This window comes from Protomyctophum parallelum (genome assembly GCF_964188405.1).
Source record: "Protomyctophum parallelum genome assembly, chromosome: 6".
In the NCBI taxonomy this organism is placed as follows: domain Eukaryota; kingdom Metazoa; phylum Chordata; class Actinopteri; order Myctophiformes; family Myctophidae; genus Protomyctophum; species Protomyctophum parallelum.
Window position 1 is genome coordinate 24,704,635 of NC_139701.1, and position 71,197 is coordinate 24,775,831.

General features: G+C 43.0%; 2 protein-coding genes across 2 annotated transcripts in view; both read right to left on the bottom strand.

The window, feature by feature from the left end:
* Positions 1-459: 459 nt before the first annotated feature.
* On the bottom strand, positions 460-17,182 carry adcyap1r1b (adenylate cyclase activating polypeptide 1b (pituitary) receptor type I; the record flags this gene model as incomplete). The annotated part of the gene is made up of 12 exons (XM_083766682.1): positions 17,088-17,182; positions 13,525-13,638; positions 13,072-13,178; positions 12,802-12,899; positions 10,732-10,864; positions 9,927-10,080; positions 8,799-8,859; positions 8,590-8,659; positions 8,151-8,242; positions 7,669-7,798; positions 6,784-6,825; positions 460-942 (listed from the first exon to the last, which is right to left on the bottom strand). Exons 1-12 carry the CDS (start codon positions 17,131-17,133, stop codon positions 460-462), a joined length of 1,530 nt encoding a protein of 509 aa, XP_083622808.1. The 5' UTR covers positions 17,134-17,182.
* Positions 17,183-68,218: 51,036 nt separating this feature from the next.
* Positions 68,219-71,197, bottom strand: part of LOC310860927 (guanine nucleotide-binding protein G(q) subunit alpha-like) — a 6,130-nt gene continuing 3,151 nt past the window's right edge. The window contains exons 6-7 of the mRNA XM_083768139.1: positions 70,243-70,396; positions 68,219-68,498 (exon numbers count right to left, since the gene is read on the bottom strand). Of these exons, the coding sequence (XP_083624265.1) occupies positions 68,311-68,498; positions 70,243-70,396 (342 nt within the window). The 3' untranslated portion in view covers positions 68,219-68,310. The remainder of the gene's footprint in view (positions 68,499-70,242; positions 70,397-71,197) is intronic.

Below are 71,197 nucleotides of genomic sequence, written 5' to 3' on the forward strand. Positions count from 1 at the left end.
GATACAATTTGCATCAAGTCTTTGAGAAAAGAGCAAAGGAACTGTGTAAACAACTTCCTTTACACAGACACTATGGAATGATTCCTGTGATTGGACCCAGAAGGCAGGTGGTCTACTCTCTAGCTCTAACAATAAAGTGATCCACCTTCAGCAAGCATTTTCACAGCAATGCAATGATATGTACAGAGCATTATCTATGCTCCCCCGCATGTTACCATCCCACGTGGTAGATAGTCTACTTTCACTCCATATAGTTGCACTTGAAAACAACAATACTGAGTTTGGAATTTCATTCCAGTTCACACCTGGACCGTGTCAGGGTTAGGCAGGTTGGTACGTTTCGAGATTCTGGATATGGCACACACACACACAAACACACACACACACACACACACACACACACACACACACACACTATGTCAGGATCATGGTTTTGGTCATGCTTCATGGTCAGCGAGGTTAGACTAAGGGCCGCGTGGGGCTGGACTGATTCTCGGTACCGGCCAGATCGGCGTCGCTGGAGTTGAACTGGGTTTCCATCACGGCAGTGTCCGGGTAGGGGTTGGGGTCGGGGTAAGGGTTGGGATACGGGTTGGAGAGGCTGGTCATGGGCAGCATGGTGGGTGTGGCTTTAGTAGTGGTGGTGAGGTTGTTGGCATCAGGTTCGGTAATGAGGGTGGTGGCACTGGTGGCGGTGGTGTTGGTGGCGGTACAGGACGCGGCCTCTCCTCGGCTGCTGTTCAGGTGGCTGGCGTTTCGCACTGCAGGCTGGACATGCGGATCTGAGAGCTGCTCTTGCTGAGGATGGACAGCTGCGTTCCCCCGTTCACCCCACTGCTCGCTAACGAAGGGTGCCTGTGCTTCAGGTCCACAGCAAAGTACCTGTTCACCGTCCAGCTGCGCCATTTCCTCTTGATCTCCGATTGCACCTTGAGGGATATACTTCACACGGTCATTATTAATGGACCTCGCTGGAAAAGACACAAGCTCGTCATCCCTCAGCCTCACAGGTTGTAAGGCACACTCTAGCACGCTATCACTAAAGCTTATAAATGTATTGAACAGGCTGAACCTTTTTACTTTATCACTTTATTACTGAAATGCTGTCTGTTCCCTGTGATCCATCCAAACCATGCTTGTGGCTCACTATAGGCTTGACCTTAGCCCTTAGATGCAGAAGAACAGGGTTCTTCCCTCTCATACAATATCTATTTAATGAAACATTACATTCAACTTTAAATGTATTCTCCCCATTATGCTTAGTTTCTCCCATGCATTTCTTAAAACCTTCCCCCCTTGGCCCAGGCCGTAGCGTAACGGTCTGGGCACCGGACTGGTAATCCAGTCGCAGTGTGCCGCGGGTTCGACTCCCGGACCCGACACGGCCTTTACTGCATGTCATCCCCCCATCTCTCTCCCGTTTCCTGTCAGCCTACTGTCTGTCCCTTCAAAAATCAATAAAAGGCGTAAGCCGCAAAAAAATATCTAAAAAAAAAAAAAAAAAAAAAAAAACCTTCCCCCCTAAAATAGGTTATTTTAATATTTAATATTTTAATATATTAATATTCACAAGATCCCCTTTGACATTGACAACTCTGCCACATAGAGTGGCAGCGCCCCAGCCCCGGTGACACGCCCACTACCTGTGCAGTGCCCATTAAAGTTAAATTACGTCAATCATAATGGCACATAGAATGCAAACACATTACGGCTCCTACATGAGTCTATCATCGATGTGCAAGCTAGTCCTCTACCGAGTGGAATTGTAAGAGTGGCGATACTAGCGTTGACTCCCATTGTAACAATGGAATGCGAAAGTGCTCATTCTGTCTCATGGGGATAGTTCCAATGTTTGGAACTATATCCCATAGCACCCGCTTTGCCGCGAGATCAAAGCGTGTCGCCACTCTCTTACTAGATTACTCTGCTTTTCTCATTGGCTGATGTATGTGCGCACCACAAATATGTCTGGGCGGAAACGAACGACTCAGAACACAATAGTTAGAGAATGTTGGTTCCTACCTAAACTACTGCGCTGAACAGAGGCAGTTATAGCGGATAATAATAATGCAGCTGGTAATTAATCAATTTCATCAATTCTTGTTTCTTAACAGTTGGCCTTAGTGCCACAAATAGAGATTTACTCTACGAGTCCTTGATGTGACACTCAGCCTTGTTCTATAGATGCAGTCGGTGTGTCAGTCTAATTAACCTCATTGCAAAATGGCTTGTTCACTGTCAACTCGCCCCTATGCTGTTGTATATAACACGCCTTGACGCCTACTTTTGTTGTTGAAACCATACCTGACGAAGACCCGCTTGGGTCGAAATGTTGTGTCCCTGCTCTGCCTTTAAATAAAGTATCCTGGGAGCTCAAGAACAGTACGTGTGCGGACTGCCTTCCTTTTCCCTGTACGTATGTTTTGTTCAGCACCTGTAGAATTGTTTTTGGAGATGTGCGTGCACTGCTTCCCTTTGGATTATCTCTCAGCTGTCCCATGTAATCTAACCATTATACCATTCATTCTTGTACTAAAAATACTGCCTACAATCAGATAGTTGGACTATCATGATATAATATTGCTACAGTATGTTTCATGTTTAGATTGAATCTCACACAGGTGTGAGATGCTGGATGAAGTACTTTTACACCCAGAAGATGGGGGGGGGGAGGTTACTGTACACCAGAGTCTTCCTCACAATAGAACAGTGGTTCCCAAACTGTGGTTCGGTCCCCACATATTTTGGAGGTGATGATTAGCTCAACTCATTTCCAGCCAGGAATATTTAATCAACAAGTGAACAATAAGATGGTCCTGAACATCTCAAAGTCAAAACCCAAACTGAATTTTAATCTGAGCGATTTAGCAATTGAGCAGGTAGATGAAACAAAACTACTTGGGGTTACATTAGACAGTCATCTAACATGGTCTACTCATATTGAAAACATAACTAAGAAAATGGGAGGGGGTTTGTCCATGATTAGGAGATGTGCTGAGTTTTTAACTACAACATCTGGTTGTCTGGTCCAATGAAGCTAAAAAGGACCTGCGTAAATTGAAAATAGCCCAGAATAAGGCAGCTCGCCTTAATTGCACTGAACTGCAATACTAGATCTAATACACTGTTAAATCATCAGAAGCTGTCATGGCTGTTGGTGGAGCAGAGATTAGCTGCTAGTCTGGCTGGATCTTTATAGGAACATTTGTTTAAATAAAAAAACTAAATGCTATAAAAATCACACCCGTGTGAACTGAGTGGTGCAACTCCCCTCTCCCCCCCCCCCCCACTCTCTCTCTCATTAGCAGGCAACAGTGCAGCACTATCCCTCTCTCTGTTTCTGGCACACCAGCGCCCCTACTGGTACTCATAGTCATACTGGTACTCATAGTCACATAGGTTAACGTCACATAGGTGAACACGGACATTGCTGTTCCTTGGAGTGGTTGCACCACTCAAAAATATTCATTCAGTGATAGACACAGACATAATACCAGACATGTTGCAATGGGTCGTTTACAGTGCCTATGCCAAGAACTGATGCAATGAATAATACAGTCCTTACTTACAGTACTTAAGTACATTTACCCAGTTACTGTCCACCATAAGAAAGATGAAATGTATCCAATATAGCGCCGTCCATGGCAGCTTTGGTAACTGCAATCTGTAACTGTACTACCGAAACAAATTGTTGTTCGGTACATGTTTACATGTATGGCTAATAAAGGCTTCTTATTCTGATCAAACCAAGGTTAACCGAGGAGGCATACAGTTTAGCACATTTCTATAGTGAGACATTGATCATGATGGAAAGCCTCCTATAGCTTTTATCTTGAGGCATTCCTGCATACTATTTGTGTCACGATCATGGCCTCTGTCCCTGCCCTGTGTCACCCCTCCCTGTTAGTTGTCTCCGCCAGCCAAAAGCGTGGTTGAGACTTCAATAGCCTATGGTTTGCATACCCTGTCCATACCTCCGCCCATCCGTACTTCCACATTATCTCCATAGTGATGTGATATAGTGCCGTGAAACTTAGAATGCACAAAATGCCATGTAACAGACATAAAAATGCACAAATATAACATAGCTGTGCTTATGTAAGTGGAAAATATATTGTATTTTTGTAATTCAGCTTGTACCGTTTTTACATTGTCATTTTTTTTCTTAATTTATTTTAGGTTTTCTGAGCTCAATTGCACCCAAACAAACCTGAACTTTAAAGATGGAGTGCCACTATTTCCAGTTTTTCATGTGTCTATGAGGTGACAGTACTGAGTACTTCATTAGACACCCTGGAGTCGTTTTTATGTGCAATGATGTACCGTATTCCCTTTGTATTTAGGGTTTCTTCTTGGAGGCTGAACCCTTGACAGTAATACTGTATAGTGACATCACATTATTAGCCCCTCCCCCTTTATCATACAACTACAGCTGTGGGTACAGCTTAAGTTCAGGTGGATCACCACCCATCACCACCCACCATGTATACTTAATGAACTGGTGGGGGTGTCCACATAAAAACGACATTTTAACAAATACTGTACACTTTTTTGAAAAACTTCTTCCTTATATAACAATAAGACCTGATGATCATGTTTTAGGGTGGAAAACAATTGTGGCACTCCATCTTTAAACAGTCAGTATATTTTCTGTAGTCAGGGGTTTTCTGGCTCAAACAAGTGCTCTGATGTGCCTGTGGACTGTGATGTAACAGTCCACAAATCCCATATATGATATAACAATTTGCCAGCAGATGTCACTGTTGAGGGATTTTGCCTGTTTTCATTGCAGCTCAAAAGGCTTCAGAACACACAGAGAAAACCCCAACCCACAGAAAATCCATTGAATGCTCAAAGTTCAGGTTCTGTTGATGTAATTGAGGTCATTAAACCTGAAAGAAGAAACGGAAAATAAAAATTAATGAATGTCATGAAACCTTTAAGAGTAATTTTCTATAATTTCCTATGACAACTTATGGTATGCTACATAATGAATAACAATGTTTCAAAGATTCAAAACATTTATTAAGAAGATAATAATGTGCCATGCATCTCCACATCTGGTGCTCTTGCAATGTCAGTGTTGCTCAGTACAGCAGCTTGCAGTCTGTTCTACCATCTGGTTTGCCTGGGGAAAAAACAACATTGCCGTTTAGTTATGCAACTTAGTTATGCAACTTGTTAATAAGTATTCAATCAATCAAAAACTATGCGTACTTGGACAGGTTGTTGAACGATATTTCTTTGCGTCGTACAGCAAGCCATCCGATTAAACTCCCATGTGAAGGTCTGTGATGTTGCCTCGATGCTGGAAAGCTGAAAAATCGAACTCCTCTACTACATTCACTCAACGCGACTCAACACTGATGAACTGAGCAAGTCTCCACCATTGAAAGTCAGAATGTAATAGCACACGAAAGAGTCACTATTTACAAGCTCCGTCACAAACCCTGTGATCCACGTAATCCAGGACGTGAGCCAGACATGTCTACCAGAAATATGGCCGCCGCTACCACGTGACACGCATGTTGACACCACCTGTAGAATATTTTGGTATTCCCTAGAGGTATGTGATCCTGATTGGTATGTAAAGTTGGTCCGTTTTGGACTAAAGTGGTGTGTGGTCCGTTTTGGACTAAATGCCTCAAATCCTGAACACAGCTCCCAATTGCCACGATACTACTCACACAGAGTAGAGTCCTTTTTTTCTCTATTTATATACAGGTACTGTATTTCCATTTGATTATATATATTATTTTTTTTACGTAATTTTCAGTTTACCAATGGTCTGTAATAGTCAGGTGAGCACACCCAGGTGTTTGTTGTATTTTCTGCATTATTCTAATGATCATGTACCTGTAAGTAAAGTCATGTGATCTAATGAGATGCTGATTACTGGCACTACTTAATGACGTGTCAAACAGTCATCTTTAGTTGACCCTGATGAAGGCCCATGCAGGCCGAAACACGTTGGTCGTGTTTTTAACCCTTATTTTTAAGGAAACCCTTATCCTTTAGGAAATAAAGGATTTTTTCTACTTCAACTGGACAGAGCTGCCTTGGACCCTCTTTTAAGTTCGCCACCTTATATCTCCTTCCACAGTGACATTGACTCAAGGTATATAACTTTTTAAGAACGCTTTACTACTCACACAGATTTTGTCCAAACATCACGCAAATCGGTACACATTATCTCTATAGTCATGTCATCAAGTCAGACCTTTCCGATTTTTTATATTTCATCCTGATTGGCTAAAATGTACTTCTACTACCTGGCCTGGCAGAGATCTGTGCTTGCTGTGAAACTTTGCACGCTCATTCCCATTAGGCCAAGGATCTGCCTCATGGTGGCGCTATAATAACAGGCCTATTCGCATGTTTTACCTACAACTGGACCAATCGGGTGAAACTTTGCACGCCACTCACATCACCCTTTAATAGCACCACCGGGAGGCCAATCTTTCTTTGCTCCTACAGAACTTGTTCAAACATAACACAAATCGGTACACATTATTTCTAAAGTCATGTCATCAAGACAGACTATATTTAGACTGTGTCTTTGTGTTCAGTGCTGTATCTTAGTTTAGAGTGTCAGGTTCCCTGTGTTGTTAGTTAGTCAGAGTTTCTGTGCTCAAACAAGAATTATAGTTGTATTGTAGTGTTGTGGTTGATGATGTTACAATTCTAGAGTTTTGAGTTCCTGCATATGGGTCCAACTCCTATGGGTTCCTGACAGACAAATGCAATAGTGAGGTGTTTTTCTTTATGTAAAAGGAGGTTTACCTCTCCATTCAGGAAGCAGTACAGGACGGCAACAACAAAGCCCTGAAGAAAGACAAAGGATACAAGTATTAGTCCCATCTACCAGCTCTAGCTATTTATTCTATCTACATAAAAGCTGCGTTTTTCGGAAAACCGATGGAGAAACGCAGCTAAAAATCCGAATTCGCATCCGATTCGCACCCGGTGTGTGGAGACCTTTACTGACAGTATTTACCACATTAATGGTATAGTAGGAGAAGGTAAAAACATCCACACAATGGTTTAATGCTCCCAACACTAGCTCTAAAAAACGTGTTTTATTAATGGCGCAACATTTTGACCTTATATCAGGCAAATATAATACATACTGTACACACACAGACACACACACACGCCCACGAACGCACACACATATCGTTGCTGTCTGGAAGAAACCAACTAACTCAATTACTTTTTTTTTATTATAAATCAGTGCTATTTCACACCCCCGTCTGTGTTTTGGTTAAAAAAATATTGAACCAATGGAAAGTGTTAAAGTGCTTCGGCGAAAACCTTCTAACTCCATTGGATTGTATATACCAGTATATATTTATTAATATTATTTTTGAATGATGAAGACCTATACCATTAAGAAAACACGTTTTGGGAGATTTAAACCAGTGTGCTGATGTTTTTACCTTCTCCTTGAGGATGCTTGCCTTGATGTCCAGCACCTGGCCTAAATACAGGTACAGGATGTGCACAGTGCAAACAATACTCTGTGAACTATACCTAATATTAGGTCATGGCTTAATAGACATTCCATTGAAATGAGAGGGCATGGATGTGCTGTGCCCTCTGCAGATAGAACATAATAATAAATATCCTGCTCCTGTAGACAGAGTGTTGAAATTAAAAGACAGTCACCTGGAAGGAACCCAGGCCCAGTTCAAACACCAGACGCTCTCTTTTGCTGACGTGCTCGGGGGAGAAGGCGAACACGGTGTAGTGGATCCCAAACAGAGGAATGAGCAGGAGAGTGGAGCGGGCCAACCTCCTGACAAACAGCACACACACCACCACAACATCAGCAAGACACAAAGTCACCAGCTGTTCCTTTTTGTACGGTAAGTTAAATTCAATAAAAGATATAGCTGCAAGGAGCGATAAGGCGGGACCAAGAAAGAAGACAATACGCACAAATAAGAATCATGGGCTGAGTTGTCAGTACCCGGATTTGAAACCATGATCTTGTGCTCCAAAGGTAAAAGCTCTACCAACTGATCTATGCAGACACAGTCAGTTGACAAAAACAATAATCTTGGTCCCTTAAAAACACAAAAATAATAAGTGACCAAAGTCACTTCGTGACTTCTTGGTCCCTTAATAGTTTAGAAAGGGTAGCTCACAGGTAAATGCTGGATTCGTTTCCACCGATGTCCGGCGACTGCAGTTTCTGGACTAGGATGATGATGATGCCGACGAAGAGGACAAAATTGATCTATGGAAGGACTGTAGGGTAAAACTCCAGTCCACAACGTCCACCAGAGACAAAGTCACTGGTTTTATCTCAATAACAAAACTGTTTTAGCAATGTGCGTTAACTAAATTCAATACAAAATATCAATTCAAGTCCACAACATCCACCAGAGACAAAGTCACTGGCTTTATCAAAGCATTGACAAAACATTTTAGTAATGTGAACTAACGTTAACTAAATTCAATTAAATATAACAATACGAGTCCACACTGTGGAATGACAAAGGGTGGAATTCTAGGCCACACTGTCCACATATTTTGTCATCTCCACACAGCATGCAATCGTGCTAATAAAAATAAATAACTCACCATAATAGAGGCCAGGACAGGTCCCTTTATCACCCACCAGATGGCAGAGTGGTCATTCATGTCCCAACACCTGAGGCAGCCGAAGTGTTAACATACAGTAAGGAATTACAGTGCATTAGGACTCTTTTGGCCGAAACTCATTTAGCATTTTTAGAACTTATTAACACAACTATGCCCTGGGGATGAAAACGTGTGTGTCCAGAACGTACCCTATGTTATCAAAATGCAGCCTCAGTACCGCCCACATGGTCACACACAGTGTCGGGCCTCCTGGAAGGATTAAAGATTAGTAACGAAGTGATACAAATACTCGTATGAAGTGAGCGGTGCCTTGGTAAATGGTGCATTTATATAGCGCCTATGTCCAAGGCACTTTACATAGATTATGCATTACATTCACCCATGCATACGCCGATGGCAGAGGAAACCATGCAAAGCACCAATCTGCTTCTTTCTCAAGGGCACTTTGACACTAAGGGCTCATTCTCACCTAATACTTCGGTAGACTCAATGCGAATGGGCGGAGAAGTTGCGATTCTTGCATATTTAATTTGCTGCGGTTTGCCTTCACACTGGCTGTGTCAAGCGCAGCAAGGAAACGAAGCAGGGAATTTTATCAATGTGTTCAATTCATAAAATACACAGTGAAAGCTATGGTGTTAAATATACTTAGAGTAATAGTTAGGACTTTTGATGTAAAGTGAGGGTAACGGATGTAGTGTGTCGTCGGGGACTGTGTGTGTGTGTGTGTGTGTGTGTGTGTGTGTGTGTGTGTGTGTGTGTGTGTGTGTGTGTGTCAGCCACTGTTCTTTTGGGCACATGAACGAGGTACTTCGGAGACGGGAGCACAAAATGATCCAAAGTTTACAATAGCTACTCCCAGAGTCCCATTGATGATCCGATCACCATATAGCCTTCAATTATTATGCATATGCCATGTTAGCTATACAGTTTATAAATCATGCTGAGCTAAACATGTGTTTTAATTTTGAAGTATTTAAATTTAAACAAGATGAAGAAAGTCTCCACTCGGATCCCCACACACAGTGACAGCCCTTCATGTTTACGCACGACAGACAGACAGACCGGCCACTCTACCCCTGAGCCACTGCCGCCACTTTGCCGTTTATCATGGTGATAATGATGTATGATAATGAGAACGACATCATACATCAGCCAATCAAATCATCACATTCCGTGCATACAAACACATTCCGTGCTTAAACGGACATACACACAAAGCTGTGCATAGGAGTGGCTGCACCGCTCAAAAACAAGACATCATTTGATCAGATCAATTGGAGGTCCACGTGAGGGCATCATTTTGGACGTCTCACCCCAGCCAATGATGATGTACCAGTAGAAGTATCTCCTCTCTGGGAAGAAGGTCTCCACCAGCAGGGTGAAGAGGTACAGACCCTCGATGAACAGCCAGAAGTAGTTGGAGAGCACGCAGTAGTGGAAGAACACCATCACCGCTTTACACTCCACCTACACAGGGACAGGACAACTCTGGTTGGGCCCGCTGTGCATTTAAATTGGATCTATAATTATAATTTCACAGTATGATGGTGTCACATGCTGAAAATAGCTGATCTACAAGCTCACGTGTAACACGTTATGAGTTGGTAGATCTGAAATGTCTGGCACACAACATGGTATCAATTCATCAACATTGCTGAAGTGGCTGTGCAGGTGTCTGTGTGTAGGATGAGGAGGACTTTGATGGCAAAGAAAGGGGATATACAATTCTGCCTTCCCCAAGATAAATGTGAGAGGAAATTACATTTACAGAGAGGTATTGGTATAGTCCCCTCATGTGTCAACATGTCTACTTAAACAAATTGCAGATCTGATCTATGCAACACGTTGTGAATGACTGAATTACTGGGTGCCTCTGAAACGCAAGCCAGAACACTGACATGAGACACATTCATTTCAAAAGGACTTCCCGTGCTGCAGTGCCCACAACCCGCTGCGATGGGACGCTCAGCCGCCTTTCTCCCATAGAATGGGAGTGGATGGGTAAGCACACTTGTGAGTGAGCCCTGGGAGGGCAATGTCACCCCAGGACCCATGGAACATCGCTAAGCATTCGTCCTCGTCGTCAGTGCACGTGTGTGTACATATTGTGTGACTCACAGTATGTATGAAGCAGTGGTCAGAGTCCTCCTGAGCATACAGCACACCATCCTTGATGAAGACGGAGATGGCTCTCAGCATGAAGGACACAAACAGGTTCATGTGAATGAAGTTGCGGGTGCAGTGCAGTTTCCTGCAGTCGATCAACAACAAAACAAAACATGAACACAACAGAACACCAGTGCTCTGAGTCAGAATTGTATTACAGTCTCTTTGGCTACGTTTACATGAGCAGTTAAATCCCCTTTTCATTCCGAATAGAAGTTAAATCGTATTAAACGTTGTTATGTAAACACCTACAAAAACTTACATCCGAATGAAAACGCTCGATGCGATCTAAAAACCATTCCGATGTCACTGGCCGGATTACTCCGATGTTCAATGCGATTGAAAGAAAATTGGACTCATGTATACACTGCTTCGGATGTAAATTAATTCTGGTCTTTCTGAGCATGCTCATTTCCATTGCGCTCCAACTCCAAGGCGCTCATAAGCCTCATATCCAAGGCGCGCTGAGGAGTTTGCACATAGAGCGCGTTATTTCGTGCATTTTGTGTGTGTGTGTGTGTGTGTGTGTGTGTGTGTGTGTGTGTGTGTGTTCAACGGTCTCTCTCTCACACTCTCTCTCTCTGAACTGCCTATATTTTATGTGTCCAACAGATGGCGTAGTTTCACGTGAATTAACATGTATCATGTCTTCTATCACTTCTCCATATAAACACTCATTCGGAATGACCATTTCCCATGTAAACTCGTGGCAAAAAACATTACATCGGATGTATTTTATTCTGAAGTATTTATTCGGAATGATCACCCTTCATGTAAACGTAGCCACTGTCTGTCTTTTACCTCCAGCCACAAGCCCAGGCTATATCTAATCAGACAATAGAGAATTATGAGCTCTGTGCGGTTCCTTCCCTGATTGCACTCAACTGGAAACAGGTGTGTCGTATCTGGACAATAATTCTATAACTATAATCATATTATAATCAAACTACATGTCTGGGCTAAAGTCAATTGTCTGTATGTCTGTCTGAAAGCAGCCACAGTCGAGTAGCCTACTCTGCATTGTGACAGTTAGTCTCAGAGGGCTGTCTTTGATATCCAAAGTCAAGGTGTCGTTGGCCTGTTTTACATGCCTTTTGTTAGCATGCTATTGTTTCAACCAAGAGGTCAATTGATTAAATCTCAGACGTCACGTATGCATCTCAATGCCATTTGTATGTAAAGTTTCAAATCCCTCCCAGAGACACCAATGTTTGATGTGAGACTGCATATAATCATCTGGAAATACAATGTTAGGAGGTCTTGTGTGGGAGGCTGACCGAGGTGGTCAGTCGGCCCTGTGCTCCGCGGCCACAGCTCACGGGCCGCGGGAAGCTCTCTGTGTTTTGGTCTCGGTTGTTGCAATAAATACAACGTTACACTCCAGCTCATCTCTGCCTGCGTGTTTCTTCATCCGGCTTTGATGCCGAATACTCTTCGTCCTCTTTTGTCTATTTTGTCTAAGTTGTAGTTAGTGTATGGTTATAAAATACACCACAGGTGCTCTGAAAGGGTAATCACATACTGTAACACAGTTTAAGTTCCTTTCCTCTGCAGAAAGCAGATGTAGATATGCGTTAGATTGAAAAAAAGAAGGGAAAAAAAATGAAAAAAATTGCCTTTATTATGACATGGCTAGTTTCTTCTTTTTTTTTTAAGATATTTTTTTTTGCGGCTTACGCCTTTTATTGGCTTTTGAAGGGACAGACAGTAGGCTGACAGGAAACGGGAGAGAGATGGGGGGATGACATGCAGTAAAGGCCGTCTCGGGCTCGGGAGTCGAACCCGCAGCACACTGCGACTGGATTACCAGTCGGGTGCCCAGACGGTTACGCCACCGCCTGGGCCACATGGCTAGTTTCTACAGAGGAAATTAACTTATCTGTATGTTACATTTAATCAGAAATGTGATTCTTGGTTTTATGTTCCAGTACCCATGAAATAATACTGTGGTCATTATTTTGTTCTAGTGGGGGCCAGAAGCAACATAATACATGTGTTATTGTCAAGGGCAAATCATCTCACCTAAACCTGCAGAGGATGACCATGGCCATGGTGAGAGAGATCAGAGAGGTGCTGTAGCCCACAGTGTAGAGAGCCTTCACTGACACATAGTACAGATCCTAGAGGACATAGGAAACATGTTCAAGTGAAGTGAGGAGAAGGGAAGGGAAGGGAAGGGAAGAGGAGAGGAGAGGAGAGGAGAGGAGAGGAGAGGAGAGGAGAGGAGAGGAGAGGAGAGGAGAGGAGAGGAGAGGAGAGGAGAGGAGAGGAGAGGAGAGGAGGATGGCTTACAGGATGGCTGCTGTTGCTGTCGTCAAAGAGACATGCGTCTACATAATGAGGGAACGTCTCATCATGCCAGCCCACATCTGTACAATTACGGCTCACCGTTCCCAGTTCTATAAACACACACACACACACACACACACACACACACACACACACACACGAAGGGAGAGAGAGAGAAAACAGGAGATAGGTCAAGATTAAAGCAACTGTTTCATCAACTGTCCTTTAATGTAGTCAATCACCCACAAATGTACCACAAGACATAAAGGCATGCATACTGGCAGGTGGTAGGGCGTTCCACATTTTGGTGGAGATTGCTGTCTCTCAACGTTTCTGAAGAATTTGACTAGAAATGTTCATGTCAGCAACAGCACAAAGTGTGCGTGCGTGCGTGTACACAGTATGTGCAAAGTGTAGTACAATGTGCCTCCCACTGCTGTCAGGTACAGTACTGACCAAAGTCTTCCTCACTGATGAACTCAGAGAAGAGTTCAGGGCAGTTCATCTCCACCACCTCTCCCACCCTGGCAGGCTGCCAGCACGTCAGGTTGTCCCACATCCATGGGCATCCTGCAGACGGATGGACACACACACACACACACACACACACACACACACACACACACACGCGCGCGCGCACGCTTAATACTGTATGCTGCCACAATACACAAATATATATTAATATACCATTGCAGACATAAAGAAATGCTCACAAACTCCAATTAATTTCATTTGATTTATTTATTCAATAATAGAAAGGAATGGGGAATTCTCAATGACAGCATCTGCCCACCAGATGGCAGGTGAGTGCTACCATACAGCTTCTTTTTGCCTGATAGTAGATTTTTATTTTTTTGCTGTCACTGTACAGGTACAGACTGCAGATTGCTATAATATACTAAATGTAATTTAGTATATTAATATGTTTGTATTTTACCCACTGAACTCACAGCTTTGTTTCTTTACTGACTGGAATTATAACCTAAAGAGAAAATGAACCGGAGATGCCAGCCATGATATGGCAGAAGAATATGTACTCCCTGAAAAATGATTGCATTGCAATGCCGCACCTCGGCTTGTAAGATGGAAGCTCAAGTTTAAATCAGAGGACTTAGTGGATTCAGTGTAGCATTCGTTATGTGTCCATCTTGTGTGCAGGTCGATAGATGCGCAAACATGCATATAGGATTGATATGATCCGCAGCACCACCCTTCCCCCACTCGCCCCAGTCTGCCACCCCTGACCCCCACAATTTACCTCCCCAGCTCTCCAGAGCAGTGGTTGTCAAAGTGGGGTCAAGGTCCTTGGGGGGGGGGGAGAACCACTGTTCTACAGCACATGGCCAGGGTCACAATAAGCAGAGTACGTCCAAAACCACAACCACACACCCTTCCCCCACTAAAACCTGCATTGACCTTTTACCGTCCTGTTTCATAACGGCATGTGAGGTTACCTAGTATATATGGATAGAGACGGCACACAAGTTCTCCTCCCATCCACTTGCATTAAGTTGCTCTAAAGCGCATGAGGCGATTTCACTCCTCCTTCCGGGTAGGAACAGAGTGCATTCTGGGATGGATTTGCCCCAAACACATGAACGCGCTGCCGTTGACTATCATTGCACGCATTCACGTGCGTTCACGTATGAAACAGCGTTCACGTGTCATCGTGAACGTGCATGATAGTCAACGGACCAGCGCGTTCATGTGTTTGGGCCCACACTGCAATACCAAATCCGGCCACTATGTCCATTTCTCCTCAGGGTTTCCTCTGGGTGCCGTCTCTATTCATATATACTCTAAGGAGGTTATGTGTTATTTCAATATCAGTCATATTCAGTAGAACTGCAGCATAAGCAACTATTTGACAGAGAGAGAGGGATAGAGGGAGAGAAATAAAGAGAAAGAGAAAATGATTGACTGAGAGCTTCAGTAGAAAGAAGAAGAAGAAGGTGAAGAGGTGCAGGTCTAGTCATTCATTTTATGGTCAGTGGGGAAAGCCTGCGTTTTATCCCTGCTTCTGGTCAGACTGAATTAAATGCATTTCTTATTGGGAAAAGTCTCTTGTGTTTGTTTAATCTCTGTTAAAAATATATGTTAACCACTATTATGGGAATATTTAAAAAGAAATGGTCAAAATCAGTTAAACGTTTTCAGCTATTTTCGCTTCTTGTCATAGGAAGAAATATAGGGCTGACAAGTCGTTAAGAACCCCCCTCTCTGTATCTCATTCATTCATTCATTCATTCATTCATTCATTCATTCATTCATTCATTCATTCATTCATTCAAATCAAACCCCGGAGAGATGGAGTGTGAGAGAATGCAGCATGCTGACCATGTTGCAGTGTCTCTGTTTAAACGTCATCATCATTACTGTCTCCCCTATCTGCAGTCCTGCTCCAAGCTCCATCACGCTGCGGAACTCCAGCCAGTCAACATCATCCACTACCTGCACTGCTGTATTGTCTGGTATCCATTATATAAACAGACTTGTGTCGATTATACTAGTGGCAGTTACCTTATGTGGACTATGCGGTTGAAAGTGACACCCCCTACACTTTGCACCTTAATCCCAGATAATAGACCTTTGTTTTGTTTTGTTTTATTTTACGTCCATACAATATCATGTACTATGTTTACGAACCTGTCATTACCTTACCGGATAGATATCCAGTATGTGTAAATATGTATATGTTTTTATTGATTCTCCCCCCCCCCCCCCTTTCCCTCTTCCCTTTCTCTTATGGAAATAAGAAAAAAGATGTAGAGCTTGCAACATAAACAAATTCCACCCATTGGTTTAGGCCTGTAAACCTGTGTTGTGACAATAAAGTTGACTCTGACTGTGGTCTCTTAATACATGATACTATGTGTGAGTATTGCAATCTGTGCATGGGAAGCTCTGACAAGACCTACTTTGACAGAGAGATATTGTGTGTGATTATTGATCATGGTGTTTGTTGTTTCATATAGGCCTACTGGGTGAAACACTTAGGCTTGTGTTTCCCTAGGTGAAACCGATCGATGGCACGCTTTGACACTTATTTATACTTGGTTCCGTGTCGTGACATGCACCGAAAATAGCCGAAATAAGAAGACCTATACAAGCTCACAGCACGTCGCCATGCAATGCGCTGTGAGCTTGTCGGTGCGTGACACCGGCCAAGCTGTGAGCTTGTCGGTGCGTGACACCGTGTCTGTGCGTGACACCGGCCAAGCTTGTGGAGAGCTAGAGCCAATAACAAACATCAATCATGATGTTGACAGCTGCAGAGGTGGAGGGGTCTCTATCATCCTACAGTTAGCTTACCCATCATGCCCTCTGTCACTCACTGGCTGTCAAGTGGGTTTGAGGGGCGAGACATGATGCTGCCGGCTTACTGACTGCCCCACCGACTGAGAGACCAATAGAAATACTTACTGACTGCCCCACCGACTGATGGACCAATCGAAATAGAGACATGCATTTGATTTGTTTTGGAAGGTTTTCCTCATGACTATTTTGGTGTACATGCAATCACAAACAGGCACACGCACAGGCACAGGCACAGGCACGCACACGCACACACACACACACACACACACACACACACACACACACACACACACACACACACACACACACACACACACACACACACACACACACACACACACACACACACACACACACACACAGTGTGAAACCTTAAAATCTATGATGTCTTTGTAGCTCTGAGTCCTGAGTCAGAGAGTTCCTGTTTGTTTTGAGTTTCATGGTCATTAGCCATTTCTCGTAATTAATCGTTGTGTTCTGGTTCAAGCAAGGCCCTGTTGCACACGTCACAGCAAAATCTAGTATTTAATATGAGAAATTTAATTAAGAGGCTCTGTAATTTCTCTCTCTATCTGTCTGTATCTCACTCTCTTCTCTCTGCCTCTCTCCCTCTCCCTCACACACACGGGTGCGTAGCGTTAGTCCGATGTCCCAAGAATCCGACACACATAAATCCCACACACACACACACTTTGACTCACCAAACTCTGGGTCATTCCCGGGATCATCCGAGTTGATCTTCTCCATGCACTTCTCCTGCTCTCTCTTGATGACACAGTTGGAGTGCTCATGCTCTGCAAACTGCGCACACACACACACACACACACACACACACACACACACACACACACTAGAATCAGAAATTTAACCACATAATCCCTCTAGAGTTTAGAGTTTTATTAGGATCCCCATTAGCTGGTGCATAGCAGCAGCTAATCTTCCTGGGGTCCACACAGAACATAAAAACATGACACTCGACATGAATGACATTACAGGACAATGATATATAAATTGGTAAATTAAATAAAATAAAAAATATTTGATCAACAATTTCCTCATCCACCTTCTGATTCCCCATTTTCTTGGAAGAGAAACAAACCAAAAAGTATATAATTATATCTGCCTCAGTTACATATTAGCGTTCCATTCTCCTGGGGTAGAAAACAAGTAGAGATAAAAAATGAAAATATTATCCTAATCATGACTGTGTGTGTGTGTGTGTGTGTGTGTGTGTGTGTGTGTGTGTGTGTGTGTGTGTGTGTGTGTGTGTGTGTGTGTGTGTGTGTGTGTGTGTGTGTGTGTGTGTGTGTGTGTGTGTGTGTGTGTGTGCGTGTGCGTGTATGCGTGTCTGTGCGCGTTTGAGCGCCCTACAGTCTTTGGGTTTCAAGATGCCTCTTCAATTGTCTCTTGAAACTTGATTTCGTTTTTTCTTTTGTGATCATAGCTGGCAGTTTGTTCCACTCAGCCATGGCTCTATACAGTACTGTGTGCTGCATATACCCTGTTCTGGCTTTAGGGACTTGATAGCACCCTCTTGTGGCATGTCTAGTCTCATATTGATGTAATTTAGAACTATGTGTAAGTTGATTGTACATCTTAGGGCAAGCCGAGATGCTTTGTTTTGTTCTGAACCCTCTGCAGCTATCCCTTGTTTGCTCCTGACCAGATCATTGAGCAATAGTCCAGATGTGAGAGGACTAGAGTTTCAATAACTTGTTTGGTCAGTTGAGGTGTCAGAAATTCTGAACACCTTTTCATAACCGAGGCTTTTGTTCACTGGCAAAATGGCAGCCTTTTATACCCAGCTGGAGATAATGAGAATGGACTATATTTACCATTTACAGGGGTGTCTTCAAATGAGAATATACCATAAATAAGCATACAATAAATACATATAAATAAATAACCTTAAACCATACAAATGTTACATGTTTCTGTGAACTACATGAACTATACAAGTTATATAATACGTCCTTCACACTACAACATAAATAATCATTCACAACAGCACATCTTAATCTTAACCCCCGCTATCCTGACATGGTCCAGCCCAATCCTTACTGAAACACATCACAGGCATTCAATCAAACCTCAACAATAGAACTCCACATTATTGCACTTCCCAAACCTATTGCATCTATAACCCACATTGCACTTGCCCCTCATGTTTGTTAATCACCATGCATTTCCCCAGGTGGAACTCGTTGGCTGAGGCCATCTCAGCTAAACAGGAAACAGTATTAAACAATAAAATCATGACTGCAAAATACAACTGTGCAAGTTAATAAAGTGCCAATATGCTGTGCAACATAAGTAACAGAGGACCACTCTGTTACAACACCCAAAAGCTTTGTTTCCTCCACCTGCTCAACCCTTACATTATTCAACGTCAGATTCAACTGCTGTTTGGAACTTAATACATGATTTGTGGCAAATACAATGCTTTTTGTTTGTTGAATGTTAAGCACTAATTTGTTACTGGTTACCCATTTGATTACTGTTTCCAATTTTTGTCTTTGTTCTTTATTCAAAATCTCGGTTATCTCACCTATTGTAGACTTAAGAAACTGGAGTTCTTCTTTCCATGGACACCAACTCTCTCTTAGGCTAATGTACCCCCAGAATATGTATGCTGTGGTTCAAGGGGTTTAATGTTAGACGACGATGACATCACTAAAGAAGGGAGAAATTACCCCAGAGGGGTATTCAAATGCAAGAGACGTTGCTGCATTGACCACATGAACCAAGAACCATATAGCATCTCTACTCTGGGCATATAGGCAAACATTCTGCAAAAAAAGAGCCAATTTTACCAGCTCAGAACGCACCACGATGCATTATTTGTGAGCTGGTAGATCGTCTATTTCCAGTGAAGAGATTTGGTGTGGACTGGAGGGGAAAAAAGGAGGGGGCCAACCCGGCCGCCTATAAAGCCCTGTGGGACGCGGGTCAATGAAGTACAGTAGATAGGGTTTAGTATGCGGTTAATGTTTCCATGAGGTTCACACACAGCAGTGTGGGAGATGTTGCTTCATTAATCTTATACCATGTGGTTCACACCACAGTGTGGGAGAGGTCTCAGCTCTGGGACCTGCTGCTCAACCAATTAAACATGCCGCAAGCACTGGCGTTTCGCCCGAGTCACTTGACCCCCGGAGAAGGGCATTGCACTCATGAGCACAATGCAGGAAGGCGTCATACAGTAAATATGCACGCACACACACACAGACACTCCCGCACAACACCCACACTACGGCTATAAAAGTTAGTTCTCTTTTTATTCCATTGGAAAGTGACAGTGCACATATGAATTCCCTGGAGCTGCAACTACAGACAGACACAGAGGCCTCATCCAAGAAAGAACCCCCCCCCCATACACACGTCACACACATACACACTGCCGGATGACAGCTGCACAAAGCTGAGGCCAACGCAGCCCCCCCCCCCCCCCCACCCCTGAAACAGCGCGCCCCCGTGAGACGTGGCATCAGGACTTTATGAGGCATTATCTAGCACCAACGTCAGGGAGCCACTCAGTTCTTTGCTCACTGACGTCAATGGAGCTCATCACAGGCTCATGCACCTAGAAAGCTGTGCCAGCCACCGGCGTGACGCCAACGCAGTCGTTCTTGTGCGTTTGGCAGTTTGAAGACGGTATTAAACACAAGCACAGAACGAGGTAAGTAATAGTAATGTTGTGGCTAGGCAACAATGCTCTCTGTGGTGTGAACACACATAATGTCTATCGACCAGACTATAGCACACATTATGAAATGTCTACATGGCAGCTTAGGAGGATGGCTGTTCTGGCACAGGTCCAGTAGAATATAATTCATCATTTTGTTTTTCCGGAGCCTGGGGAAGGTTTGAGGATGTGTGAGTTTCTGTGCGTGCGTGCGTGCGTGTTTCTTGCAAAGCAAAAAGTGAATCAATCATATGCCAATTCAATCCATGTATCTATAACATACAATCACTATCTCGTCTCAACCACTGTATTACATTATATGACACTATTCTTGTGCCAAAACTGTACATTTTGCAGTGTTTTGCAAGCGCATATCTGACGCACAACCCCAATAATATGGGTTAATGCAATGGGATTTACTTATGAACAAGAGCCTGTTTCCTTTCCGAACTGACCAGTGTGATCCAGGCTAGGCCACGCCTCTAAAATTGCAGAAATTGGTCAAAACATATAGAACAAAAAAGTCTAGAACTCTCCAAAAATCTTGATCAGCATGGGACGCACAATTCTGGCGTTGGTTGGGCTTCAAGAGTTGGGAAGAGAGAGAGAGGAAGAAGACATGGAGACAGACAGCCAAGGAAGACATAAGCAAGATGGGTGTCAGCTGGCCTGAGAAAATGGAGGGGAATCATCGCCCAATAGGAACAGGAGAAACTAAGGCTAAGTCTGCAAGGGCTTCTAAACAAACTAGCGTGTTAAATCCCCTGAAGCCGACAGCTCCAAGTCTAGCAGAGATGTACAGTAGGCCTATGCCGCCTATCCTCTGTGCTAATTAGCAATGTTGTTGCTAGGCAGCGGTGAAGAGTCAAGGCCAGGCGCTGGGTACAAGACAGCACCACAACGCAGACGATCTGTCGACATGGACCCTCCATCGGCACTCCAAATGAAGAGCTGAGGTGTTACGGTAATAAACAGATTCCTAGATGCCGATCCTTATACCTAGAATAGTGTGTGTAGGCCTATATATTTGGATTGCATTTGATGCACAAAAGACTGAGGAACACTGTGCATTTAGCCTGCTGTATATTTGACCTATAATCACATAAATTGCTCAGTACCATTCCGTGCCTTGTACATTTACACCTGTTTTTGCACGCTTATATTTGCATGTTTAATTAATGTCATGCACATTGATGAGAGCAGTGTTGAGAGCAATGTTCATCACTGCCCTGGGGGAGGGGGGGGTCTCTCTCTCTCTCTCTCCCTTCCATCATCTGCTGCCTCGCTCACTTATATGCAGACACATCCTGGCCCTCAACAAGCTTTGGCCATTTAAACATAACTCTCTGTTGCTCTTGAGCTAAAGGGGAGATCACAGTGAATATTGTACTGCTTTTCATTTACAGAAGGTACAGTATGTGAAGTGGAGTGGGGACAAGAAGAAAATGGGGTGGGGACTGGGGAGGAGAGCTTGCTAACAACGATCATCTTTTTCCGCACATTTATTCTTAGATCACCTCATCAAATACAGAATTGATGTGAAAGTGCAGCTTAATGTTTACAAAGCAGGTCCACTAATTTAATACATATCTGAACCTCACCCTGCCTACGTATATCATTCGGACCTCTGAGACTATCAGACAGTGGTCTCCTAACTGTACCTAGAATAAATCAAAACGTGATGGAGGCGCATTCCGTCATTATGGTCCTACTCTCTGGAACAAACGATGACCTGAAATCTGCCACAACTGTGTCATTTATTAAAAGCAGGAAGAGAGTGAGGTGGGCAGCCTCCCTCCCTCTCTTACCCTGTGTGTGTGTGTGTGTGTGTGTGTGTGTGTGTGTGTTTTTTATTTATTTATTTTATTTTATTTTATATATATTCTTTATCCCACAATTTTGTAACCCATTTTTCACCCCTGTGTCAATCATCTAATGTGATCCTGGGCTCTACACACCCTCCACCAACCTAGTCCCCATATATGGGGGACAAGGGGAGAGCAACGGACTTGAACTCATGCTTCCTTCATGCCTGAGTGTCCAAGTTGCTCCTTTACACCTGACAGGGGGGAGTTTCCCTGGTTTGACGTAGCTTGTGGAAGGAACACGTTATCCCAACCAGTTCCTTTCCCCTCCATCAGGTGCCCCGGCTGGCCAGGGGGAGGCAGTTTAGTGACCAGGATTACTGCATGTTTTTTTTGTTTTTTTTTAATACTGTTTTTATTAGGCATTTTTTGTATATGACAACTTATATGACAATCTTTGACAATAATAATGAGTTATTCAGTTATAAAATGAAAGATAAAGACAGGTAATGTAAATTCTACTGCATGTTTTTTGTGAGGGTACCTACCCTAGGGGACACGGGGAGAATATGCAAACTCCACACAGAAAGGCCCTTTCGCCAACCCCGCCTTCGGGTATGGGCACTGATGACGCGGAGGAGGAAAGTGACGGAAATTGAGACACTTTTTTTACAAGACCGCACGCGCGCGCGCACGCACGCACGCACGCACGCACGCACGCACGGGGGGGGTTTACGTTCTGTTTATTCATTGTTTTTTTTACAAATGTAGAAGTAAATTGAGAAATACATCTTCTCCGGTTTACCATCAACAGCAACAGCAACAGCACAGGTGCATGATGGGAAGCTGAGCTTTTTGGGAAACTGAGAGATCCGACAACCAATACTCAGACAACCAATACTCAGACAATCAATACTCAGACAACCAATACTCAGACAACCAATAGTCAGACAAGACAACCAGGTACAGACGGGTACAGGCTTTAGTTCCGTCATACTATTGAAAACCCCTAACCTAAACATAACCGCAGTGCACCCCTGTCAGGTGTAAAGGAGCAACTTGGACACTCAGGCATGAAGGAAGCATGAGTTCAAGTCCGTTGCTCTCCCCTTGTCCCCCATATATGGGGACTAGGTTGGTGGAGGGTGTGTAGAGCCCAGGATCACATTAGATGATTGACACAGGGGTGAAAAATGGGTTACAAAATTGTGGGATAAAGAATATATATAAAAAAAAAAGAAAAAAAAGAAAAAACACACACACACACACACACACACACAGGGTGAGAGAGGGAGGGAGGCTGCCCACCTCACTCTCTTCCTGCTTTTAATAAATGACACAGTTGTGGCAGATTTCAGGTCATCGTTTGTTCCAGAGAGTAGGACCATAATGACGGAATGCACCTCCATCACGTTTTGATTTATTCTAGGTACAGTTAGGAGACCACTGTCTGATAGTCTCAGAGGTCCGAATGATATACGTAGGCAGGGTGAGGTTCAGATATGTATTAAATTAGTGGACCTGCTTTGTAAACATTAAGCTGCACTTTCACATCAATTCTGTATTTGATGAGGTGATCTAAGAATAAATGTGCGGAAAAAGATGATCCCCACGCACGCACGCACGCACGCACACACACACACACACACACACACACACACACACACACACACACACACACACACACACACACACACACACACACACACACACACACACACACACACACACACACACACACACACACACACACACACCTATGTTCCATATGTTTAGGGTACCAACAGGTGACAAAGTGGTGCTGTTGAGCTTCACACTGCATGTGCACAGGTGCATGATGGGAAGCTGAGCTTTTTGGGAAACTGAGAGATCCGACAACCAATACTCAGACAACCAATACTCAGACAATCAATACTCAGACAACCAATACTCAGACAACCAATAGTCAGACAAGACAACCAGGTACAGACGGGTACAGGCTTTAGTTCCGTCATACTATTAAAACCCCTAACCTAAACATAACCGCAGTGCATGTCCGACCACATGTCCGACCGTTGTTTCCGCATGTCGGACCTTTGGTGTGTCGGATCTGCGTATGCATGGGGTGCACACGTAGATCTGACACACCAAAGGTCCGAAGCGCGGGAAAATGCGATGGTCCGACATGCGCCGCTCCCGTACTTGCGGTTATGGTTAGGTTAGGGATCAATAGTATGTCTCGGAACTAAAGCCTGTACCCGTATGCATCCCAGACAACCAATAGTCAGACAACCAATAGTCAGACAACCAATAGTAAGACACCCCAACAGCACTACTCACTTCAGACGGGTCTGATTTTATATACTATATAGGCCTACATATCGCCAGACACAGAAATCCCTATTCTTGGTACACAGCATCACAAAATCTGCCATCTTCCATCTGCGAAACATATAGAATTCCTCCAATACATTCACTTCCAAACGCCGAAACCACGCTTTCATCACCTCAAGAATAGACTACTCACTACTGTAATGCGCTCTTCTCTGTTTTTTTTTGGGGGGGGGGGTTACGTTCTGTTTATTCATTGTTTTTTTTACAAATGTAGAAGTAAATTGAGAAATACATCTTCTCCGGTTTACCATCAACAGCAACAAATGACCTTAGATTAGTCCAAAATGCAGCAGCTAGAGTACCAACTACAAAAAGGAAATTCGACCACAGCACACCAACACTCATAGCACTATGGCTACAGACTTCAAGGTGCTCCTCCTGACCTATAAAGCCCTAAACGGACTGGCTCCATCCTACATGTCCAGTTTAATAGAACCATACATCACTGGATGACCACCACGCTCCCAGGATGCCAGTCAGCTCAGCTCACTGTCACACAACATAATTAAAAACAGAGCATTCACACATCGTGCCCCCTGTCTCTGGAATGCTCTCCCTCCAGCTGTTAGAGATGCCAACTCTCTGGACATTTTTAAATTTAGGCTAAAAACCCAGAGAACCCTTGGGGTGATGTTGCACTATGAATAAAAATAAACTGTAACTAGATATAGGCCTGGAATTGAATTTAAAGAGAGAGGGGTTATTATTATGATTATACATTAGAGGTTTGGTTTAGGTGTTAGTTAGTAGGTCGCTGTTCTCATAGCACCACACCACTGCGCCTCACACAACGGGATAACTATAAGACTCATGCGTTTTCTGTAGTCTTGTTGTAGTAGCTTATTGAGCTCTGGTGGTCTGAGGTGTGAAGACATGCCTTTGTGGGAGAGACCGCTGGTCCCCCCACTGTTCTTTTGCGGTCCCCTACGTAAACCTGCGGGTAGGCAGTGACTATTTAACTGAGCAACACTATAGCTGTAGAATTCAATGAATTACACTCTGAAAAAATACACATAATGAAACTTAAAGAGTAATAAACATCAAATGAGTGATTGCCTAGCTCGACTGTTTCTTTTACCAGACATAAATTGCTAATGAGCCCGTGATTTTCACCATCATAACGCTTAAACACCGGAACAGGGACAATGAAAAGAAAGGCATTTCATTAAAGCTTACCAGGGGCAAGGGTATGAAGAAGAGGAGGAGGAGAAGGATCCGTATCAACGGGCTCACGGGGGCAGCGCTCATTTTCTCTCCCGGGCGACTGTGCAGACTGAGCTGTTCACTGAGCTGTTCACTGGTGCTGCTGATCTGCTCGCCTTGGGATCTGTAAACAAAAACACAAACACCTGTGATAAGAGGACGTCAGTGAAATGCTAATAAGGCTGCAATGCTTTGTCACTTTATACTAGGGCTGGACATTAACCGAAAACAAAACGAAATCAAAACCGATATTTAGAACCAATAACTTACACATGTAAGTAAGTAGCCTAAGTAAATGTTTAAGGCAAGTCGGTAGCAAATTAGACTTGACTCAAGTGCGCGTGCGTGCATGCGTGCATCCCTTCACTTCATGTGTCTGCATGTGCGTGCGTGCGTGCGTGCATGCGCATTCACACATATGTGCAGTGCCGATGTGGTTGTGCATGTGCATGCGTAAGTGTATTCATGCCAGTCCTGTGTGGCTGTGCAGCACAGCTGGCAATAACATGGCATCTTTCTAGGCATCTGTCCACTGCAGGCTTACAAACATCTGCTCTGTGTAACTGTGTAACGGTCTCACATTAAGCAAGGCAATCCAATTACATCTGCCCAGGAGATGCCAACTTTTACTAGAAGGTTCCATCCCATATTGAGTGTAGAAAACCCCTGCCAGGACTAATAACATGTGTAAATTAGGCATCAATTACATCACTGGGATTAGTGGGATATTGGAACAATTGGGACATACCGTACACAGTAAGATCCCCAGTGTTTATTCATCCATTTGTAGCTCAGAGAGTGTACAAATGTAATCAAATGGAACCGTAAGGGTCCACTAACAGTCACGATTTTACAGTGTACATATTATGCAGAAGCAATTTCTTTCCAAGGGGAACAGAATTTAGTTGCCTCCATACAAATAGCCATGAAATCATTTTCGCCTACAAAAATAACAAGATCAGATCAGATCAAAGATTCATGAAGAACCAAGTTTAAACTTGCAACCACTTGCATCAGAATCCCCCACTGTGGTTTGCAACATTATAGTGGACATTACACATTGTACAGCACACTGTGGTTTGCAACATTATAGTGGACATTACACATTGTACAGCACACTGTGGTTTGTAACATTATAGTGGACAGTACACATTGTACAGTACACTGTGGTTTGCAACATTATAGTGGACAGTACACATTGTACAGTACACTGTGGTTTGCAACATTATAGTGGACATTACACATTGTACACTACACTGTGGTTTGCAACATTATAGTGGACAGTACACATTGTACACTACACTGTGGTTTGCAACATTATAGTGGACAGTACACACTGTGGTTTGCAACATTATAGTGGACAGTACACATTGAGTCAACGAGCGAAGATAATTTACCATTTCAATAGCATTGGTTAACCACTCCCCCTTGAAAGTGGTTAACCGCAGGCTAATGTACACACCCAAAAAGACTCAAAAGATATACGAATAGTTTATTTAGACTATTAATTTACTGTAGTTATTATTATTATTATTATTTTTACCACTGTAAAGTCAGGCAGGTGGGTGAAAAAGACGGACCCTAGCATCACTAGACTTTGTGTATATTTACACATTGGACTACATTAGACTACCGGAAGAAACGGCTATAAGGGTTCTGCTTAGTACGAAACAGACAACATTGGCATGGACTTCGACTGCAGGGAAAGTTGGCCTGTGTTGATTCTGATGATCATTCTGCTTCACATTCGATGTACAAAAATGCTGTTATTGGGGAGGATATGTTTTAAAATTCACCACCAAAGCAAGACTGCAAGTATTACCAACCAACTACAATCTGTCAATCTAGTATCCTGACACCCATACTCCACTCTGTAAAAACCACCATGATTCTGAACAACTAGAATCCATTCATTGCACATATAATGGATACAGTGCAATGTGTACATTGCTTGCCACGACTGTATCATTGACGGGCTAGTATGTCTGATGCAGTGCAAAAATGCATGCCATCCAGTGCAGCAATGTACAAACATTCAAGAGTGCTTCAGGTATGCATGTGATGTCTTTGGTAGCATTCTGAATATACCCAATATTGTTTTTGTTGACACCAGTCACAAGGAGGTCCTGATTCTGGAGGTGGGCTGTGTCTTTGATTTGTACATGGGCCAGGCAAGATAAACATTCTAAGTACCAACCATTACTGAGTGAGAATCATAAAAAACCTTGGGTACAGAATACATTTGACATACTTATTTGGAAGCCTGGGCCATGTACATAAACTGACCATCTAGAAGAGGGGGTGTGTCAGTGTGTACAGTATGTGTGTGTATGTGTGTGACAGTTTAATCTAATTTGAACTCAAATTGGAAAGGCTATATCAGGGGACATTTGTGCCTTTGAAATGATCGTTTGACTGAACAAACTGTTGGCCAACACGTGTGAAGTTGGTGCCTGCATGCGTGCGTGAGTGCATGTGTGTATCCCTTCACTTCATGTGTCTGTGTGTGTGTGGGTGTGTGTGTGCGCACGCGTGTGTGTGCGTGCCTGGTCTCTGGTGGTTTAGTTTGAGCATAGTAAGGCTAAGTGCCATGGGCGCCTGCATCGGGCCATCTTCTCCCTAGAGAGAGTGTGAACTTGGCATTCTCTCCACCCTAACGAAACCCTGCCAGGACCAAAGCCCCCCACCTCCTCCTCCTGTTGCCAACAGCAACGGCTGAGACTGGCTGCTGAGTTTGGATCTGGACATGGACCCACATGGACCTGGAAGGCCCTTTTTCTATTCTATTTTGCTATATATTACGCACTGTTGGAAACAACACATTTACTCTCAGGGATATTTTTAAGGCCGGCCGTTGAGACGTCACAAAGCAGCTTGACATGTATTTCTGGTGCATGTTAAATAATTGTACAATATTAGACAGAGCAGCATGGCAGGAAAGACAGCGTAGTGAGAGAGAGGCATGATTCAAAGCTGTCACACTGCATTCGCCTGTCGGGTCGAATCCAAAACTGTTACTATTATTAAAAAACCTTTGTTGTTTTTATGTGACAGTCACACTGTAGTCAAGTAGGACATTGTATCAAGTACGACATTAATTCACGAAAACACACTAGATAGGGGTGGGCAACTTTGACGATGGAGAGCTCATGATTCCTTCTATGCATGAGACGGACGTAGCACGTGGAAGGAACACGTTATTCCAACCAGTTCCTTTCCACTCCATCAGGTGCCGCGGCTGACCAGGGTTGGGTAGTTTAGAGACCAGGATTACTGCAGTTTTGTGTGAGGGTACCTACCCTAGGGGACACGGGGAGAACATACAAACTCCAGGAATGCTGTGGTTTTGATATACTGTCGGAGTGTCGGTTCATTGGAAATGGAAGAGAGGAGTTTTCAGAGTATAAGGGAAACAGTTAATAAACATTAATGTAAGCTGCCATGGAGAGAGGCTGTCACGCTGCCTCTCCTTTTAAGATGTTTGTTTTCTGTTTTTGCCATTTTCTGTTGTCCTGCTCTGGAACCAATTAAAAAAAAAAAATCTGCTGTTTTTTAAAAATGTCATGTCAACGTGTCGCAACATCACACACTGTGAGCTTGTAGATTTGCTATATTGCACTACTTGACATACATACACCAAATACAGGGTTATGGGGCATAATTCAAAGCCTTGACATTTATTATTGTCTCATATATCCAAAACTGTTACTTTTCAGGATTCAAATAAAAAAATGGCAAAAGTAGAATATCTACAAGAAAACACGCCGCTTCTAGGTTAAGCAGCGAGCCGCCAGCATGCCACCAGCCAAAAAGAAGTGAACCCATTGGGAGAACTAACCGGTGGAAAAGGGGTCAGGGTGGCGGCCCATTCTCGCTGAAGTAAACTTGAATGGATCCACACAGAATAGGGGGATAAGCACCACACAAAAACACTCCTCGTGGACGGGAACCCCTTTTGGTGTTTTAAGCATTACTGTATGTTATACTTTAGCTATTGAAAAATAGCACATCTACAAGCTCTGTGCCGCGCTACGAGCTTGTAGATCTGCTAAAAAATCTTTGAATATATGTTCAAAGATCTTTGAACATAATAGCTAACGTTTTAAGTCAAATCTTTGCTTCTGCAGGGTCCCTGGAACAACATATTTTCAGATGGGGGGCGGCGGCCAATTCCAAATAGTTTTTGGGGGTTCTTGACATGGAAAACTTTGAGAACCACTGACATAGAAAGTTAGAAACAGTTTTTTTCAAGAAAGGTAGACATTTGTAGAATCGTCCTCAGGTCTAAATGGGTTAAACACTTGAGTGTGCAGCATATAAGGTCACATATAGAGACGCACGCACACACGCACATACACACACACGTTTGTATTACTGTACTTGGCATTTTTGTTGTTGCTGAAAATAGCCGATCTACAAGCTCGCAATGCAGCCTGTAGATCGGATATTTTCAGTGGGCGACACTGGCGTGCAAAACAAGTGACATGACTCTAACCCCAACACCTAAACCTAAGCTGTAAATCTTTTCCTTTGCTGGGTGTCCCCCTGGTTCCTTTTTTGATACCGTTGATTGAGGCCTTTGTCTTCATCAACCTCTTCTATCATTTTCTATTTCTTAAAATGTAATATACTTTTGGGGACATTTTGGCCCCCACAAGTATAGTATACACAGTACACAATACACACACACACACACACACACACACACACACACACACACACACAACAATGAAAACAGATTGGCTGAGCCAAGAACATCATAAAGCATACAGCAGGGTCTCTATGGTGAGCACTGGAGCACAATCAGCACTGATTCAGCCGTGGAGGAATGGAACCGGTCATAACCACAAAGACACTGATGCTATCTCCAACTGAGGCAATATGGGAGCGCTGTGCATGTATGGGGGGCGTCTGGGTCTGTGTGGAGGGTTGGTAGGCAACAAGAACATAATCAAGCAGAAACTCGATGACAACAGAATGCGTGTGTGTGTGTGTGTGTGTGTGTGTGTGTGTGTGTGTGTGTGTGTGTGTGTGTGTGTGTGTGTGTGTGTGTGTGTGTGTGTGTGTGTGGCGTAATGCGACGCATCACAAGTTTGCCGATTATTTCTGTGTGACAACATTGTATGGTGAGCTACTGTATAAAACAGGCATAAAAATGTAAATCAATTTCATTCAAGCTCAGAGTAAAATGACCTTTTGAGGGTTCTGCAGTGCACTCTTGAGATGAAGAAAGATGAGATTCAAGAGGGTTGCCAACCTTCTCTTGAGATAAGGAATCGTCCCTTATTTGGAAATTCACTAGGAAAGCCCAAGCCTTCTACAAAAGAGATTTAAGGTCATTTATTGAAAGAAACATAGGATTATGGTCGTTAATCGGCGCATGCGTGACATGAGACGTACTGCATATAGATGGCTAAAGATATGAAGTGTGTGTGTGTGTGTGTGTGTGTGTGTGTGTGTGTGTGTGTGTGTGTGTGTGTGTGACGTGCATGCATGAGCAGGGCTCCTCCAGTCTAACGTTTTAGTTGGTTGCACTGATGCGCCTAACGTTTTCATATGCTGTATAGGTGCACCAGCACCTGCAGCATACTGTAGGTGCATCCACAGTTCCACACATAGACAGACCAAAGGTGCACTGGTGCGACCAATGACAAATCTTAAGTGCACCGGGGCAGATTGTGGAAATTGGAGATGAAGAGCGTGCTATAGAGAAGAGAGTATGGCAGTATGCTATGCATGTGTGCCCGTGTACGCGCGTGTTTGAGAGAGAAAGCAAAGTAGAGGGGAGACCAGAGAGTGTGAAAGAAAGCGAGGCTCTGACTGCTATGAGTGTGCACTTTCCCTTTGATGTGACACGACTGACACCAGAGCTCATTCAGCTCGGATGGTTATTGTCCCTCGGCGAGTGTATCGGTCTGGATTCAACAGCTGCTATGTGGCTGGGAGAGCAGAGGCATGTTCTGAGTCTGACATATACCCCCTCATCCCCCACCCAGGGCCCCTCAACGCCAGGCCCCTCTAACTGTCTCACTCTGTCTTTCATCAAGCTTCTGATTCCTGAGCAGCTGTATATACACACACGCACGCGCACACACACACACACACACACACACACACACACACACACACACACACACACACACACACACACACACACACACACACACACACACACACACACACACACACACACACACACACACACACACACACACACACACACACACACACACACAGCATCTAGCGGGTGTACTCCCTCTCACATTGCTGCTCATCCCGTGGTCGTAATACGGGACCTGGCTGCCTAAAGCCCAGCCAATACTCCAGTAAGTCACCCAAATCTCCCGCTCTATATTTAGGCCAAAGAATTGTGAGTGGAATTAATACACACAGACGTGACTTACTCTTCATCATTGTGAGAGGTAGACAGGGGCAGGACTGCATATTAGAGAGAGAGAGAGAGAGAGAGAGAGAGAGAGAGAGAGAAAATATGGAAGCTGTCCTGGTTTCTCGCTCCCATTATGTCCCCCCACCCCTCACAGTTCACTATTGGGAGCTGTGTAATGTGGTAACCGGGGCAAAGACACCTGGGGTTGAAAACAAAAGTAAAGCTCAATTCCTGATGTCAGACAACTAAGTAAAGAGTACCTCACACAGTTGAATGACTGACGCCCACCCGGCCTCATAAACTCCCTTACATCCCCCTGTTGTCAAGTGCATGTGGGGCAAAGCAGAGTTGTTTATGCTCAGTGGAGTGCAGTCGGCACGACATGGCGACACAGCTAGAAGCTCTGGTGTAGCAGTCCAACGTGTGATGCCTTCTCAGCCATGAAAGTGGGGCCCCACTGTGACCTGACATGCGACTGGCTAGCAGCACGAGATCTCACCCCTGCTCGGCCTCCGCATGTAAAACTCAATGGCATACAGCAGTGGTTTTCAACCCTTTTCATATCAAGGCCCATTATATATACAGGTATATACATATATTCGGCATTTGAGCCAAGGACCACCATTTCATTGCCTCTCAGACCGAAGACTTAGAATATTCCATGCTGTATTGATGTGATACCATTAGGAGAGACAACAGGCAACCATTGATCAAAATAACAATTCTTCTACTTTCTCTAATTGAGTAGACTTCTTGTAAATTAAGTAATGCAGATGTTTAACAATACTCTCTCAAGAGATAAAGTGTCCATTTGGTTACCAACTCTTCCATAATTTATCTGGGGACCACCTGGAACCCCCTCAAGGACCCCGGACCACTGGTTGAGAACCACTGATCTCTCTGACCGCAGGGGCTGAGGGTTGGACACTGGCTACCATCTAAACCACAGCCTGGACCCGGGCATTGCAGCAGGGTTAGGATTCATTTTTCTCATGTACGTGTGTGTGCCCGTACAGAGCACCCGTTGGCAGTGTGACAATAATTCATGTGAACATGGATAGCATTTGCGCGTTCACTGTAATAATAGATGCCTTCATTTCCTGTCTCGCCTGGCCGAGGTGAGAATGGCTTGGTGCTAGAGCGCACGCTAATTTCCTGTAACAACCCAAGGTGGAACAGTGAGGGCAAAATGTCAGCATCATACTTTATAATGTGTCCGAGGACAACATCCCAAATGCCTTTGACTAAATGACAGAGGGTGGGTCGTGGGTGACACTGGATGCAGTATAAAGCTGTTGTGCTGAAACTGGGCAACATCTTTAATGTTCATACCGCTCGCTGTTCTGCACTACATTTGCCAGCCAATGCGATGAATAAAAGATTGGGCCATTTAAGGCACAATTTTGGGCCATCTATGTCTCACAAAGAAACCCATAAGAATTAATGAATTGATATATTCAATAGAAATTCAAATTGGTCTGGTTTTGGTCAAGGAAACACTGTGGAGGTGTTCAGATATGTATTTGTGAAACAATGTTCTAAATGTTATGTTCATTAGGCCATTACTCAATATAAATAAAATAAACTCAAAAATGCAATACACAGCTCTACACAGAGGCAGGAGATCCATTATGATTTGATCTGTCTCTGAAACCCAGTGAGCATATGAGAAACCTCCATGGGCGTAAGAGTAATTTTACTGTATGGATGTGGATCTTCATTTAAAAAAAATATTTTTAAATCAAAAATCACACCCGTGTGAAGTGAGTGGTGCAACTCTGTGTGGGGGTTCCCGGGGGGTCCCCAGAAGCAGAGTGTGTGTGTGTGTGTGTGTGTGTGTGTGTGTGTGTGTGTGTGTGTGTGTGTGTGTGTGTGTGTGTGTGTGTGTGTGTGTTAGGCTGCATGTGTGTGCGGTGCTGCGCCACAGTGACACTTGGTTGACACAATATTCGTGCTCGGACAGACCCAGGGACACAGCCAGGGTCCCAGCCAGGGACAGACACACATAGCTACTTAATAGAGCGGTTGCACCACTCAAAGATTTTGAAGCTTCTTGCCTGAACTTGACTCTGCAAAACGGCTCCCTGCATCAAGGTTACAGTAGATTACTGTAATAGATTACTGTAATGCCTGTTTCTCTGGACTTCTTCAAAAAGACTAAAAGCTTCAGCCAGTGTTCACTGGGACATGAAAATATGAACACATTAACCACTTACATCGAATTTGCTTCGATCCTACAATAAATAGTGAAAATGGCAGATTCTGCATGCTCACAGCATACAGTTTAAATGGCAAATTCTGCATGCTCACAGCATACAGTTGTCCCAGTGTTCACTGGGACATGAAAATATGAACACATTAACCGCTTACATCGAATTTGCTTCGATCCTACAATAAATAGTGAAAATGGCAGATTCTGCATGCTCACAGCATACAGTTTAAATGGCAAATCCTGCATGCTCACAGCATACAGTTGTCCCAGTGTTCACTGGGATATGAAAATATGAACACATTAACCGCTTACATCGAATTTGCTTCGATCATACAATAAATAGTGAAAATGGCAGATTCTGCATGCTCACAGCATACAGTTTAAATGGCAAATTCTGCATGCTCACAGCATACAGTTTCGAAAAGAAGTTCCGGCCCACTCACTGCATATAAACCAATAGGTCCTCTCAGATCATCGGACACTGCATGGTCTCCAAACTGTACCTACCACTATGGCCATACCTGCCACAATGGTCCTCTATTACAAGCAGGCTTAAGACCTTCCCATTTTCTCAGGCCTTTAGTTAGTTATGTGGCATTTCTGCATGCATGACTATACAGTATGTTGGAGATGTTATGGCGTTTGGGGTAATAAATGCTTTGTCTTGATAGTATGGGGATAGATGGGCTTTGTAAATGTTGTATTCTGTGTGTGTGTGTGGTGGGACGAGGTTAGAGTTTTATACAGTACTTTGTATATCCGTAGCATCTTAATCTACAGTATTAATGTGAAACAGTTCATCGTGCCTAAAATTGTGCCATATACTGTAAATACATTTGACTTTACTTCTGCAGAGGTTTGTGTATGTACTGTGTAATGTATGGGCATCTGTCTGTCTGTCTGGTAATCAGAAGGTCACCATCCCCCCACCCCATCCGGCCCGCTCAGGTCCAACTTGTGTCCCTGAGCAGCCATCAGCTGGGTGAAGCTGAAACTGAAATCCCCGCCGTGGGATTAACAAAGGTTATACAGTATGTGTAACATTTGGTGGATGTTTCTGATATTGTTTCATTTTGTGTGTGTGTGCGTGCGTGCGTGCGTGCGTGCGTGCGTGCGTGCGTGCGTGCGTGCGTGCGTGCGTGCGTGCGTGCGTGCGTGCGTGCGTTAGGGCTTTAAGCAACTAGACGACTATTCAACTAGCCGACTAGTAAATCCACTAGTGGACCTCGTTGGTTCTAGTTGACTAGTTGATAAGAAAATATATATATATAGTTTTTTCTTTTTTTTCTCTCCCGTTTTTGTAGGCCTCAAGATCAGCTAGATTATATAGTCACCAATGTACACAGTTTTTAAATGTACAAATATTATTAAAAATATATATATATATTTTACATAATAGGTAGTTAAACAACTAGTCGACTAGTAAATTAGGCAACTAGTCAACTAGTAAAAATCATTAGATGTGAAAGCTCTAGCGTGCGTGCGTGCGTACGTGCGTGCGTGCGTGCGTGCGTAATGTGTGTAATACGTATAATGCCAGTTAAATTAATTCAATGTTTCAAACACACTCACAGACAAAATTATTATGTAAAAATATTTCATACACACCATGTAGAGAGAGTTTGTTCAAACACCATTTTTCACATTCATTAGTCAATGAGTCTGCAACTTACCAGCCGGGCAAAACTAGCTCAAATGTATGACTAACAAACACAAACACACGCACCCAGCCAACCAGCCGCCCACCCACCCACACCCACACACACACACACACACACACACACACACACACACACACACACACACACACACACACACACACACACACACTTTGCCCTTACATACACACAACATCCTCCAATGACTGTAAACCAGCAGTGACAAAGCAGTGAGTCATAACTCTGCTTTTCTGTGTCTCATTTTAGTACCGAGTCCTGCTAGACATCTAAATGACTGTTTTCCACCTCGCACTCGCTGTGAAGGACTGTATCTGTGTGACATAATGTAGGCCTGGGCGACTTCAAATCAATAGCATTATTATTTCAATTTACCTTAATTACGATTAATGATCGATTGTTTTTTTCTTACTGAAAATGTCAGATCTACAAGCTCACGACGCAATGCGGGAGCCTGGAAGCCAGACGAATCTGCCACAGAAAAATAAACTCCCTGGGGAATTACATTTTGCTCACCCCAGAGTTGTGAGTGACCAATCAGCCCACTATTCAAAGTAGTTCCAGACTAATATCTACGCAGTGATATTAGTCTGGCCATGCGACACACACTGTGAGCTGGTAAGACTATTTGCACTACAAATTACATTTGTAATTCTTTACGACAACCTTGTACGATGCTGTATATGCAGGGTTAAGTGGTTAATCAGGCTACCAGCAGTAATCAATTTATCAAAAAAGTCGATTCGATTTCACGTGGATTGGTAAAACTAGAGCCTGCGTTTAATAAGAGCCACTTCTCTTCCACCCTAACCTTCTTTAAAATGCTCAGTTCACGACCCGTCGGAGGAGGGAAGACAGCAAGCAGTGGTGATTCATTGACTGAATGATCACACAAGGTCACTGTGCTTTTCACTAATGGGCTGGATGCACAATAAATGGATCTCCAGGGAATAGCAGCAAATATAACAATATAACTGAGTCTGTGTGTGTGTGTGTGTGTGTGTGTGTGTGTGTGTGTGTGTGTGTGTGTGTGTGTGTGTGTATATATATATATATATATATACACACACACACACACACACACACACACACACACACACACACACACACACACACACACACACACATACATATAAAGTACACACTCACACCAGTATGCTATATACTGTATATACTGTAGTAGTGTGCTTGCATATAGGGCAGAAAGGTAGCAGTGAATGAATCATATTTGGATATAACACAAAAAAGCAGTGTAGGCTACTCTATAAGACAATTCATTATAAAGGTTCATTTCATTGAAGAAACATATATAGGCTACTATACAAATGCAGGCTGCTTGTAGAGGGTAGAGCTTGATGGCTAGGCTATTTGAAATATAGGTAGGCTATATATAGCATGCAGACTATAAACAGACAGATTTAGCCTGGTAACAAATACAAAAAGTAAAAATGTCTCACATTAATGACACCAACTGAGCTAATTAGAACAGCAGTGTGCAAAATGATCCTACACAATTGAATAGCTCACTATCCAGGATTTTTCCCCTTTTCTGTCATAGGGAGTATACACACCTTATTTGCATAGAACAGTATGGCATTAGTATAATATCAACAGCGTCAATATATTTCTATCATGAGGGTATCCTTTTACATTCATAAATGTCTCATTTAAATGTATTTACTAAAAGGATGTATTGCGAATAGTGAACAAATGCCATGTCCTCAGCGGGGACCCCCAAGCTGAACCCAATACACATGCCGCAGTCGAAATCACAACATGCTCATTTGCATTCTGGTGTGCATGCCATGCACAGCTCAGTGTCACGCCTTTCAACAGGCATGTAGACTAAACTAATACAACTAAGCACAAATTAAGCTTCACTTTGAAAGACAGAATCTTACCATCCCAAAAGACAATCCAGAAACGACGGGCTGCAGGCTGCAATTCAACACCTCTCTCTCAACCAACCAAGTCCTCCGAGCGAGAGCACTGCTTTCTTGAATGTATAGCCTACTGGGGTTACACCGAAATGTGTAAGCTATCGAATTATGTGACTCCGGGGTACACACACACACAGACACACTTCGCTAAGGAGGAGAAACAAAATCAGATCACACCTTTCATCTGGGGTGCGGGTGCAAAAGGCAGAGCTCTCTGACAGCGTCTGCAAAACTTTTGTTGCAAGCAAATTTGTTTCTCGACTCCTTCACGGGCGACAAAACTTAGTTTTTAAATAAGATTCGTCTGCGTTCGTGATAAGGACTTCTGATTTAGGGTGTTAGATTTCACTGCTGATATTTCGAGCAAGTCCTGTGGACGGAGGAGCGTTGTCACGCTGCCCGATGTATGCCTCCCGATGTAGAGGAATGCACCACGCATTTCAATAACTCTCTCTCTCTCTCTCTCTCTCTCTCTCTCTCTCTCTCTCTCTCTCTCTCTCTCTCTCTCTCTCTCTCGGTCTGTCTGTTTTGTTAGCTAACGTTGGTGTTCAGAGCAGCCTACCTGATGGGCGCTAGAAGGCTACCACTACACGCGTCACGCACACACACACACACACACACACACACACACACACACACACACACACACACACACACACACACACACACACACACACACACACACACAGGCTATTATTCTATTTCTTCAGTTCGTCTGTCAGAAAAAACAAAGGTCACTTGTCTTCAGCCCTTCACTGAACAAGTAAAACAGAGATCAGCACCATGGACAGAGAATATCTTAGTAGAAAGGTTTTTACTTTAGACTAACCTACCTCCTTTTACAATTTCCACCTATCAACACCTATCAATGTGGGGGAGAAAAGGATGATGTTTTTTTCCACCATCACTGCTTACCTAGTGTGCCACTCGCCACATAAATCCCACCGGCAGATCTGTTCCGAAATCTGAAATAATCTCCATGGCCTTTTCCGAGGATAATCACTTAAGTGTCAATTGCAATGACGCATGAACATGGGAGGAGAGCAAGGGCCTTTAGAAAAGTGTGTCTAAAAATATGTTCTTATTCTTCCCATCTCTCTCTCTTTCTCTCTCGCTCCCTCCCTCTCTTTCTGACTGGCATGAATGCTGTCTAACTGGAGGAGACTGGGATAAACAAGCAGAAAGTCTCCTCGTCTGAGAATACCTACAGTATATACATTCTCACTCGCAGGTAGAAACACTCACGCAATATCAATGTAAGGTATAAAACTTCAACTAGAAAATTGACACAAACAGAGGACGTTGGACTGGAGGTGTACCCATGCACTGTTGTAGGTGGTACAAAAGTAAAATCCTCAGTTAATTTGCATTTGTAACTCAGTCTAACCAAATGGACCTGTAATAATTCACACTTTTTTTACTGCAAGGCCTCGGTCTGAACTTTGTTGTGTCCGTTGCATGGCTGAATGTTATCATTACACGGAAAGCAGACCTAATTTGCTTTGACATTTCCTGAAAAGGAGTCTCTCCCAAGGCACTCCAGGGAGTTTTTGCTAAATGACTTCACCGATTCCCTCTTGTTCTTCCTTCTCCTCAGACTGTCGCTGTCCTCCATGTCTCTGTCCCCTGTCCTCCATTTCTCTGTCCCCTGTCCTCCTGCTTGACATCCAGTGTCCTCCCACACACGGCAGTGACTCAGACACAGTCCACAGACACTCCGACAGCATGTTTGTACTCTCAGATGCGGCTGAAACCTGCTCCCAGGTACAGTCAATCTAACAAACATGCATGCTGTTTGCTGTCTCTTTCCCATACACAAACACACAGGCACAGGCATTAACTTGCTTTCCCGCACATGCACATACCTGTACACACAAACACACCCTTGTGCTCATGCCCTGGCCCAATGGTTCTCAAACCATTTCATGTCAAGAACCCCCCAAATGTATACTGTATAGTGTATACAATATTTATGTTGTTTTTCAAGATTCTTAGAAATTTGCAGATTTACATATTTGCATTTGTAGATTTGTAGATTTTCAGATTACCGATGCTACTGTATATGAACACATTTTACTGGGTTACCCCCTGGACCCCCCTAAAGGACTCCTGAGGAGGGGAAATGGTGATGAGTGGCTGATGCAGTGACATCACTAATTGATCCCCTTTCCAATTCTGAAAAGGAAATAATATGCTGCCATACATGGGGTTGCCATGGCAACTGGCCCGTTTCAATGCAAGGGGGATGGATGCAGGGAGTCAGTGGGGGGGGGGGGGACGACGACTGTGGATGCTGGGATGGGAACAGGGTGAATGAGTGTGCGTGCGTGTGTGCGTGCGTGCATGCGTGCGTGCGTGCGTGCGTGCGTGCGTGCGTGCATGTTTGAATGGGGGTCTGTATTTTAAAAATAGATTTACAAGCTCACTTGTGCATTGCAATGCAGCTTATTGATCTGCTATTTCCCTGCGCAAGGTTTACCAGATGCTGCTGGAGTTTAAGTGGTTACGAGGTCAAAGATATGCAGTCATGAACAACACAGTGGCTCCCAGCTTCACACAGCAGTCATAGCATCAAGCCTCAGCCCCCGAGGGCAGTTCTGTCCAAGCAGGTCTGTCCAAGCAGGTCTTTCCAAGGCAATTAATATCAATCCATTATTAACATTGGAATGCACATAAAAAACAGGAGCACACAGAACACAACAGTACTTGGTCAGAAATTGAGTGCAGATCCATCACAAGGCTTGAATCGGCCTGCACATGCTACTCCATTCTAATTCCATAATCTGCCCAGAGATCCATAAAACCTGAGTTGTGCCTATATCTACGAGTTTGTGGATTGTGAGCTTGTAGATCATCTATGTCCCGCAGGCGACACCTGTGCGCAACTAAATGTAACACACTGCTTTGTCACTGCTGGTTAGGGTCATTGAAGGATGTTGTATGTATGTGCACATGGGCAAAGTATGTGTGTGCTAATGTGACACATGTGGACTGTGTTGCTTATGTGTGTGCGTCTAAGTGACATGTAGTGTGGGTGATGGGCCCTCAGCTCTTGGGAAGGTGCAGACCTATCCCTGTAATTCAACACAGACTCAGTGCTGTATCAACAAGAGAAGCTAGTTTAAAACAAGGCTGGCCCAGAGCACTCAGGTGTCCTCACATCATCCCCATATTGTTACACTGATGTTCAGCCGAAAAGTTGTGAGGTTACACATGCATGCTGCGTCCAATGCATCAATCTGTGCACGTCTCTACTGTATATGGCTTTGCCTCTGGGTGGTTGTTCCAGCTGTGTAGCCACTGTACAGTACATCCGGTCCCATGGCAAATGTTTAAAGCTACATGGGAAAGGTGAGAGGCAGTGGTCTTGGTGACAAATGCTGGCAGTGGTCAACACAGTGGTGACCATCGCAAATGTTGGGATGTAAAATAATAGCTGTGCTTCCTCTGCCTCGTATGTTCTTCTCTCGTTCACTCTCTCTTGCGGTCTCTCTCTGTTTCTCTTGTCAGCCAGCCTCCCTCCCCCCCCCCCCCCCCTCATAGCAGTGATGGAGATCACCATGGCAACAGATTTCTACCTGCAAGGCCACGGAGGAGTGGGAGCAAGATAGGGAGGGAGGGACAGTGAGACAAAGCAGTGAAGGGATGGAGATGCTTCATTCAGTGAAAGAAGAATGGGTCTCATGCAGGCATAGGCCTTTCAACTTATACGTCTACCATTTCTTCCATTCACTGTAACTAAAAGTGCGTGAAAAACGTCTTTGTCGTCATGATGTTAAAGTCGACATTCTTTGTCCTGCCGTTGGGCTGCTTCCCGTTGTAACGGAGATTTTCTGGTTTTGCTCTATTTGCTTTGAAATATCTTACCCTTTTTTTCTCGGTCCACAAGGCTGGTGACATGAAAGGATGTTAAGAGAAGAGTGAGTGGTTGGAAACGTCTCAACTCTCAGTATATGAGGTGCCCCAACCCCCCAATTATCTCTGGAGAGGCTCATTCCACAGAGAGCTGCACACTTATATGACTGTGTAGCTGAGCCTAAAAGCCTTAAAAATGTGAATGTAAAACTAGAATGTGTGAAATATACACTTAATTCTGCGTGTTGATATTCTCTTATGCTCTGCTCTGAGTTCTCCACACGGCTCTCTGCGATACCACAGTGGTTCTAAAGGGGGGTCCTTTAACCCTATACGTAAATGGTAAATGGTAAATGGTGCATTTATATAGCGCCTTTGTCCAAGGCGCTTTACAGAGATTGTGCATTACATTCACTCATTCACACACACATTCATACACCGATGGCAGCGGAAACCATGCAAGGCACCAACTACCACATCGGGAGCAATTAGGGGTTCAGTGTCTTGCTCAAGGACACTTCGACAGTAACTCTGGGGGAGCCCGGGTTCGAACTGGCAACCTTACGGTTACCATCCAGGCACTCTACCCCTGAGCCACCGCCGCCCGATACGTACATCGGCAATTTGAAAATAGCCAATCTACAAGCTCACAATGTGTTGCATGCATCGTGACATGATGTGAACTTGTACAGTAGCTTTTTTCAAACCATCTTGGAAAGAATTTGAAAGATTTTGAATGTTTTTTGGAACGTTTTAAAAGGGATATTTCACTTTCAAAAGAACGTACAGTATATGAACACCCCCGTTTTGAAGTTGCTCGATTCAGTATTTAGATATTTGATAAAACACGGCCCCCTCACGTATTCAAAGGACAATATCAGTCACCAGAAAAAGGTCTGTGTTTACAATCTATAGTAATCTATACTGTATAATGGTTAAAATGGAGTTTGAAGTTACAATGGGTTTGTATAGGAAGGGGCAGTTAAACGAATAAAAAATATCTAAATACCCAAATAGATATTACAATAATCAAGCAACTTAAAAACTGTCTGGGGTGTTCACATATAAGCCTGAGTATAGATGATTAAAAAAAATATATATTTTAGTGAAATATCCCTTTAACAACTCAAATCCATGAGGGTCCCTATTAAGATGGGGGTCCAAGGCAAAATACACTCTACAATTCAGAGTCCTTGACATGCAAAAGTTTGAGAAGCACTGCAATAGCACAGCGCCAGCTCTGCTCTTTGCTTTCCCGTTGCCATAGAGACTCCACTGAGCAGCCACATACTTACACAAATCAGGCACACGTCTACAGTCGATGAGATGAGAGAGATGTGTCACTATTCACCATCTTGTCTTCTCGTTGTTTTCTCTGCGGATGAAAACGTGCATTGGTTTCCTTGTCAGGTGTTTGCAATTATCTTATGTATATTGCAAATTGTGTGTTGAGCTTTACTCTCCGAAGAAAGTTGTTTGTGCCGTTAAACCTTCATCAGGAGTACAGACATGAGGATGATGTGGTTTAAACCTTCATCAGGAGTACAGACATGAGGATGATGTGGTTTAAACCTTCATCAGGAGTACAGACATGAGGATGATGTGGTTTAAACCTTCATCAGGAGTACAGACATGAGGATGATGTGGTTTAAACCTTCATCAGGAGTACAGACATGAGGATGATGTGGTTTAAACCTTCATCAGGAGTACAGACATGAGGATGATGTGGTTTAAACCTTCATCAGGAGTACAGACATGAGGATGATGTGGTTTAAACCTTCATCAGGAGTACAGACATGAGGATGATGTGGTTTAAACCTTCATCAGGAGTACAGACATGAGGATGATGTGGTTTAAACCTTCATCAGGAGTACAGACATGAGGATGATGTGGTTTAAACCTTCATCAGGAGTACAGACATGAGGATGATGTGGTTTAAACCTTCATCAGGAGTACAGACATGAGGATGATGTGGTTTAAACCTTCATCAGGAGTACAGACATGAGGATGATGTGGTTTAAACCTTCATCAGGAGTACAGACATGAGGATGATGTGGTTTCACCACCAAAAACATTGACTTAAAGTCCCATACATGCGGGACCTCGTTCTTTGATTTTATTATCGGAGATCTCCTTCTGAACATATGCACCCCCTACGCACCTGTCACCAACCTTTGAGCTGTGCATCGGTCTTGGAGATCTCCTTCTGAACATATGCACCCCCTACGCACCTGTCACCAACCTTTGAGCTGTGCATCGGTCTTGGAGATCTCCTTCTGAACATATGCACCCCCTACGCACCTGTCACCAACCTTTGAGCTGTGCATCGGTCTTCTTCTAGAAGACCTTTACAAGAATGTCTTGAATCTTTTTCTTTTACTTTTGTGTTCCCTATAAGAGCACATCTTCATTACATGCATGTGAACTCTTGTCACCTTGTCTAGCGTCAAAAGCAAGCAAAGGCCCCTTTAAAAGTTCAGATTGTCCATGTTCCCGTCTTTTTTTGGAAAGCTTCCGTGCCAAAAGGACACCAGTCACACATCAGCCATTCCCCATTATGTGCTGGGTAACAGGCTTTGTTTGACAAGCTCACGCAGTGCCATGAGAGCAGTGGATGGAGAAGAATGTCACAGATGAACCCAGAAGGAGAAGTATAATCATTAAGTGCGATGAAGAGATTGCCAAAAAGCCATAAAAAGCACAACAGAACGATTCCCAGGCCAGCAAGCATTGCCAGTAAGCATTGGATTCAAATGTGAAATGAATGATTTTAAGAGAGGGCTCTTCCGATAGGCTGGGTTGCAAATACAGAGAGAGAGAGAGGCCAAATTGGCCAACCAATTAATCAGTGGCCGTGCATGCAGCATGTTGAAGCCAACACACACATGTCAACACATGTGTGTTGACATGTTGACGAAACGTCAACATGTGACCCTGTGAGTTGTGCCCTTCAGGGTCACATGTTGACGTTTGGTCAAATCCGCCCCAAGCCATCGCCTATTTGTCGTCTTGGGAGTGACAATGCGTTGTTGAAGCATGATTCCATGCTGTTCTCAACTTCTCAGTTAAATGATATCTCTGCTGTTAGGGAGAAACCACCTGACTCCAAAATGTTCATTTTTCAGGAAATGAATATATTTTCTTATACTTTTTATTGGTTCAATATTTTTTAAACCAACACACAGACATGAAGGGTGTTCAATAGTATTGATTTATGGAGTTAGGTGGTTTCCTCCCGACAGCGATGATATATTGATTAGCCTTAACTGTGACACTGGCATGTACATCCTCTGACAAAGCACGCATCTCATCAACAATTTTGGTCACACACATTTGGGAAGGCGATAGTGGAGTTTAAAACCACGCGTAACTTATACCCGTAAGCCGTGCCAAATTAGTTTGGTAGAGTGGCACGCGCTGCGCGCCTGCATGGAGATGTCCTTGGAGTAAGGCTGCGTCATCTCTCCTTATTCTCCTATACGCATCTCTTTATTTTTATTTTTTTAAGATATTTTTTTGCGGCTTACGCCTTTATTGATTTTTTAAGGGATAGAAAGTAGGCTGACAGGAAACGGGAGAGAGATGGGGGGATGACATGCGGTAAAGGCCGTGTCGAACCCGCGGCACACCGCGACTGGATCACCAGTCCGGTGCCCAGACCGTTACGCTACGGCCTGGGCCTATACGCATCTCTTTGTATAATTTTCCTATAATCAGCAGGTGTGAGTGCCTGCTGCCACTTCCTTGTGTCCATTGTGTTTATAATTGTATAGTCAAAGACGTTATTTGGCTTGTGCCAGGCATTGTGCGGTGTGTGCGATTCCACGCATTTGTTCATTAAGTTTCATCATCCCATAGCACAGCAAATGGGGTTTAATCAAATTGACCGACCTTTCCTTTTCGCTTGATATACCATTTCGTAGAGACGGTCCAAATGAAAGCACGACTTCAATGCCTGACTTCTGACTTCAATGCCTTGAACGCTGACTTCAATGCCTTGAAGTCAGCGTTGCTGAAAAGGCAGCAACGCAACACTCTTCCATGGGCTATAGACCGTAAGGCTATGAAGCAATATAGCATTAACGGGCAATAGATAAGGGATCTCTTAAATGGCACGTGGACTGGTGATTGGTTTAATTATTGTAATGCCCAAACCAAACCTATGCATAATATAACGGGTAACAGAGGTGTTTTAGGGATTTAGACAGGTAACCAAAATACCAACTTTAGTTTTTCCCCACTGCTAAATCCCAAAACATGTGTATTTAGAAAGATCAGACGAAAATAGAGCCCATAGCGTCTAAACATGACAGCTGGAAGGGGTGGCTGTGGAAATTTGTTGTAACAGCTTATTACTGGGGCACTCTGAGCTCCCTGACCTTAACTCATGTCAGCAGATAGGAAATAATCCCTATCCCCCTTCAGCCACGATGGCTTTCCAAAACACCTCTATACCTATTGGCTAACTGAGAAATCTCCTCCCTTACAGCTCTGTATCCCTGATGCAGACAAGGATGCAGTTGAGCCTGATTCAAGAGATGGATGGATGGATGGATGGATGGAATACTTTATTAACAGTTTGCCAAAAAAAATCGTATGTGCGTGTTAGAGAGGGGGGAGAGAGAGGGGAGAGAGAGAGAGAGAGAAAGATGTGAGAGAGAGAGAAAGATGTGAGGGCTGTGTAGCGTGGATGTGCAAGCCTAGGTTGCTACTGTAGATGCAAGGGTTGTGTCGAGAGGGGGAGGCTGAGCTTTGCATAACGTTTGCGCCAATATAAGTGGCAGAGAGAGGGGAGAGGTAGGGGGAGAGATGGGGGAGAGAGAGAGTGGGGGAGGGAGAGAGAGGGGGGATGTGTAGTGTAGCGTGCAAGTTATAGGTTGCTAGACGCGGCCCTCACCTCTAGTATACAATACAAATACTATGCTATAAAATGAATTGCCGCTCTGCTATCAGCTGTATTTCAGGATAGTCAGCATGCAGTTGAGTAGGAGAAGGCAGAGATATATATAAAAACGAGAGACAAAGGGGCAATCAACAATGACAGACATCTTCAGAGGCGAGCGGAGTACGATGTTAAACATTTCCAATCCGAATCCTGAGCCTGAACAACCCTCCTCAATGAATAAAACATTCTGCAATCCCTGTTACTGTCGATCTCCGCTCAGCCTTCATGTGCCAGGGTGACAAACGAGGCCTAAAGCACAGCTAGAGCACATCAGTTATGCTGCCGCAACATCAGCCAGTTGAGTCTCATACAGAGTGTGTTTTGTCTTCTCTTCCACAAAGTAATTGCATATCAGTATCAGAACATGAGGGAAGCAAAGGCCCCGGATTTCCTTTACTCCCTCAATACCCATTCCGATGCTCCTGAAAGCCATATCTCCTGTCAGTATATGCAAACAAATTGCATTGGCAACTGCAAGCACAAACAGTCCCAACCGTCACTCACTCCTGTATTATTTGTACAAGCTCAAGAGCATCCGGACGCTGTAGAAATAGACTCACAGAAATCACTAAATAACACTCCACACACATTATTCTGGCCTATCAGACTAAGCAGTAAATACTTTGAAATAAGCCCAGAGCAGGGCAAGGCATTGAGTGGCAGCATTAATAGAAGCCTAGATGGATTATGGTGCATGCAGGAGGACATGGCGGTCAGGACATAGCGATGTGTGATTGAAGGAGGGAATGGACCATGGTTCCTTCAAAAGCAATTTCATTTCAGTGATGTGGAATAAATACTTCCTGCAACTTTGGAGTTGATCTGCTGCCGGAACTGAATGCAGAGGATGAGCTATAATTACAGTATATCAAAACTATAGCCTACGATAATGCACTTATAATATCCACATACTATAGGAACAGTGTGTGATGGTGATGATGGGGAAGCAGTGAAGCACAATACTTTTCTTTTATTACTCTTTATTTATTTCTCCTTCCAACCATTATTAATGAAGCTGCCCTCACTTCTTGCTCTGGGTTCACTAAGAACCCAGAGCAAGAAGGAGTTAGCCTCGGAAATCGCAGGTGTTTTGTTTTCAAAGGAAAATAATATCCTGGGCGAACGAGCTAGGGAATGTGGCATTCAGTAGGTGTGGGAGTGAATCTTGTATTTTGATAAACCAAATTTGGTGATGTCAGTGTTCTCCGCTGCATTATACTGGGGAGGGGAGGGGAGGGGAGGGGAAGGGAGGGGAGGGGAGCGGGGGGAGGGGTTGAGTTCTCATATAGGTTGGTGAACCAATAGGAAGTCGGCGTGGGTTTCCAGCTCTAGTAGTTTATGCCCATAAAAGCATATGGCTATTTCATGCTACAGTATATTGTTGAATCAATACTTCATATAAGAGTGAGTGCATAACATTGTTTTGGCTTGTCTTCTTGGGACAAACCGAGCCAAGCACGCGCATCTGTGCTGAAGTATACTATGCACCTTCCTTTACACGTGACATCTGTGTGCTGAAAATAACCACGCCGTGCTCTGCATCAGCACCAGCACACCTCTGCATCAGCAAAGCGGGCCCTGCCTGCCATGCAGAAATTACTGCCTTTATCAGAATGTAATCACTGTTATTGTGCTGTGTCCACACGCTGTCACACAGCCGTAGGAAATGGCAGCGGCCCGTGGGTCTATTTTAGGGCTGCCTGCAGATGGCAGCTCGCCCAGGTCAGACCCCATCTGTGTGCCTGAACAGGACTTGAACTCATTGCTTTACATGCAGCATGTCTGAAGTACTGTACAGCCAGCCTCCTTAAACAAAGGGGGAGGATACTATATGCATCTTTGTTCATTCATTGTTCATTGAACTTCACTGGCAAATCTGTGCTAACATTACATTGCAAGGGACATGAATGCAAATTCATACTTCATCAACCAACAATCATGTTACACACATACTTCTGTCAAGTCAAGCTTAATTCACAGCCGTTCGACTAAGTAAATTGGCACTTATCCTTCATCACACTGGTCCTCTGCTTTCTAGTCATAGGCCTAGAATGAAGAACAGGGGCAACAACTAAGGCAGCGCCCCCATACAGACTTAAGTCCCGTCACCCCTATAACAGGAGAGCACAAGATATGCTCGGTTCCATCCCTGAGGACCTGTCTACAAGGGCATGGCTGGCAACCACCTGGAAGCGGGAATGGGAGTCGGCTGAGCCCACACGCCTGCACCGCTACATCCAAGACCCGGGAGACGGAGTCGAAGGAGAACACCTACCACGCCGGCACTGGACCCTGCTAAACCGCCTCCGTACCGGGGTCGGACGCTTCAAATCGTCCATGAAGGAGTGGGGCCTGGCAGACAGCGCAGCATGCGAGTGTGGTGAGCCTGAGCAGACTGCCGACCACATCATTACCACCTGTCCTCTGTACAGACCTCCTTCAGAGGCTGGCCTCTTCCAAGTGGGACCAGAGACAATGGCGTGGCTTTCCGACACTGAGCTGGACATAGACTCTATACATGGAATAGTATAGAGGATCAATTTGCTTTGCCAGTTTGCGTATCTGGTCTAGTCAGAAACAGAGGATACAGAAACTCTCTGTGTGTGTGTGTGTGTGTGTGTGTGTGTGTGTGTGTGTGTGTGTGTGTGTGTGTGTGTGTGTGTGTGTGTGTGTGTGTGTGTGTGTGTGTGTGTGTGTGTGTGTGTGTGTGTGTGTGTGCATGCGTGCGCTGTATATGTGGTGTTGTGGAATTACTGAATACAGTTTTGGAGTAGGCATGCAGGCATCAGGCTCTAGACTGCATGCCACTGATCATAAATGTAATGAAAACCAGGCTTTACACATGTAGACCTATGTGTGACACAAGGTTAGTCAGTCAGGAAATGCATTCATCATAGGTCTTGAACAAAATGTCATATCAATACAACAATTATTTTCACTTATGCAGTGTTTGCATAGCCATCTCCCATCGTTCTATCCTGCAAGTGGAGTGGAAAGGTCACCAGAAGACAGATATATTGCCAGGTGTGATTTCCTAACAAAATAAATAAGTCTCTGCATGTCCTCCCACTGGTAAAGGTTATTATCTCCTCTTCCGAGTTGAATATACACTGAAGGATGAGTCCATCGTCTCAGGCTCTGTTGAGATCGAGAGAGCTACGCAGGCTATCATTTATTTTAAATGTAGATTTGTGAGCCATGCGTCTGTTGCTGCTTTCATCCTGGCTATGAAAAATGCATGGTGTGATCTCATTATCCCACTCTCCTCTTGGAGTGCTACGTAAAATCAATCCAGAAAGAAGGAGGAGGTATAAGGGCACTATACAGTTTATTCGTCTCCTTTCACAATGAGCCTATATAGAGCCACTACAACAACAAGTGTGTGTGTGTGTGTGTGTGTTGTGTGTGTGTGTGTGTGTGTGTGTGTGTTGCGTCTATTAGCATACACAATTAGCATACACAATACACCAGCATGCATATGGTACCCGTTGCAAGATGTAGAGGACAGATGCGTGTCAGGTAGGTGGAGCCATCATTCATGCATTATGGTGACTGCATGAACACAGCTAATTATCACTGCACTTCACCAAATGGAACAGTCAACTGTCATCTTTGATTCCAGGTAGCTACAGCGGCCTCCTGCATCACACTTATAAGACACCATGATATTCAGCGTGTCAGGTAGGTGGAGCCATCATTCATGCATTATGGTGACTGCATGAACACAGCTAATTATCACTGCACTTCACCAAATGGAACAGTCAACTGTCATCTTTGATTCCAGGTAGCTACAGCGGCCTCCTGCATCACACTTATAAGACACCATGATATTCAGCATGTTCAGTCTGTGTACGTGCGTGTCATGTGTGCGTGCGTGTCATGTGTGAATGTGTGTAGCCGTGTACACTTGGTGGCAGTGCATGCACCACTGCCCACTAATGCACTAACTGCAGTACTTTGAGATGTGCCCTCAGCACTCCCAGGTGTGAACCATATACCTATAGCATCCCTATAGACTAGGGTATGTGGTATGCGCGTGACATCATCATCATACCCGGAAGTTATGCGGGATTGCCTACTGAGTGGCAAAAAACTACTTTCTGGCCTTGACAGACCATACATCTAAACAGAAAGTCTGAAAAGTCTGATTACATTAAACATTTAAACGTTAAACTCACTTTGCCACTCAATTTACCACTCACTTTATGCATGCACATACCCTCCATTCTGGGCATGTCATAATTGGTGAACATTCAGTAAAAATAGGCGAACATTTTGCAAAAATAGTCGACCTGTAAGGTTCTACATCACCTATTTTTGTGGTTTTTGAATGGACTGTTGAGTCCTCTATAGGCCTACTGTATCTATATTCCCCTGTGTGCTTACAGTATATTCCTATTATTCATTTCCAGACCCGTCTCAACAGTCAGGCAACTGCTCCATTTGGCCTTCGATCAACATCAGCATTTAATAATTTGTGGTTGTAGCAATGCTGCTAACAGCATTCTCTGTCATTTAATTTACTTTCAATTTGTCAGGCCTAAACAGCCTGCATGTACATTATGGACTCTGCCACAAACTGTTCTGCAGCGTAAAGTATATATTGACTTTGCCTTCGCCATAATCTCGTTGGGATAATGGACTGCAGAGAATGCTTTTGGTATATTTCCGGCCTACGCTTCATGAAATCGCCTCGCTCCGTAACTTGTCAAGGGAGGCTTGTTATCGTTATTGTTGGTGATCGCTATCAATGGGGTTAGAGGCGAAAAAGGTGGACGGGATTAGTTGCACTGATTAATTCAACAAAGCACTTAAAGAGGCAGGTGGAAATGAAGAAGGGCCTCGGGTCACATTCATAACAGCATCATGCATAAACAATCAGGTGCACAGGGTCACACCACACGGGACCAAGTTTGAAGGCTCTAAAAGACACACCGTTGCCTACAAAAAGCCCATATCATCACTGCCAGGTGCACCTGGCCCAAAGTTATGTCCCAAAACATAACTTTTCAGGAAATGTAAAAAAGAACATGTGTTCGAGTGGATCCAGTCAGTGTAGTTATTATGTAATGCTGAATATGTATAAAACCCACAGACACTTAATCACTTTTGCTTTCCCAAAAAATAGTAGAAATAGCATTATGTACATGCAAGCTCACAACTAAACAAGCTGATCTATGTGTCGCAAGATTGCCTTGTTAAAAAAGAAGAAAAAAAAAAAAATTGCAATATGGAGATACAAGGTTTCTGCCCGACAGCAACAATATGCTGTGAAAGGCGATACTGCTTTCTGATCTCCTCCGTACCCTCCTGCTCTGACTATTGCGGTCCGTGAAATGTCAGGTGATGCATGTGAATGCCCCTGATGTTTCAATAAACATCCTGAAGTTTGAAGAGGAGAGAGTAATCATAATGTTCCTTCAATGAGAAAGACAGCTGGCAAGGTGAGAAAAACAGCTGGGAAGGTGAGAGAGAGGCTTAATAGCTAATTGATACTAATTTTATGATTGCGTGACTAGTTATTGGTGAATTGACCATTCACCCATATTCCCATAGCAATCAGAACTGCAGACTCACTCCCAATCTTCCACCGCAGTCTGAAAACCCACCTCTTCAGACTCCATCTTCACACTTGTTCATGTCAAGGACCCCCAAAATGTATTTGGCTGTGGATCCCCATCTCAAAGAATTTTGTTCCAGGGACCCTTGAAAATGCATCTTCAAACATGTGCACAAATCTTCACGGTTTTCTTTAAAAGAAATAGCAGATCTATGGCCCGATTGGCCCGTGCAGCCGATTCCTACAAACCTTTTGCTGCGTGTCATTCCTCATCATTCCTCTCTCCCCATTTCCTGCCAGTCTACCTCTATCTATCAATAAAGACTGAATATTTTTTTTGATCCACAAGTTCATAGCGAGTTCACAAAGTGATTCACTATGAGATTGTATATCTGCTATTCTTTATTACCCACGGTAAAATAATGGTTAAAGTTGTTAAACTGAATGACTTAATGGGTTAAAGTGGTACTGTAGGTGTAATTTCTGAGGCAAGCATTCTAAACTATAGTGTCTGAATAACATGGCAGCAAAGTCAAAGGAGGATTCTGGTTTGCCCAAGAACATGTCCTCAAAATTAAGTTACCACCAAGGTTCATGGCGTTCACCACAGAGTAAATACAGTAATTGTATCATCATTATAATTGCTATGGGTAGCATGAGTGCTCCAAACATGACTAATACTGTATGCCTTTTAAACCACAGATCAGGACATCTGTAATGACTATAATTTGTGTGTAGTAGATATCACGACTGATGTACTGATAATGTGCACATTATTGGATAATTCAAGAACAATAGTGTGGTACGAGGTGTACTTCTGTAGAATTCTTGGGGTTCAATTATTTTGAGACCTCCCATAAAAGTACGCCATACAATTAATATCCACATTTCATAATATTAGGGTTGTTTTGTAGGTTTTAAAATATTCTAAGTTGATTTCTTACACTTTTAAAGTAGCCAGAATAAGCTTTTCTGACTTTTAGCTGGGGTCTTTCTTCACCCGGGACCCCCGGACTCATCTCATTCCTCGCTCTGCTCCTGTTGCAGAACAATGTCAAATTAGATCATAATTGAAGCATAAAAGTGTTTTGTAGCTGGGCTATAAAAATGAGTAGTAGCTAATACGAGGGGTCTACCACAGGGGGTCCAGTTTTGGCCCTTCTCTTAGTAGGTGGCCTACTAGTGTGCAACACGCAAGTAGGCACTCAACATGCAGTTCTAGTTGTTCTTTCAAATTAATTGTCCGATGCAATAAACTTCAGTTAGCGACTTGCAACAAGAAAACCAAGCTGCCTTCATCCTAACAAGTTATTCCGTGAATCAGTTGTCAACTCTCATTGACGGTGGAGCTTCTGTGTGAAATATTTCATGCCGATACATCTAGATTAAGGAGGACATAGGAAGGACCAGGCTGCTGTGGTGGTCGGACACGGGATCTACTGCTTTGTCTTCAACACAGTGTTATTATGATGGAGGAAGTTGACCCCAGTGATGCCTGGAACAGGATAACGTTACCTTGAGGTTCCCTCCAGGCGCCGGGGCCACACAGTTGTGCTTTTAGAAGATAAGCACCCTACCTTTGGGGAGGGTGCACTAACCCAGGTTTCTGCAACGTGCTTTATGCATTTGATGTTGACGGCCACAGATGGTTCAAACCTAGGGTGTCTGTTCCAGAGGAGAGGATGAACCACTCAGCCTGTGTCATGGCCATGGGGAAGGTCATGTTTATTCATGGAGGATACAACGATCTGACTGGACTCACTAATGACATGTACAAGTTCAGCACAATGGTCTGGTCTTTAATTAACACCAGAGGCACTAAACCACATTCTTCAGCATGTCACTCTTCCACCATCATCGGGACAAAGATGTTTGTATTTGTACCAGATGGGCCACTACAACACCATCAGTGTGTTTGACACAGAGACCAACCAATAGATGAACACATCTTCTGCACGACTTCTTCCAAAATGGTATACAATTATACAATGAATGATGCTAAAAGGATAACACGGATACTTTGACTGACAAAAGGATAATTTGACTGACAGATTATGTTACAATTAAGCATCGACTCAATCTGAGTAGTGAAGGTAAATCGTTCCTCTCATCATTTTTTCCATCCTACCAGATCAGCATTTGAGAGCATAATAAGAGCAGAAGAGCTATGTAAAGTCTACTACACTATCAAACACTATCTGTCTTACAGGAGTGTCGACTGTGGCATTAAAGTGGATAGAGAGACATTTACAATGATTCACTAATAGCTAAAGGCATGACATGTGGTAAAACACAAGCTAAAGCGCTGTGAAAATGTACTGGCACCATTCTCTGTGGAGACCCACACTGATTACATAAAGGACAATAAGCTTTCTTTCTCTCTACTCTAGCCAGTAGTCACTGATGCTTCCAATAAAGGCTCAAGAAAGTGATAGTGAGGAAAGCCATCACCAATCAGCTTTTAACAAACTTAGAAAAATCAGGGCTGGATTTGAATGAAGTCTCAGCATACACTGCATGCAGACTGAGATTACATGAGTGTGTAAATGGAGGGCACAAGAGTCTATCAAAAAGTATAGCTTGCTCAGGATGATGATTGCTACAACACAACAAAACACTACACTTCTACACAGCTGGATGTCTTAATGTTGGTGTAGAGAACATCATAATCAAAGCATACATGCAGTCACTTCACAATATCTTCCAGCAGTACAGCGCAATTCTCAAATAGTTTTGTGAACTTTGCAGGTCAGTGATTGCAACCTTTTGGTAGTCACTCTTATCCAGAGAGTGGAATGTAAATGGCAAAATGTAAATGGTCATGTAAGTTTAGTTCAAAGAAAGCTTAAAGGTACGATGCCAGCCAGGTAAACATTGAACGCAGTATAGCAGCTGTCTAACTCTAAACAACATGCTATGCACAGGAAATAACAATTTGAGGTCAAGCAAACAGTATAATGTCTAAGTAAAATTGTACGAAAAGGTCACCAACATGCGTAGTATAATTAGCATCTATCAAAGTATGTATGGCATACTTTCAACAATATGGCATTTGATGATAACTACTTTAAGGGCCAGTGTACCATGTGCAGGACTGTTACAGCAGCTAGTTGCTTAAAATTCCCTACAAACAATGAAGCCATAATCCACTTGCGTGGGGAAATGTAGAAGAACCCCAAATTCGATGCATTTTGTTTCTATTTACATAATTTTATATTAATTTAAGTAGCACATGGTTATGTGTGCAAAGAACAATGCATAATGGTAGAATTGCATTAATCGTGTTCAAAGGTAAATCAATTTTCAGTCAAACACAAATGTTTGTCGTGGTTCATCCTGACTTCCTACACTGTATGCAAGGTTGTTGCAAGCTTCTCGTTTGACAATGACAATGTGGGGCATGCATGCACGCACGCACGCACACACGCACGCACACACACAAAGGGTAATTACTCACTGCTCCTGGTCCGATAACTGGGCCACTACCTGTAGGTAAAAGCTCCAGAATACAGAGAGAAGGAGTATAATATGAAGAACAAAACACTAACAGCTTTTGACTGTGCACTGCAGACTCATCACTGCACTCCACTAAAAGTCTGTCTTGTAAAGAACTGTTCAAACAAACACACCCTAGCAGTAGCAGGCATTCAGTGCCAAGGCCAAGGACAGAGCTTTTGCACATGTATAGAAGGATTTGTTTTTATTAATCCTTGTTATGTACGTAACGTATAGTAAAAACAAGTGGATTAACACGTCCATAGTTCACCTTTGCTTCTCCTTTTTGGAGAATTGAAAGCATCCGGGAATGCTAAATCCAGCAGAGCAGTGTGAACACCTAGCCTTGAATGTTTCATAAGCCCATGCAGACTCCCACAAGCAATTGAGAGGAGGCTCTGTCTGCTGTTCCCATGACAGCAGCAGCCCAAGAGGCCAGAGATGAGATTTCACTGACGACAAGTCTGTCGTCTGTGTCTCACAGTAGTACATGACATTATATTACCGATCAGCCATGCAGGAAAAACATGGTTATATATGTGCCTGTTCATAAAATGTACAAAGTAAAATTGTGATTATTTTTTCATTTATACATTTGCAACTCAGAGAGTGTACATATTTAACTAAATGGACCTGAAATTAAATACTAATAGTAGAAATAGGTTCTGCAATTTAGTTAGGACTCAATCAACGTGCCAGGTCAGAAAGTTTCAGAAACTATGAGGGGTGCCAGGGTGGTGGAAGGGGTTTCAGTCAGAGGGGTCCCACAGGTGAACATACATTCTAGGCAGAGATATAAGAGTCCACACAGTCCTTGAACTTCAGATGAAATAAAATACATGCCTGCTCACCATAGGGAGGAGAGGGGATGTGGAGGCAGTAGCGACCGACCACAGTGGTTTTGCAGGAGACCGATAAGTCTAATGGATGAAGAGATTATTTTCTTTCATTTCTTTTGGTTGTTCTCCCCAATTTAGTAGTTCTGTGTAGTCCCTGACCCTGTCACTGCCAACCTCTAAAGTGTTGGTCTTGGGGATGGTGTCTACACATACCTGTACAGTGAATAGAGTAGTCTCTTCTTTTTTCTTCTTTTCACCTGACAGTTTCACCTTATGTGCAGAGGAACACCTATACCTCCCAGTTCAGTTCCCCTGCTGAACCCAGACCAACCTGTAGGAGTCACTAATGCACCCGGCTTCCCACAATCTAACACAGCCCGGCCAAGCCAAGCCTTTATGACACAAAACCAACTTTTCAAAAGGCAGGCATTTCTAAGAAAGCAAAGCATCCAGTGAAATGATTTACAAATGTACCAATGTCCACATCTCTATCAGAGTATCGCCATGCGATTTTGACTAATCTGCCCCATGATGCTGTATATATTTATAATTTGGCTGAAAAGGGGGAAATAGGGTGTGTGTTGCTTTGTTTAGGGTCATGGGAAGTAGTGCACAAGTGTGTGTGTGTGTGTGTGTGTGTGTGTGTGTGTGTGTGTGTGTGTGTGTGTGTGTGTGTGTGTGTGTGTGTGTGTGTGTGTGTGTGTGTGTGTGTGTGTGTGAGACAGAGAGATCGAGAGTCTTGATTGTTCAAGCGCTTAGCATATACATAGTGTTTGCACATTACAGTAATTGGAGCAGATGGGTAAATGAGCTGGAAAGGAGTGCAAACACGTGCATGTGCTGTATGCAAACATGTGTGCATGAGTACACACACGCACACAGTGGCATGCAGGTTTCTGGATGATATATTTGGAATATGGGAACATAGCAAGGAAGAATTCCAGGAATTTATTGATGTTCTAAATAGCCATCATAGATCCATAACGATAAAATTTGTGACACACACTGAAAGGATTGACTTTCTTGATGTAACAATCTTCAAGGGCCCAAACTTTAACACAAATGGGAAACTAGACTTAAAAGTATTCATTAAAGAAACAGACACCCACGCCCTATTACACAAAACGTCATTTCACCCGACACACTCTTACACAGGGATAGTCAAATCACAACTACTAAGATTCCATAGGATTTGCACGCAAAGAAGTGATTTCAAAATAGCTTGTAAAACACTATTTAAGGCCCTCAGACTAAGAGGATACACTAGGACGTTCCTCCGGAAAGCTCAAAGTACCTTCTTAGAAATAAGAGTGCGAGATCCAGGCCCTAAATTGGCCCTGATAACCAGTTATTCAACACAGAGCACACTAGCCAACAACAGAATAAAAAGGAATTTTGAGAACCGAACGGATGATCTTCTAAAAGATTATAAAATTATATCGGCCTACAGAAAAAACAAAAACCTTAAAGATTATCTAGTACACAGCAAGCTAAAAGAAATCAACACACCAGCACGTGAGGGACCAGAATACTTCAAACCCAAACAATTAGTCAAAAATAGAACTACAAAACGCGTGTTAGAGATTAAACAACAAATAACAACTAGAACCAGCAACTGCATTTACTTAATCACATGTGACAAATGTGGTTTACAATATGTCGGAGAAACGGGTAAAACAATAGGCTGGGACAACACAGATACAATATTAACAATGGAAAAAAGACAACCACAAGGTTTGTGCAACATTTCATGGCTCATGGCATTGAAGCTCTAAAATGCGCTGGACTTCAACACAATCCCAACTGGACAGTAGGACAAAGACGTTTTAATGAAAAACAGTGGATTAAGAACCTCAACACGGATTTTCCTGGAGGCTTAAACATGCCTAAAATCAGATCTTGAACACAACAAAACTTAAACTCAGGATTAAACTGGAGAAATCTAAAAATGATTGGATCAGACTTCCTTTCGGATACATGGCGAATGCATTTATTCCTTGCATTGTGCTTACATATGCGGCCTTGCGGTCGCAACATGTGTAGGCACAGTGCACTGAAGTTTTTTAATTCCCCCCCCCCCCCCCCCCCTGTCATTCTTTTACTAGTCTCCATATACGCCGTCTCTCCGTTTAATTATGTTTTATACTCAGGCTATTTTTCACCCGGCTATATTTGTCTCCCCGTCTCCTCTCCTTTTCCCTCACAATATGCCTTTCTGTGTTAACTCTCCAGCCCATTCATGTAGGCACTGAAGGCCCAAAAACAAAACAAACAAGCATGTTGATCAGGTCAGGTGCTCCACTCTACCAGCCCTCACATGATAGGGCACCAATCAAACATAATTATTGGTGTGATTGGTGGTGTGTGTGTGTGTGTGTGCCGTCTGAGTAGAGGAGAGGAGAGGAGAGGAGAGTGTCCCGTCAATACATGCCACTTTGTCCTTCCCCCTCTGAACACACACACACACACACACACACACCCCTGCAGTACCTCAATCAAACAGCTCACTAATCACCATGGTAACTTCGACCAGGTCCACACATAAGGATATGGTTCTCACTTGTCTCTCACAGTTTATTTTTCTCTGCTGTATGGTAGAGGGTCTACTAGAGGGTCAAACTACAGAGAAATGAAACTCTTAACCATTGGTGGAAGGGTATCACGCTAACTTTGAATAGGCATGACTCATGAACCATTTGATGTACAGCCATGAAACATCATTATACAATATGTGTCTCCTCATTGATCGGAACAACTTTGTGGAAAAATTGTTCGAAATTCGAAACTTTCTATACACAAACTTTGGGCCAATATTTACAAATCTACTGAGAGTTTCTACATGACAAAATGAAGCCTCCATGGGGCAACACACACACACACACACACACACACACACACACACAACTGAGGCAAGGTCAAACTAAATGAGAAAATATGTATGAAGCCTAAATTGTCCCCAGGGAAACATTGTAGCCTATGTGTGAAGGTGGCTAAAGAGAGAGGCCATTCAGGGCAGATGGTGAGAACCACAGAAGCAGAATGGGAGACAGGGAGGTGTAACAAGAGCAGTGTCCCCTGGCGTAAGTAGTTTGGACCGACTAACACCATTCTCAGAGCCTAAGCTTCTTCCCACAAAAGAAATAAAGAAAACAAACAGTTGACATATTGGCCTGCTTAGGGTATATCCTCCGGGTAGGATGATATACTGTAGCTTTGAGCAAATGTCATAGGAATCCACCAATTTTGACATAAGAAATGGCCATCTGTTCAACAAAATCAGTAGGCTATACCTTCTCTGGGGAGGGTGAATGTCCTCAATAACTTACTTTGCAGCCCCCTATTAGATGTTGCATTGTCAAAGCTGGGAGCATGAACGTACACATTAAATTCCAGTGCAATCCAGCCAGACGTTTAGGACTAGTAATTACTAAAAGGGAGACAGATGATACTGTAGAAAAAGAGAGCAACAGCCAAGGTCTGGAAACATCCCCTTAAAACCATGTGAATTAGCTTCGCTATTCTGGGGCTTACATTCAGGGAAAATAGGATTGTCTATTTTCAGTGAAGAGCTAAAACAGGACAGAGCCTATATAGAGCCCTTTGGAATCTGGTCAACTAAGTAGGTGGTTAAATCCCCAGAGTGTCTGTCTGGTCACAAACTCAGCCTCCTCAAACGGAGTATCATAAGTACAGTGTAAGTCTTTATCTCAAAGGCCCTGTTGCTTTTCACATGTGAGAAATGGAAAACGAAACGTTACCTTGCCCACCATCTAAACCATGAAACACTAACTGGCCCTCAGCATTTCCAATTCGGGCGCACCCGCGGCAATCTGCAGACGTTGTTTCCACCTTTCTCCTCTGAAACTAATAAGATTATGTGTTCCCCACAGGCAGCTCCAACAACACGGTAACAGCCTGACCTCTCTACCCGGTCTCCAAGGTGCTCTTTCGTCACTGCCAGTCATCAGCCTGGAGCCCCAGTGGGTGGGCAGTTGTACCTGCCAATGCCCCCCCTAAGCTGCTGACTCCACCACCACCCACTGGCAATCAGCAGTGAGAGCCAGCACGTATCCAGGGCAGAGCGGGTTAGGAGAAGCAGGCAGAAGAGAGAGAGAGAGGAAAACGAGAAACTGTGTGGAGGGAAGGGGCCACGGGGAGCAGGGTATTTTGCCCTTTTGTTATTGTTAACGGCTTTCGTTTACACATTTTGACACCATACACAAAGGTGAGAAGAGAATACCTTCAAAATTGGTCTTACTGTAAGACATTGTCGTGCAAAAGAAGCAAAAATAGCTAAATTACAAGCTTATGACGCACTGTGAGCTTGTAGATTTGCAATTCTTTGTATTATTATATCCGAGTTATATTAAATAACAGTCCTGTACCTGCGCCAGTAATGCTTTATACTGTAACCAAACTGTATCGCAGACCAAAAATTGCAATATTTTTCTATCTGATTTAAACTTAAACAAAAAGTATTCACTTCAATGAACAATAGATTTCACTTTGTAAAGTTGGCCGAGTGGCCAAGGCTCCAAAAAGTGAATCCAGCAATACCATGTAGAGTTTTATTTTCCCCCGCTGCAGCAGTATTTACAGTGGAAGGCCTAACAAACAAAAAAACAGATGAAACCTAGCTTGAAAGCAAATTAGGAAACAAAACCCCAGAACGTAAGAAACTCAAAAAGGGACCCCTAGCAGCTCTCCCTGGGTGGGGTGTTACCTGCTTGTTGCCCAAGCCACTACTGAACCTCGGCTTCTTCTTCTTCTTCTACTTGTCGGTTTCCGGCAGACTGGATGCCTTATCGGCACATTGCTGCCCTCCACAGGTTAGGGGTATACCTCAGTCTCGGTTTCTCAGTTGTGCGATTTATTTATAGTGCCCACCCAGTGATCCCAACCCGTTCTCGATACAGTCCCTCTCCCTATGACCCAGGCCCAGCGGCCTGAGTTGGTGCAAAACCTTCCCTCAAGATTTTGTCGATGTCCCCTCCACTAATATCCTCTATCTTCAGGAATCTCTTGGCTGCATCCAATATCATCATTATCCTTTCTGATTTCCCCTTCATCTCGACAGCACAATTTACCACCATGGCGATAAACGCCAAAAACTGACTTTTGTCCATGCAAATTGATTGGTCCTCTCTCTTCGTGTCTCCATCAGATCCACTGTTTTCAGGCACTCTTTCATTTCCTCCTTCCTCCACTCTCTTTACTGCCTCTGCGTAGGTGATCCCGTTTTCTACTCTAACCCGACTCACACGTTCTTCTCTCTTTCTTTTTGGACACTGAGCTGATCCTGAGTAATGGGCTCCTTTGCAGTGAATGCACGTTGGTTCGCTCCTCTCTGCTTTACATGCCTCGATGCATTTCTCTTCCCCACATCTGCCACATTTCCTGACTCCTCTGCATACTGCCGCAGCATGCCCATAGGCCTGGCAGCAGAAGCATCGGAGGGGACCTTTCTCAAACGGTCTCACTTTGTATGTCACATAGTCCACGTAAATTCTCTCAGGCAGTTCTCCTTTAAAAGTGACAGCCACTGACTGACTGTCCTCTCTCTTCCCCTCTCTAAAACGTTTCAGCCTCCTGACATCACTTATCCCCTCCACCTTGAGAAATATGTCCACCAGCTCCACCTCCACTGAGACAGGAACCCCACTTATCACGCCAATCCTGCTTGCTTTAGCCCCGAGATCAAAGCACTCCACTTTACACCCCTCAAACTTCGTAATGCCACATATTGCTTTCACCTTCTGGCTCTCTGTTTTGCACTCGATCACAACTATTCCACTCCTTGCAATCCTAACCGATTTCACCTCACCCAACTTCTTTCCAACAAATGTTGCCACTCTATGTCGGTCCTTAAATATTTCATCCGCTTTCTTTACAGCTCTCACTCCTACTGCATAGTTCTCATCGATTATCTGGCTTTCCTCACTTGCCGAGCTAGTTCCACTTTCCATCCTCCTTTTCTTTTCGTTTCCCCGACTTGGTCTTGGTTCCTCTTCTGTTTGCATAGTAGTCTCAACTTCATCATCACATTCGCTCGCCGGATAGTACAACGGCGAGGTGGGTCTGTACTCCTTTCCAACTTCATCATCACATTCGCTCGCCGGATAGTACGACGGCGAGGTGGGTCTGTACTCCTTAGGGCAGACCTCAGGGGGCAGGGGAGAGGGATTGTCACCCCCTTCGTCCACCGCCTCCTTACGTGATCGTCCCTTCGCCTTCCTCATTCCTTCCTTCCTTCCTTCCTTCTTTAATCCTTGCCACCGCTTTCATGAAGCCACAATCGAGTTCAAACTTCTCTCCACGTCCTCTAGATCTGGTTCTGAAGCCACCCTGAACCTCGGCATCCTGCAGCCTCCCTTTTATACTGGGTGAGACCATACCGAGACACATAACTAATTGGTAACCACTTAACTCCAATAAGGCAAACTATGGCCCATGAGTTGATTTACACAATTATATACGGTTTTACTAAACCTATTCCAAATACATGAAAACATTTCCGGCGCCACATCATTAACATAAGAACATATAACACAACAAGACATAAGGCAGACACCCCTCATACTCTATAGCACTTGGTACCTTCCCCCACTCAATCAAGAGGATCACCAGGCAGTACTGCAGGAGAGCCAGGTGCCACACAATTCCCAATCAACAGAAATTCTGTTAAAACCCATGCACCATCTTTGTGTACTTTTATAATTTATGTTTGTACAAATAATAAAATAACAACATGCAACACTAATGTCCAGTCACACAGTCCTCCCAACCGGCTTGCTGTTAAATGGAAGCAGCTGTGTAGTAGTGTATGCCTGTTTGTTCCTCATGACACACTTAAATTGAACAATAGATTTCAAAAGTTCTGCAACGCAAAGTTCCTTTCAATGTATCAAAAAAGTAATTCCAAAGGTAATCCAAAAGTAATCAAATACAAAATTGTAGATCATCTATTTTCCGAAAATCAAGTAAAGTCAGAAAATAAAAAGGCAATGCATTGCTCAAAAAGTAGCCTACCGGTATATTCCTCACCCAATCTTCTAGTCAGGAGGCCACAGCAGGTTCCCCAGCTTTGGGGAACAATTGTTGACATGGTTTTGTCCCACAGCTCCCCTTATGAGCAAACTTTGCCAAGAGAAAATAAATGACCATATTCAACTATAATCAACAACAACATTTCACGATTAAATATTCAACCATATTTAATATATTCCCTTATCACCCTGTTACGTTTCATTTTCTTTCAATACTCATACCAGGACAGGAAATACATTTCTTCAAACATTTATGTGGCAGTGCATATAGTATTGATTATTGTTATTTATTTAAATATTTGATTTCAATATATGTACTACTATGGGGGAAACAAATATATGAATAATTGTTGTATGAATATTTTTGTCAATTAAGAAAATGAATAAACATGTGTTTAAAACAAAAGGTCTACTGTACTGTATCTGTGGATTTAACCAAGGAAAATGGAACATGGTTATTTTTCCCATTTCCTGAAAAAAGGTTTAGACATGCAAGGTTTCCACCTGACAGCAACGATATGATATAGTGTACGCCGCACAGCCCGCACCAACGTCTGCGCGTACGAGCATGTAACAAATAGAACTCTATAAAAAAAAATCATGAATGACTGTCAACCAATATAACACGACGCCACGCATGGCAGGGAAGCGAGTGGAAAGGAAGTCCTCGGAGGAGGTATCTATGGTAACACTGTGTGTCAAGCATCACTTCTTGGAAACTGCACAGCCAGACATGAGCACTTTTCTGAGGGAGAACAAATTGTTCTAAGTCACGATGTGGCCCTTCCAACCCTGCATCCCAGTGACTGTGTCACATGATGATTCACTCAACGTCCCCATCATTCTATTCCTACCATCAGCCATTCTGCTGCACAGATTACGACAGATTGTCGTAAAGGAAACTACTATATATTCTCACGTTTTTCTTGTGACACACACTGTATCTTAGGGGGAAAGATTTACATATTTATGTATGTAATATGACATAAATATAAGGTTCTATAAAGTAACAATGTCATTCAGGGATGCCTTGGATGAAAACGTAATTTACATAGATGACCCAAGACAAAAAACTGCTCTACTGTTTGTTTTTAGCACATGAGTGCTGACCCAATGTGAGATTTGTGGAAAACAAGGATTGAAAAAAGGAATATCCGCACTCTCTTGAGTATATATAGTTTCGACTTGTCGCCTTCCGCAGGCTTTCAAACTCAAACGGTTTGAAACGCTGCGGCTGAGGAAGGCCGACATGACACACACACACACACACACACACACACACACACACACACACACACACACACACACACACACACACACACACACACACACACACACACACACACACACACACACACACACACACACACACACACACACACACACACACACACAGGGATTGACAATGGGACATTGAGCGGAGATATTGGGGCCATCACGACCAGGACTTCTACAGTAGGAGTGACACTGGAAACTTGCACAACCAGGACATCACAATCAAACATGTGCTTCAGTAGTATCCCCTCCAAGTAACAGCCGGTGTATCAAACAATTTCCCCCAACAGTCGACCAGCCAGCTGTAGCACCAACAAATTAACAATCCATTTGCCACTCATAGAGCTCGTACTGCAGTCACAGAACCATACAGCTCACCAGGTGAATGGCAGCCTGTGTGGTAGGTGGGTGCTGTCCGCTGGGTCCATTTGGTTGAGTCATTCTGTCATGTGTAGGTGAGGTAAGGACCCAAACGGGTTGATTACAAAATGAGACACAGCTGGAGCAAACAAACATAGAACCATGAAAACTAGACCAGGGAACAATACATAGAAATACAAGACCTAGACTGTACAATGAATGACAAAAGTCTGTGACTGTGACACTCTCTCTCTCTCTCTCTCTCTCTCTCTCTAATGACTTCACTGCATCAGCCCCTTAAGAAGCTAAATGGGGCATGATTTCTTGTTCACTTCATGCTTTTGTTCATACCTGGTTCTGCATTGGTTCTGTGTGGCGCTCACAGTCACTAGTAGCAACTTCTGCTTCTGTTGTGGCCGAGGGCCTCACTAGTAGAGTTTAAGCATGGCTTTGCGAGTCTCTCTTATATGACGGGCCTTGGACTGGTAGAGTTGGTACTGACAGCTGGATGGTCACTGGTGAAATAAAACCAAGCTGTATGGACTGACATGACACTTAATTTGGACGACTAAGTGGTTTGGTGATACTGATATGGCATTCACAGGCCGGCATAGTGCTCTGTGCTGTTGACAGTGATGAGAGTACAGACTGTGCCCCAAGCTGAATACTGCATGGTTAACTCTCCTGCCGTGGTGACGCTGAAGGCCTATAGTTTCTGAGCTCAGATAGAGGTGGGCCCTATGTCTACAATGGTTTCCCATCAGTCGATTTATGTCCAAGCCAATGATGCATAGTTAGTGTGGTTGCCCCAAAAGGGGCAACCAGACTCTAGTAATTGTAACACTTTATTCATGCGTATTCTTTTTATTTCACAGTAGTCTTTTTTTTGTCGCTTTATACCTCCCACACTGTACGCTGTACGCACTTGAGCCATATGTCAAATTGACCGGAAAAATCGGGAATCGTGTGCTTGTATTTTGTTAAGAGAAATGTTGTATAGTTTAATTGATATGAATTTATTAGTGAATTAAATTTCCCCATTGACATGAATGGGAAAAGGCAAAAAATCACATTCAAGTATTTTTTCCTCGGAGACTGTAATCACTATAGTTACAAAACTTTTAGGGATATTTCTTAATTATCACTAAAATTAATTAAAATTATAATTTTATAGGTCGGCCTCATGGTGGCGCTATAACAGCCCACTTTACCTTTTGGCTTATAACTCTTGAACCGTAGGTCGTAAAATCAAAATTATTTTTTCCCTGGATTCCTTGGGTCATGACGCATCTCCCCATATAGGCCACGCCCATTTCCGCCATGATGGATTTTCCGCCATTTTGAATTTTGTCCAAAACAAACTTTTTGCTTTTCCTCCTACATATTTTGTCCAAATCTCACAGAAATCGGCACACATGATCTCTGGACATATCCGATTAAAACACCAAATGCAGACTTTTGGTAGTGCGTATCGTTCGGCCGTAATCGTCTTCCGAAGTTAGTAGGAGGGGCCAATATCACAAAAATGCCATAAATCACGAACGGAATATCCAATCCATCCCAAATTTGAATCACATGTCCGGGGTGGTTCAATCAACCAAGTTCTAAAAGCAATTCCATTTTCATCCATAGGGGGCGCCGCAAATGCGAGAAATGTAACCGATTGTCGCAAAAACATGAATTTCGGGGGTTAAATCCCCTCCGAATTACTTACGCATGATCTAAGGCGTGACTTGAAATTGTAATTGGCTGGCAATATTAGTGGGAGGGGCATATGTAAGCCACTGCGGCAACCACACTCTGCAATTTTTTAAAATTGCGAATTTTCTAGTTTGATACCATGCTGCCAGCCAGAACTCATGGTGCAGCTTCTTAGTTTGAATGTGCATCATCATTGGTTAGTGGTTACCATACTGGGGACGGGATACGTGAGCTTTGGCTAGGGTCCCAATTGAACCAGGGAGAGTGAAGCCGTGTCGAGTGAGGACATGACACTGAATGCCATTCCATATCAAGGCTCAGACAACGAGACCTTCATCATTGTATAATGAATAATACTCTTTCCTGGCTATACAGTAGGCAAGAGGCTGAGCCATTTGGTTTCAATATTATTGTTTTCCTTTGTTCTTACGTTTATTACGTCTATAATATAGACACATATTATGTGTGTAATCTCGGCATCATTGTTAATGAGCGTCTCCCAGAGAATTTTAAATAAAGGTTGAATGAATATGACTTCAAATCGATATCACAATTATTTCAAACTTTAAGCGTCGATTGTGAATAACTAAAGATCTTTTTTATTTATTTTTGTAAAAATAGAAGATCTGGTTGTGAGCTTCTTGCGGCTACTCCATGATTGTACAACAAAGTACTGTATAATACAGCCCGGCTCTGCTTCTCCATTAATCGATCAACCAACAATGAGCAAGATCAGAGCCAATACTGGCGATTGGTTAAATTTGGTTTAATTATTGTAACGCCCAAACCACACCTATGCATAATATAACGGGTAACGGAGGTGTTTGTTTAAGGGATTTAGAGAGGTAACCAAAATACCAACTTTAATAATAATAATAATAATAATCTTTATTGTCCCGAAGGATATTTGTCTTCACAATCTGTTCAACACCCACATCAAAAACAACACAGAGCACATAGCACCAAGACAAAACAAAAAACAAAACAAAAAACATGAGTTCCCCACTGTGTACAGAACCATCCTATCGGCGGGGCAGTTTGTTTAATGCCGCGATGGCTGAGGGGACAAAACTCCTACTAAAACGGACCTTTTTCCATGGCAAGGTCCTGTATCTTTGTCCATATGGCATGAGGTTAAAGAAACGATGCAGAGGATGATCAGTGTCATTTGATATCGAGAGTGCTAGTCGTGTGATGGCGTTATTGTTCATATCAGAAAGTGTGGGTGTAGGAAGTCCTTTGATTTTGGAAGCAATACGGGTGATACTGAAAAGTTTGTTCCTGTTAGGCATGGACAGTATGGTGTAGAACTTTAGTGGGGGAACACCCTTTCCCCACTCCTAAATCCCCAAATAGTGGCTTTAGAAAGATGAGACAAAAATGGAGCCCATATCTCCAAGGCCATGTCAAATAACAAGAGTAGAAAAAAAAATGCACTTACATTATATTATTTATTATAAGACATTATGTGCATTTCTCAAAAAGTTTAACTATTCTCAACTTTTGAAAGCTTTAAAGGTGGTCAACCTTTGCACCTTGCTGTCACCTTTTTGTCATTTGTTTTATTCATAGAAGTTCATACTGATGACAAACACATCGCCATAGTATGTCTCTGACATCATAGGTCAATCTAATGTTCTGTGTGTCAGTGGCACAGGTGAAGTGAGGGTATATGTATTTTCTGCTATTTGTATTCAGATCTAAAAACATATTTGACATGAATCCTCTTGCTGCCTGGGAATTCCGTTGTGGACCTGGTAAAAAAGAGACAGTGTTGTGAACTCAGTGGCATCAATAACAAAAATGAATTAATACATTGTTACAGTGTGTGTGTATATATATATATATATAAAACCACAGCCTGCACTGTCCATCGTAGTCTGCAGACCCCCATTTGAAAATATATGCCAAAGACCCTCATAACAGAAGGTTTTTACAGTAGTGATTTTCAACCATTTTAATTTCAAGGACCCCCAGTTTGATATGCAACAGGCTATGGGCCCCTATTTAATGGCATGTTGGCTATATATAAAAAATTGCAGATATACAATTGTACATCTGCTTTTTTTTATACCCAGTGGGGTATACAAATCGTTTTAGTAAGCAATACAAATACCATTACATTCAAATTAAAATGTATTGAATAGTGCTCAATATATTGTTACAAATGTCTTCAAAAAGACAAATATAATAACAGTTTGAATTTGAATAAATGTTGTACATTTATAATGGGAATATATAAGTATTGGTGTTAAGTCAAACCCCACTTCCACTCCAAATGACAGTAAAGGAATCAACTCCAAATGTCCAACTCAAATGTCCAACTTTATTTTCAACTTTTTGCACACTTTGTTGCTTTTGTTGACTTGGTTGGTTGGTTTCATCAATAAGGTTGAAAACCTTTGAAAACAAAGAAACAGGTTTTAACAACAATGCAAAACAATAAACATCTTTTCAAACAATAAGTTATCTTTTTAAACATTAAATATATATATTTTAAATAATCAAAACCGTCTTTTAGACAAAGTGGTTTAAATATAGTGTTCACACAATGAATGCCAAAATGTAAAGTCTTAAATTAACTTTAAAGTCGACATTTTAACAGTCTTAAATTAACTCATGAAGTCGACATTTTAACCCAAATTATTAAAGTCATTTTCAATTAAACATTTCTGAATTGTAACCTTTAATAAATGAGTCAAGTTAAGTAAACATTTAGTATTTTAAATTGAATAAGTGAAGAAGAAAAATAGCTGAACTTTAAGCTTGTAGATCAGCTCTAATTGAACAAGGCATTTTAAACCTTTAACATGAATTGTCCACATTTTTAGTAGGCTTTCCAATTCTTAAATCATTTTAACATTTCTAACTTGGTCTTATTTTGTAAAGAGATACTTTTAAACATAAATTTAATTCAACTCTCAAGCAAGTTAATGTGTTCCTTCCCCACTTCAGACTGAAGCAGTTGAAGCTACTTAACACACAATTAGCCTGATTTTAGTAGAATAAGTAGAATAAGTAAGTAAGTAGAATAAGTAGAATAAGCAAGTAAGTAGAATAAGCAGTTGAACTAAACACACAATTAGCCTGAATTTAACCACATTAAGCTGAAGTAGAAAAGCAGTTGAATAAATATAACAGACCATTGGCGTCTTTGGGGTAGAGCTCCTGGGTAGACTTCAGCTTGCTTGTTTGTTTGTTGTGAGAGAGTCAGCACCACCAGCCTTTAACAGGTGTTCAATCACCCAAACGAGCACCAGCAGCCATCTTGCAGCTGATGCACACTGGGAGATGTAGTTGTCTTGTTGTGTCTTGTGTCTTGTTGAAGATTCATGCTCCTTTTCTGAGTTTATGCTCCACTCATGAGTTTTAACTCAACAATTGGGTCACACAGCAAGAATGAAATTGTAAATGTACAAGTACATTTATAATGCATCAATTTAGAAAGACCCAAGACAATTAAATTTTTGTGGCCCTATACTAGAAATCTTATCTCACCATTATATTCAGGGAAGTAGTCCACTAAATGTGAATGCATGATTTGTTCCTCCAATAAATCTGTCTTGTTCAGAATCAAGATGGTTTTGGAATGTTGAAGCCAGTTACAGGATATTACTGTCTTGAATAAGGCTTTGCTTTCCTCCATTCGATTCTGTGTGAATAAATAAATACACATAAATGTAACACACACACACACACACACACACACACACACACACACACACACACACACACACACACACACACACACACACACACACACACACACACACACACACACACACACACACACACACACACACACACACACACACACACGTATACAACATTACCATAAGAGTTTCAGCTTCAAGTGCATGTGATTTAGATAAGCTCACAGAGAGAAAAAGCTGAAGACAAAGTAAAGACTGGAGGACAAAGGACAAAATTATATATGTGCTCTTCGAAATGGATAGATACTAATTAGATCAAAATATGATTCTGGACTGAATTTAAAGATGATGCTGAGCCATTACTGCGCTATACTTTGGCATCACAGACATGGATGCCTGTGGTTGGCTCCATTGCTGCTGTGCTCAAAGTTCAAATCCAATTGGAAGATTACATCTTGAATTTGAACCTTGACCTGTTTGACCGTTGAAAGTGTTTCCAATTAGATTACAATCAGAATGCAGTTCAGCAGCTTGAGCATGCTGTGGACTGGAGTCTGCATCTGTTCTGTTCAGTGATATGTTCATATTGTTTCAGCTTCTGCATATTTGACATCTTCCATTCATCTTGATAGGGTATTATGTCAGCGCATATAATATTCCAAATATTAAGATTGTAGTTTTATTTGTACATGTTTAGGATGTTTGGTGTCAGTAATGTTATTATTTAATATAATAATAATAATAATAATGATAATTATCATTATTATTATTATTATTACCCTTATTATTATTATTATTAC